Source organism: Salvelinus namaycush, chromosome 34 (genome assembly GCF_016432855.1).
Source record: "Salvelinus namaycush isolate Seneca chromosome 34, SaNama_1.0, whole genome shotgun sequence".
Classification (NCBI taxonomy): Eukaryota; Metazoa; Chordata; class Actinopteri; order Salmoniformes; family Salmonidae; genus Salvelinus; species Salvelinus namaycush.
The window spans coordinates 39,282,626-39,349,251 of record NC_052340.1 but is presented as its reverse complement, the minus strand read 5'-3'; the positions used below and the strand labels follow the sequence as shown (position 1 = coordinate 39,349,251).

Sequence of the window (66,626 nt, the reverse complement as noted above, 5' to 3'; positions counted from 1 at the left end):
TTTCGAGTCTCATAAGAAAGGGTCTGAATACTTATGTAAATAAAGTATTTTTTTTTTAAATTTTAAAAATAAATTTGCTAAAATTTCTAAAAGCCTGTTTTCGTTTTGCCATTATGGGTTATTGTGTGTAGATTGATGAGGAAAACATGAGTTGAATCAATAGATTGTATAATCTAAACACTACATTCAGTGAGATCTCTCCATAGATGCAACCACAGCATAAACGGACTTGATCAATGACTCAAAGTCAACCATAGCTGCATCTATCTTTCAGGAAGCTAGCTAGCTAATGTCCACAAAGCTTACTTTTTCCACTGTTTCACAGTTGAGTCCTCCATAACAGCGTTTTGCCGTAATGGCAATACTACCTTTCATCCACTGTCTACACGGCTTACCATCTTCTCTTCCTCTTCCTCTCCCTCTCCCATTCCCTCTCCCTCTCCCTCTCCCTCTCCCTCCCTCTCCATCCCATTCCCTCTCCCTCCCTCTCCCTCTCCCTCCATGATGCCATTTTGCCTCTGTTTGTCCTTGGCTCTCACACACACAGCCAACGTTCTGTCTTAACCATTTAATAAGACCTGAGACAACTGACATATAGTCCAAATCATTTTTCTTCTTTTTCTCTCTCTCTCTCTCTCTCTCTCTCTCTCTCTCTCTCTCTCTCTCTCTCTCTCTCTCTCTCTCTCTCTCTCTCTCATGAATATTACTAGCTATGTCTAGGGTACCATAGAAAGGCTATTTACTGCTGAATAATACAGTTATATGACAATGCAACAAAATGACATAGTGTTTACATACGAGGATGAGCAGCATGTCATTTTCTTATTGCATACGTGAAACATACAGTGATTTCATCAATTCAGTTCCTCATCATTGGATAACATTCAATTGGCAATTTTTCATTTCAGGTGCAGTGACTGTGAATGATGGAGAATGGTGCCTTTAAATGTCACAAGCAAATCAAAGGCCACCCCTTCATTCAGCAGCTGTTTTTTGTTATGACTGCGCCCAACAGCCAGAAGACAAGTATTAGACATTCACAATGGCATGCCAGAGTGACCTGGGGGCACACTTTGTTTTATAATAATAGATAGAGGGAACATAATTGCAAGGTGAAAATAGACGCCTTGTCCTTCATCTCAATGATGGATGAGGTTTCAACTGGGTTGCCATGTTCTCTACATCTGAGTGGATTCAGACTGGGTTGGATTCAGACTGGGTTAGATTCAGACTGGGTTGGATCCAGACTGGGTTAGATTCAGACTGGTTTGGATTCAGACTGGGTTGGATTCAGACTGGGTTAGATTCAGACTGGGTTGGATCCAGACTGGGTTAGATTCAGACTGGTTTGGATTCAGACTGGGTTGGATTCAGACTGGGTTAGATTCAGACTGGGTTGGATCCAGACTGGGTTAGATTCAGGCTGGGTTGGATTCAGACTGGGTTAGATTCAGACTGGGTTAGATTCAGACTGGGTTGGATTCAGACTGGGTTGGATTCAGACTGGGTTGGATTCAGACTGCGTTAGATTCAGACTGGGTTAGATTCAGACTGGGTTGGATTCAGACTGGGTTAGATTCAGACTGGGTTGGATCCAGACTGGGTTAGATTCAGACTGGGTTGGATTCAGACTGGATTAGATTCAGACTGGGTTGGATTCAGACTGGGTTAGATTCAGGCTGGATTGGATTCAGACTGGGTTAGATTCAGGCTGGATTGGATCCAGACTGGGTTAGATTCAGACTGGGTTGGATTCAGACTGGGTTAGATTCAGGCTGGGTTGGATTCAGACTGGGTTAGATTCAGGCTGGGTTAGATTCAGACTGGGTTGGATTCAGACTGGGTTGGATCCAGACTGGGTTAGATTCAGACTGGGTTGGATTCAGACTGGGTTAGATTCAGGCTGGGTTGGATTCAGACTGGGTTAGATTCAGGCTGGGTTAGATTCAGACTGGATTAGATTCAGACTGGGTTGGATTCAGACTGGGTTAGATTCAGGCTGGATTGGATTCAGACTGGGTTAGATTCAGGCTGGATTGGATCCAGACTGGGTTAGATTCAGACTGGGTTGGATTCAGACTGGGTTAGATTCAGGCTGGGTTGGATTCAGACTGGGTTAGATTCAGGCTGGGTTAGATTCAGACTGGGTTGGATTCAGACTGGGTTAGATTCAGGCTGGATTGGATTCAGACTGGGTTAGATTCAGACTTGGTTGGATTCAGACTGGGTTAGATTCAGACTAGTTTGGATTCAGGCTGGGTTAGATTCAGACTGGGTTGGATTCAGACTGGGTTGGATTCAGACTGGGTTGCCACTTTCTCTACATCTGAGTGGTGGCAAAACAGGACCTTTTAGTCCAAAACATTGAGCATCTCTCAGCACAGCTGTCAAATGTGTCTGGAATTCCACTGAGACATTTGATTTTTGCTTAAGCATAATAGGAAATAAAAATGTATTGCAAACCATTTATTGAAATTGTCTTTGTGACACTTATATTATTCTCAGAGCAGTTTCCAGTGGTGAGACTGCGACTGTGTCACACTACAGATAAGTCCTTCAAGGACAATATCTCAGGTCCAATCCCAAATGAACCCCATACTCATCACAAAACCCACTGATATTGCAAACTACTTTAATTATTTTTTCATTGGCAAGATTAGGAAACTGAAAAAAAGTATTGTTGTCTATCTACAATGACAAGCCACCTGGGTCTGACAACTTGGGTGGAACATCACTGGGGATAATAGCGGACGATATTGCCACTCCTAACAAGCACAGACTTACACAAATGACTGACGATTGGCTGAGATAAATTGATGATAAAAACATTGGGAGCTGTTTTGTTTGAACATAGACTGCTGCTGGAAAAACGCATGTGTTATGGCTTTACACCCCCCTGTTATATTGTGGATAAAGAGTTACCTGTCTAACAGAACACTGAGGATGTTCTTTAATAGAAAACCATAACAGAATCCAGGTAGAATCAGGAATTCCCCAGGGCACCTGTCTAGGCCCCTTACTTTTTAAATCTTTACTAATGACATGCCACTGGCTTTGAGTAAAGCCATTGTGTCTATGTCTGTGGATGACTCAACACTACACACGTCAGCTACTACAGCGACTGAAATCACTGCAACACTTAACAAAGAGCTGCAGTCAGTTTCAGAATGGGTGGCAAGAAATAAGTTAGTCCTAAATATTTCTAAACTTAAAAGCATTGCATTTGGGACAAATCGTTCACTAAACCCTAAATCTTAATTAAATATTGTACTGAATAATGTAGAAATAGAGAATGTTGAGGTGACTAAACTGCTTGGAGTAACCCTGGATTGTAAACTGTCATGGTCAAAACATTGATTCAATAGTAGCTAAAATGGGAAGAAATCTGTTCATAATAAAGCACTGTTCTGCCTTCTTAACAGCAATATAAACAAGATAGGTCCTACAGGCCCTAGTTTTGGTCAGATGCCACAAAGAGGGATTTAGGAAAAGTACAATTGGCTCAGAATAGGGCAGCACGGCTGGCCCTTAAATGTACATGGAGATGTAACATTAATAATATGCATATGGATCTCTCATGGCTCAAAGTGGGAGAGAGATTGACTTCATCACTACTTGACAAGCTGAATGTACTGAGCTGTCTGTTTAAACCACCAGCACACAGCTCAGACACCCATGAATACCCCACAAGACATGTCACCAGAGGTCTGTTTAAACTACCAGCACACAGCTCCGACACCCATGAATACCCCACAAGACATGTCACCAGAGGTCTGTTTAAACTACCAGCACACAGCTCAGACACCCATGAATACCCCACAGGACATGCCACCAGAGGTCTCTTCACAATCCCCCAAGTCCAGAACAGACTATGGGAGGCACGCAGTACTACATGGTACTCTATTCCACATCAGGTAACTGATGCAAGCAGTAGAAACAGATAAAAATACACCTCATGGAACAACGGGGACTGTGAAGTAACACATATACACAAGTGGGGGCTGTTGAAGGGGGGACGGCTCATAATAATGGCTGGCACGGAGTCAGTGGAATGGTTTCAAACACATGTGGTTTTTGATGTGGTTCACATGTGGTTGATACCATTCCATTGACTCCATTCCAGCCATTATTATGAGCCGTCCTCCCTTCAACAGCCCCCACTGGTGTATATGTGTTACTTCACTCAGCAGCTTCCACTGGCATACACATGATGACAGGCACTCTGCACACACGTTCACATGGATTTTGTATTGTAGATATGTCGTAGGTGAGTAGTGGCCTGAGGGCACACACTTAATGTGTTGTGAAAAGGGTTATGAAATATAATGTCATTAAATATTTGTTATTGTATATAACTGCCTTATTGTTGCTGGACCCCAAGAAGAGTAGCTGCTGCCTTGGCAGGAACTAATGGGGATCCGTAATAAACCCCAGGAAGAGTAGCTGCTGCCTTGGCAGGAACTAATGGGGATCCATAATAAACCCCAGGAAAAGTAGCTGCTGCCTTGGCAGGAACTCATAGGGATCCATAATAAACCCCAGGAAGAGTAGCCGCTGCCTTGGCAGGAACTAATGGGGATCCATAATAAACCCCAGGAAGAGTAGCTGCTGCCTTGACAGGAACTAATGGAGATCCATAATAAACCCCAGGAAGAGTAGCTGCTGCCTTGACAGGAACTAATGGGGATCCATAATAAACCCCAGGAAGAGTAGCTGCTGCCTTGGCAGGAACTAATGGGGATCCGTAATAAACCCCAGGAAGAGTAGCTGCTGCCTTGGCAGGAACTAATGGGGATCCGTAATAAACCCCAGAAAGAGTAGCTGCTGCCTTGGCAGGAACTAATGGGGGATCTGTAATAAACCCCAGGAAGATTAGCTGCTGCCTTGGCAGGAACTAATGGGGATCCATAATAAACCCCAGGAAGAGTAGCTGCTGCCTTGGCAGGAACTAATGGGGGATCTGTAATAAACCCCAGGAAGATTAGCTGCTGCCTTGGCAGGAGCTAATGGGGATCCATAATAAACCCCAGGAAGAGTAGCTGCTGCCTTGGCAGGAACTAATGGGGATCCATAATAAACCCCAGGAAGAGTAGCTGCTGCCTTGGCAGGAACTAATGGGGATCCATAATAAACCCCAGGAAGAATAGCTGCTGCCTTTGCAGGAACTAATGGGGATCCGTAATAAACCCCAGGAAGAGTAGCTGCTGCCTTGGCAGGAACTAATGGGGATCCGTAATAAACCCCAGGAAGAGTAGCTGCTGCCTTGGCAGGAACTAATGGGGGATCCGTAATAAACCCCAGGAAGAGTAGCTGCTGCTTTGGCAGGAACTAATGGGGATCCATAATAAACCCCAGGAAGAGTAGCTGCTGCCTTGACAGGAACTAATGGGGATCAATAATAAACCCCAGGAAGAGTAGCTGCTGCCTTGACAGGAACTAATGGGGATCAATAATAAACCCCAGGAAGAGTAGCTGCTGCTTTGGCAGGAACTAATGGGGATCCATAATAAACCCCAGGAAGAGTAGCTGCTGCCTTGACTAAAAGTAATGAGGAATCCGTAATAAATACAAATACACATGGTTACACTTCCTAGTCTACAGAGAGGTAAGGTGTATCTATTACCATATGACTTACACCTGTCAAATCCTCTCAGAGCTCCATAGGGTGTAGGGCAACATTTTGACATATCACTCTTGAACAATAGGAATGATGTGCTTCCAACCTGCCAGTGAGGCCCATACATGCTCTCTACTCTCCTGTGTGCATTCCTTAACCTAAATGAGGCATGTAGGATCTTGAGTAGCTGCCAAGAATCAACAACCCACACTAGTCTGCCAGTAGCATCGACATAGGCCTACAGTTAGCAAGTCTGTATAGTCACAGTTTTCTAGTTCCGACTAGCAGTTGAACGCAGCATTTGTTGTTTTTAAACGAGCTTGTTAGATGCGGAGTTGGGAAGAGGAAGGAAAGAGCACGTTTGAGGAGCTTTTATTTTGTTTTTTGTTGCAGTAGCCCCTCCCCTCAGCGAGCGTTTTACCCTATCTGGTGGCGGTCCTCGTTTGTAATTCCTCTCTTGCCAGAGAGTGCTCGCAGTTTTACATTGTGACCCGTGCCCAACGATTGGTGGACTTTTACCGTAAGAGCGAACGAACCAGGCGGAATGTGAGAGCTGGAGAGCTTTGTTGGAGACGTCGAACAGGGACACCTGACGCGACAGTCTCAAGCGCCCTGCGTTCTCTTGCGTATGTAGCCTATGTTTGAAACCTGTTCTACCGCAAAAGGCTGTAGGAATGTGGGATATAAGTCAACGGTGAGTAGGCTAGTGTATGATCGACTTTTATATATAGTTAACTGGGCTGGTTTTGCAATGTATAGACTAGGCTATTTCTGTGCATATTATGGTTTCCAAATTGGCTGCAAAGAGACTAGATTGACTTTGCTGAGCGATTAGTGTTTTTTGTCCTCGGTTCAGTTTTGGTTCAGTTATTTTTTTTTTTAAATCACTGCCAAACACGAAAATATGAAATGCATTGTGGTTTGAATGCTGTAACATAATAAATAAATACATACATGTCCCATGATGGTAGTGACTGTCCATGACTGCTGATCAGTTAACCATCTGTAATTCACATTACTTTACATAATAAAATATATAAGATGTTGTATCTCGTAACGACCCTGGGTTTATAGCCGCGGAAATCGACTCTGCCGCACGAGCATGCTTTTGCGGCACAGTCGATAGCGCGCCGGATTTCGGGCTAGAAGGTCGAGGGTTCTTGACCTGCTCCCTGCTGTTTCATTACAATATATTACCTTTTGTTTTATTTGATGACATTATTATTTAATTCCAAATCATCATCTCATCTCTCTATAGAGGTTCTGCATATACTGTCTGACAAAATCACTATTTTAGTACTTCTTCAAAAGTAAATAAGGCATACTTTTATGATTGCTGAATACCAACTATCAATCACTTTGACAACTGGTCGTTGAACATCTCATTCCAAAATCATGGGCATTAATATGGAGTTGGTCCCTCCTTTGCTGCTATAACAGCCTCCACACTTCTGGGAAGGCTTTCCCACTAGATGTTGGAAAATTGCTGTGGGGACTTGCTTCTATTCAGTCACAAGATCATTAGTGAGGTCGGGCACTGATGTTGGACGATTTGGCCTGGCTCACGGTCGGCGTTCCAATTCATTCCAAAGGTGTTCGATGGGGTTGAGGTCAGGGCTCTGTGCAGGCCAGTCAAGTTTTTCCACACCGATTTCGACAAAACCTTTCTGTATGAACCTCGCTTTGTACATGGGGGCATTGTCATGCTGAAACCGGAAAGGGCATTTCCCAAACTGTTGCCACAAAGTTGGAAGCACAGAATTGTCTAGAATGTCATTGTATGCTGTAGCATTAAGATTTCCCTTCACTGGAACCAAGAGGCCCGAACCATGAAAAACAGCCCCAGACCATTATTCCTCCTCCACCAAACTTTACAGTTGGCACTATGCATCGGGGCAGGTAGTGTTCTCCTGGTATCCGCCAAACCCAGATTAGTCCGTCGGACTGTCAGATGGTGAAGCGTGATTCATCACTCCAGACAACGTGTGTCCACTGCTCCAGAGTCCAATGGTGGCGAACTTTACACCACTCCAGCCGATGCTTGGCATGGTGATTTTAGGCTTGTGTGCGGCTGCTCTGCCACGGAAACCCATTTCATGAAGCTCCCAACGAAGAGTTATTTTGCTGATGTTGCTTCCAGAAGCAGTTTGGAACTCGGTAGTGAGTGTTGCAACCGAGGACAGACGATTTTTACGTGCTTCAGCACTCGGCGGTCCAGTTCTGTAAGCTTGTGTGGCATAACACTTCGGGGCTGAGCCTTTGTTGCTCCTAGATGTTTCCACTTCACAAAAACATCACTTACAGTTGACCAGGGAAGCTTTAGCAGGGAAAACATGTTACGAACTGACTTGTTGGAAAGGTGACATCCTATGACGGTGCCACGTTGAAGGTCACTGAGCTCTTCAGTAAGGCCATTCTACTGCCAATGTTTGTCTATGGAGATTGCATGGCTGTGTGCTCGATTTTTATACACCAGTCAGCAATGGGTGTGGCTGAAATAGCTGAACCCACTAATTTGAAGGGGTGTCCACATACTTTTGTATATATAGTGTAGCTTGTGAAGAAACTGCTCTCTCTTTATCCCCTGTTGATCGCACATTCTTATGTAGCAGGTGTTAAACACAGACCGGACTGCGCAATGGATTGTGGTTATAGTAGTTAATTATCACGTTTTCTGTGGTAAACTATGTAGAACAATGCAATGCCTGTTGGAAACTACAACTCTCTACTACATGGCGCAGTTTGGGCACGATCGGATTTATCTCTAGGGAAACTGCAGCACAATGTGCGCATTGAGCTCACAGAAAAAAAATGGAATTAGAATCATTTGACCCAGTTCGGTCAGTTAGTTGTTTAAAAACTAGGGAAAAAATCATAAATATTTCCCCTGAACTTTTTTCTTTTTTTTATTACAGTAAAAGAACCCATGTTTCCCTGACAACATGACGACTGATCTAAGCCTGACGTCCCTCCTGAATGTGTCTGATCTCCACAACGTGACGCGGGGGGGATGTTCCTTGACCAGAACAGGATTCCAGTTCTACTATCTACCCACCGTGTACATCCTGGTGTTCATCACCGGCCTGGTGGGGAACAGTCTGGCCATCTGGATGTTTGTCTACCACATGAGACCCTGGAGCAGCATCTCTGTGTACATGTTCAACCTGGCTCTGGCCGACTTCTGCTACGTCCTCTCCTTGCCCTTCCTCATCTTCTACTACTTTAATAAGACAGACTGGATATTCGGGGACGTTCTCTGCCGACTGCAGAGGTTTATATTCCATGTCAATCTGTACGGCAGCATCCTGTTTCTGACCTGTATCAGTGTCCACAGGTACACAGGAGTCGTCCACCCGCTCAAGTCTCTGGGAAGACTCAAGAAGAAGAACGCCGTGCTGACCAGCGCCCTGGTCTGGGTCGTGGTCATAGCGGGGATCTCTCCCATCCTCTACTACTCTCGGACGGGGGAGAAACGTAACGCCACCACGTGTTACGACACGACCACGGAGGATGAGCTGCCTGGTTACTTTATCTATAGCATGTGTTTGACCGTCTTCGGTTTCTGCATCCCTTTCCTTCTCATCCTGGGTTGCTATGGGATGATCGTCAAGGAGCTGGTCTGTAACGACATGAACAACGCGCCGTTACGGCGTAAGTCCATCCACCTGGTGATTATCGTGCTGGCCGTGTTCGCTATGTCCTACCTGCCCTTTCACGTGATGAAGAACCTGAACATGAGAGCCAGGCTGTACTTCCAGGTCCCGGACATGTGTGCCTTTAATAACTGCGTTTACGCCACCTACCAGGTGACGCGGGGGCTGGCCAGCCTCAACAGCTGTGTGGACCCGGTCCTCTACTTCCTGGCTGGTGACACGTTCAGGAGAAAGTTCTCCAGAGCTACTCAAAAACAATCCAAGAAGGGGGAGGGGCTCCCACTGCAGTCCAAGAGTGAAGAGACGGTGCTCAACAGCCTGCCGGAGTATGTCAAGAACGGGGATGGGCAGCTTTGAGAGAGGGCTGGGTTTAGGTCCGGGTGGTCTTTCTGAACCTCTATAGGGCTTTGTGTGTGAATTTGCTGTGAATTGGTGCTGTGGACCTTGCAGACTGTGTGTGCACTGTGGATAGAACGATCTGGGTGTGAATCGGACAAAGCTGATGGCAATGGGTAGTGTCTCTGTAATGTCATCACTACTGTAGGTAGGTACTGTATATTCTGAATGTCAACGAGGTGCTCATCCATCTATAACCAAACGGAAGGAGAATGTAATAGGTTGAGCTCCTGTAAACAATGGTCTCTTGTTCATCTATCCAACCAACACTGATGTGTTTGTAATGGAGAGAGGGCTGTGCTAGCCACCCAGTGGATGCATCATAATCCCCTGCCTACGAGAAGTTGGACTGTGATGGCTAGGTGAGACACCAGGGATGATTGAGATCCATTAGCTAGAGTTTGGACCTTATGACTGCTCTGTGGAGGTCGACATACAAAGATTATAATGCACTGTGCATGTTTTTAATTCTCAGACTTCTATAAATTAAATTAAAACCCCAAAGCTGACTGCTATTCCCTTCTCACTTGTTCTCTGTCCTCATGGATCTTTCTATCATCAGTGGACCTCTGGACACAAATTGAAACTTTTTTTTTTTTTCCCCGAGTTGTGATCCAATAAAATAATTTTTATTATAAAAATAATTTCCAAAATACAATCTGGGAAACCATTTTTAATGCTATATTGATTGTGTAAATGTAACAATTACTGTATATGACAAGGGAACAACATTCCCACCTCGTTCTTTGTAAATAATGAACATTTTTATAATTTTCTTGATGACGAACTTGAAACTCTTGACACTCACTGGCTTTGAGACCACAGAATCATCCAAAATAGTGCTGCTAATAGATTTATATTATGATTGAAGAAAACATTTTCAGAGATGAAATTATTTAAAAAAAATAAAAATATTAATGATAATTTCTACATACTTTTTACCTGGTTGAAGTCGTTTTTAAATTCAGACTAGACTATTCAGTCTGAAGTATTATAATATTTTTCACCATGACCCAACTCAAAACCTCGCACCACCCAAATTTGGGTCGCGACCCACCAGTTGAGAATCGCTGCTCTATGGCGTTCCTCTGTGTGACAGCTACTTAGCTACGTTAACGCCAGCGCTGTCTTTATGTGGCTCTGTTTCAGTACTGTATCTCTATGGCGTTCCTCTGTGTGACAGCTACTTAGCTACGTTAACGCCAGCGCTGTCTTTATGTGGCTCTGTTTCAGTACTGTATCTCTATGACGTTCCTCTGTGTGACAGCTACTTAGCTACGTTAACGCCAGCGCTGTCTTTATGTGGCTCTGTTTCAGTACTGTATCTCTATGACGTTCCTCTGTGTGACAGCTACTTAGCTACGTTAACGCCAGCGCTGTCTTTATGTGGCTCTGTTTCAGTCAACTGTATCTCTATGGCGTTCCTCTGTGTGACAGCTACTTAGCTACGTTAACGCCAGCGCTGTCTTTATGTGGCTCTGTTTCAGTCAACTGTATCTCTATGACGTTCCTCTGTGTGACAGCTACTTAGCTACGTTAACGCCAGCGCTGTCTTTATGTGGCTCTGTTTCAGTACTGTATCTCTATGACGTTCCTCTGTGTGACAGCTACTTAGCTACGTTAACGCCAGCGCTGTCTTTATGTGGCTCTGTTTCAGTCAACTGTATCTCTATGGCGTGACCTTGGTCTATTTATTCTACGTAATATGAAGGGTCTATACTAGTCTCATGTGAATAGGACACAATACAGTACTATGCTGTAATATACTGAAAGTCTGTTGTAGGATTACTGTACAGTACATGGTGTCAAGCTTGGTTATGTTTTGTTTTTTTAAACAAGACTCATCCAGACTGTTAAGTTATGAGCCCTGTGTTATTATCGGGAGGCAACTTACCAGTGACAAACCACGGCAGCCATCTTCTGTCAAGTGTTGAACTGTCTGCATGCAGAAGAAGATTGAATGGCATGTGACCGTAGAATTAGAATGAGTAGAACAGACGTTCCCATTGGAAAGCAACGTTACATGGTGTGTGTGCAAAGCAAGCGTCAGCTATATCAAGTGTCATTGGCATTGTTAAATCACATCGTAATGATTATCACCTCTCAGTGTTCTGTACACACTAAAAATGTAAAACATCTCTGTCTTTAGCCACCTTTTCTTCGTAGGTCGGGTGGAAATAGCTACTAGATCCCTGTAACTATGTACAGTATGTTATTCTAGTTCTCTGGTCCATCGTCTTCCTAGTGGAACCATTTGTCTGACTGTTCCTGAACTGGCCAGCAACTCTCGCAGCTCCACAGATGTTTATAGTATACAGTAGTATTGTATGTGGATCGACTGATAATAGCATGAAATGCATAAGTCCCCCCCCCTAATCCATATTATTGGGAGATATGTAGACCTGATGAGGAAGTGAATCATGTGATCATATCTGCCTTCTATAGAGATCTGTGACATCTGCACATTTGCTGCTCAGGTCAGAGGTTATCATGTTGTACAGCATTTTGGGGGGCCAGTTATGACTGTGTGAATAAATGTTTTATTTAAAAACATGTAAAAGGTTATCAGATGAATTTGTTTTTCAAATATATATATTTTTTAACTCAATGTTTTTCATGTACTTTGTATGTAATGTTCTCCCTCTCCATAATGTATATGTCACCATTGCTCAGCATAAGCAGGCCTTTATTCCCCGTTAATCATTCCAGAGGGCAATGCAGATTACCAGATTGATTTATTAAACTGAATTCAACTCACATTTATTCTAAGTGACTTGGCCTCGTCTCAAACTCTCCGTGACAAAGACCTGAGATAGTTTTGAAAAACGTTCTATTCTGCATCCGCCAATTATCAATAATTCAATGGGTTGTACTGTTTATCCAGTTTATGGCTGTTGTGTGTGTGGATGGCACTGAAACACTATCCTGCACAGATCTATTCAACCCTATACACTTGGGTCTATTCAACCCTATACACCTGGGTCTATTCAACCCTATACAACTGAGTCTATTCAACCCTATACACCTGGGTCTATTCAACCCTATACAACTGAGTCTATTCAACCCTATACACCTGGGTCTATTCAACCCTATACACTTGGGTCTATTCAACCCCATACACCTGGGTCTATTCAACCCTATACACCTGGGTCTATTCAACCCTATATACCTGGGTCTATTCAACCCTATACACCTGGGTCTATTCAACCCTATACACCTGGGTCTATTCAACCCTATACAACTGAGTCTATTCAACCCTATACAACTGGGTCTATACAACCCTATACTATACACCTGGGTCTATTCAACCCTATACACCTGGGTCTATTCAACCCTATACACCTGGGTCTATTCAACCCTATACACCTGGGTCTATTCAACCCTATACAACTGGGTCTATTCAACCCTATGCACCTGGGTCTATTCAACCCTATACACCTGGGTCTATTCAACCCTATACACCTGGGTCTATTCAACCCTATACACCTGGGTCTATTCAACCCTATACACCTGGGTCTATTCAACCCTATATACCTGGGTCTATTCAACCCTATACACCTGGGTCTATTCAACCCTATACACCTGGGTCTATTCAACCCTATACACCTGGGTCTATTCAACCCTATACAACTGGGTCTATTCAACACTATACAACTGAGTCTATTCAACCCTATACAACTGGTTCTATTCAACCCTATACTGTACACCTGGGTCTATTCAACCCTATACACCTTCGTCTATTCAACCCTATACACCTGGGTCTATTCAACCCTATATACCTGGGTCTATTCAACACTATACACCTGGGTCTATTCAACCCTATACAACTGAGTCTATTCAACCCTATACACCTGGGTCTATTCAACCCTATACACCTGGGTCTATTCAACCCTATACACCTGGGTCTATTCAACCCTATACAACTGAGTCTATTCAACCCTATACAACTGAGTCTATTCAACCCTATACAACTGGGTCTATTCAACCCTATACTATACACCTGGGTCTATTCAACCCTATACTATACACCTGGGTCTATTCAACCCTATACACCTGGGTCTATTCAACCCTATACACCTGGGTCTATTCAACCCTATACACCTGGGTCTATTCAACCCTATATACCTGGGTCTATTCAACCCTATACACCTGGGTCTATTCAACCCTATACACCTGGGTCTATTCAACCCTATACACCTGGGTCTATTCAACCCTATACACCTGGGTCTATTCAACCCTATACTATACACCTGGGTCTATTCAACCCTATACACCTGGGTCTATACAACCCTATACACCTGGGTCTATTCAACCCTATACAACTGGGTCTATTCAACACTATACACCTGGGTCTATTCAACACTATACACCTGGGTCTATTCAACCCTATACACCTGGGTCTATTCAACCCTATACACCTGGGTCTATTCAACCCTATACACCTGGGTCTATTCAACCCTATACACCTGGGTCTATTCAACCCTATACAACTGGGTCTATTCAACCCTATACACCTGGGTCTATTCAACCCTATACACCTGGGTCTATTCAACCCTATACACCTGGGTCTATTCAACCCTATACACCTGGGTCTATTCAACCCTATACACCTGGGTCTATTCAACCCTATACACCTGGGTCTATTCAACCCTATACAACTGGGTCTATTCAACCCTATACAACTGGGTCTATTCAACCCTATACACCTGGGTCTATTCAACCTATACACCTGGGTCTATTCAACCCTATACAAATGGGTATATTCAACCCTATACTATACACCTGGGTCTATTCAACCCTATGCTATACACCTAGGTCTATTCAACCCTATACGCCTACAGTAGGTCTATAGTTCTAAGTCTATTCAACCCTATACAACTGGGTCTATTCAACCCTATACTATACACCTGGGTCTATTCAACCCTATACTATACACCTAGGTCTATTCAACCCTATACTATACACCTGGGTCTATTCAACCCTATACTATACACCTAGGTCTATTCAACCCGATACGCCTAGGTCCTAGAGCTCCAACTCTTTCTCTGCAAGACTGTTGACTTTCCTTTCATAACAGGGAGAGGGGGTGGAGGGAGGGAGTGGGGGAACGAGGGAGATGGGGTACGAGGGAGGGGGAACGAGGGAGGAATTAAGAGTGGAATCCTTTTTCTCTTGGCGTTTCCACACACAGCCTTTGTGTGTGAGACAAAGGGACTGGAGTTATTGATGCTGGGAGTGTTGGGCTCCTGTCGCCAGGACCCCAGGTTTCTGTGGTGGAACTTGCACAGGAAGCCAGCAGCTTTCACCACACTGGTCGTATGAATAGAGACAGGCTTTGATTTCCTGGCTTTGAGTGGCTAGCTGTGTGTGTGTGTGTGTGTGTGTGTGTGTGTGTGTGTGTGTGTGTGTGTGTGTGTGTGTGTGTGTGTGTGTGTGTGTGTGTGTGTGTGTGTGTGTGTGTGTGTGCAAGCAACAGGTGGTTATTGTTGTTGTGGTATTTATGTGTGTGTGTCTTTGCACATGTTTGAACTTCCAGGTGTGTACTGGACTGTGTGGTTGGCAGGGGTCTATAGTGCTCAAATAGGACATCTCTGGGCTGGACAGACAATAGCAGTTTTGAATCAACACGCGCTGAAGCATGAAAGCGTAATGTCCTGCCAGTTTGCTTCTCCTCCTCCTCTGTCTCCTCACCCTCCTCCTCTGTCTCCTCACCCTCCTCCTCTGTCTCCTCACCCTCCTCCTCTGTCTCCTCACCCTCCTCCTTCTTCCTTCATTCTTTGTGGCACTGTCAGCTTGCTGCTAGCTAGCCCTGGTAACAGTCAGAAGATGAGGGTGAGGGCAAGGTGGGGTGAGTGTGTGGGTGAGGGCAAGTTGGGGTGAGGTCGAGGTGGGCTGAGGGTGACAGAATACGGGTGGCAAGAGGCAAGAAGGGAGGTAGAGGCATGGAGACTTGAATAACAAAGTTCTCGCTCTCTCTAGAGGACAAACGGGCAGGCAGTGGACCCCTGTGTGTGTGTGTGTGTGTGTGTGTGTGTGTGTGTGTGTGTGTGTGTGTGTGTGTGTGTGTGTGTGTGTGTGTGTGTGTGTGTGTGTGTGTGTGTGTGTGTGTGTGTATGCCTCCAGAGGACAAGCAGGGGGACCCCAGAGGGAAATATGGTACTTTATTCCATCATATATACGATATGAGGTGGCACAGCAGCGTCCTTTAAGGGGCACCCTGTCTATCTGCTGTGGACACAGTCTGGCTGTGTTCATGATCATCAGGGAACCTTCAATTTCAACTAGAGAGAGATTTGGTTCAGATGGATCAGTGACTTTCAAACTGTTTTGAACTTTGACCCACTGAAAGTACTGTTGAACGTCATCGTGACCCATCTGACGCAAAACAAAACCACCCGACAGGACCGAAACACACTAGTAGGACTTGACCCGCCATTTGAGAAACAATGAGATGTGAAACAGTGAGAGGAACAGCTGGCTTGTGGCTACAGACATTGAATTCTGTTCACGGTTGAAGATCTCCACCTCTGTGTCAAACTCACTGGCTGCAGTGAGACTGATATTTTCTCACCTTTTAAACCCCTTTGCCTCATGGATCGGCAGGTAGTCTTGTGGTTAGAGCGTTGGACTTGTAACCGAAAGGTTGCTAGATTCGAATCCCCGAACTGACAAGGTAAAAATCTGTCCCTGAACAAGGCAGTTAACCCACTGTTCCTAAGCCGTCATTTAAAATCAGAATTTGTTCTTAACTAACTTGCCTAGTTAAATAAAAATAAATAAAATGGATCAATACAAGCCGCCCTGCTATTAGCCAAATACATTTTTTATTTCTAATTAAAAAAGTGCCACTGTCAGTAAAATGCAGACTCATAGGAGATAGTGTCTGATGGGACTGAAACACCTGTGTCTCATTAATCAGAATGTTCCATTCCTAAACTAAACATGCTGACGCACCCGGTTTGTCTTCTGTTGTGACCTTATTTTGTACCTTGCTCCAAAAGAAAGGAGGACAAACTAGGATGGAGGAATAGTCAAAGAACTATGCCAGACTGCCTCGGGTTCACTTTGCTGAGCACAGTTAGGTTTGTGTGTTTGCTATTGTCTCACGTGTGTGTGTGTGTGTGTGTGTGTGTGTGTGTGTGTGTGTGTGTGTGTGTGTGTGTGTGTCTGTCTGTGTGTGTGTGTGTGTGTGTGTGTGTGTGTGTCTGTGTGTGTGTGTGTGTGTGTGTAACGCAACATGGAACAATTTCAAAGATTTTACTGAGTTACAGTTCATATAAGGACATAATTCATTTGAAATCCATTATGCTCTAAGCTATGGATGTCACATGACTGGGAAGGGGTGCAGCCACTGGGGAGCCAGGCCTAGACAATCAGAATGAGTTTTTCCCCACAAAAGGGCTTTATTAAAGACTGAAATATTCCTCAGCACCCCCCCCCCCCCATCGAGGCTGGTTAGAGGTACTGCCAAATTCTCTGAAACAATGTTGGAGGCAGCTTATGGTAGAGAAATTGACATTCAATTCTCAGGCAACAGCTCTGGTGGACATTGAGACATCTGTGGCATTGTGTATAGTGTGACAAAACGGCACATTTTAAAGTGGCCTTTTATTGTCCCCAGCACAAGGTGCACCTGTGTAATGATCACGCTGTTTAATTAGCTTATTGATATGCCACACCTGTCAGGTGGATGGATTTTCTTGGCAAAGTAGAAATGCTCACTAACAGGGACATAAACACATTTTTGCACACAATCTGAGAGAAATAAGCTTTTTGTGCGTATGGAACATTTCAGCTCATGAAACATGGGACCAACACTTTAAATGTTGCGTTTATATTTTTGTTCAGTATATTTGGCCTGCTGTACCTTACACACTACACAAACACTTGTCACCTGACTGGCTTGAAGCCACAGCGCTTGAAGCCACAGCGCTTGAAACCACAGCGCTTGAAGCCACAGAGCTTGAAGCCACAGAGCTTGAAGCCACAGCGCTTGAAACCACAGCGCTTGAAGCCACAGCGCTTGAAGCCACAGAGCTTGAAGCCACAGCGCTTGAAACCACAGCGCTTGAAGCCACAGCGCTTGAAGCCACAGCGCTTGAAGCCACAGCGCTTGAAGCCACAGCGCTTGTCTCCTTTGTCTAAACCTACAACAACCGTTGTTGGTCCTTTCATTGTCTATAGAGCCCCACAGTGGAGGTGTCATAAAACCGAGCGGTCAAACAGGGAAACGGTTCCAATCGTTTTTCCACCAATAATTTTTCCCCATAGAGGATTTTAGAAACACTTAAAATAAGGACTGTGTTTCATGTAGTCTTACCCAGGCGTGATGTTTTGATAACCATGTAAATCTCTCTCAGACAAGGTGACTTTTATCAATATATTCAGCTCTATTTACTCTCAGATTCAAAAATGCTAATTAGACATCATGCAAGACTACATATCCCAGCAAGCTCCTGTATGTCATCTCTAGCTGACACCTTTGCTAACAGGTAGTGTGTCATTTTAAAACTTGCACAAGACAGTTTACAGAATTGTCCATTTTAAAGATATTTTGCCAATTTATTCATTACTAAATGTAGTTAACATTAGATAGTTAATCCAGAGATTCTTACCTTTGCCTCGATTCGTCAGTCTCGTCCAGATCATCATGGCATTTGTAGTTCTTTATGATAGCCACATTAGCAGCCAATTAGCATATAATTTGGGGGGGGGGGGTAAATACAGGTGAATAAGTCACCTTTTCCGAGAGACATTTACATGGTTATCAAAACGTCACGCCTGGGTAAGACTACATGAAACACAGTCCTTATTTTAAGTGTTTCTAAAATCCCCTATGGGGAAAATTATTGGAAGCATTTCAAATCAAATCCAATTTTATTTGTCACATACACATGGTTAGCAGATGTTGATGCGAGTGTAGCGAAATGCTTGTGCTTATAGTTCCGACCATGCAGTAATATCTAACAAGTTATCTAACAATTTCACAACTACTACCTTATACACACAAGTATAAAGGAATGAATAAGAATATGTACATAAAAATATATGAATGAGCGATGGCCGAACGGCATAGGCAAGATGCAGTAGATGGTATAGAGTACAGTATATATATATGAGATGAGTCATGTACGGTATGTAAACATTATATAAAGTGGCATTGTTTAAAGTGGCTAGTGATACATTTATTACATCAATTTTTCATTATTAAAGTGGCTAGAGATGAGTCAGTATATTGGCAGCAGCCACTCAATGTTAGTGATTGATGTTTAACAGTCTGATGGCCTTGAGATAGAAGCTGTTTTTCAGTCTCTCGGAACCACAGATTTATACCTTGTCAGCTCAGGGATTTGATCCAGCAACCTTTCGGTTACTGGCCCAGTGGCCCAACGCTCTAACCGCTAGGCTACCTACCGCCCCGCTGTAATGACAAGCCAGAGGGTGGCCAGCTGTCATGGCTGTAATAACTTCCTGCTTTGACCCAACCTTCACAGAATGACTGACTGACTGGTTGGGATTCTGTTTAGACGTGTTCTCTGACTGTTAACTCAGACCTTTACTGGCCCTGTTCCAACATACACACACACACACACACACACACACACACACACACACACACACACACACACACACACACACACACACACACGCCCTGTTCCAACATACACACACACACGCCCTGTTCCAACATACATACATACACACATACATACATACATACATACACACACACACACACACACGCCCTGTTCCAACATACACACACACACGCCCTGTTCCAACATACATACATACACACATACATACATACATACATACATACATACATACATACATACATACATACATACATACATACATACATACATACATACATACATACATACATACACACACACCCTGTTCCAACATACATACATACATACATACATACATACATACATACATACATACATACATACATACATACATACATACATACATACATACATACATACACACACATGCCCTGTTCCAACACACACACACACACATACATACATACATACATACATACATACATACATACATACATACATACATACATACATACACACACACACACCCTGTTCCAACACACACACACACACACATACATACATACACACACATACACACATACACACACACACACACGTCCTGTTCCTACATCCATCCATACATATATACATACGTACACTTGGAAAATGCAGCATTTTCCCCTTCTTCCTGAAGTAATCATTCATCCGACATTAATGGATTGTGAAAGCTGTTTATTTGGGACACACCTGCATTCAATGATATTAGATCAGTGATCAGTGACTTCTACTTAGCTCTGTGCTGTGGTAGAGCCACACCCCCCTCTACTAAACTACACTCACTCTGTGTCTCCTACACATGTGAGCTGAATCTCAGCAGTTGAAAATATAAAAAAAAAAAATAATAATTATATATATATATAATTCTTTTTTATTAGTTGAAGTCGGAAGTTTACATACACTTAGGTTGGAGTCATTAACTTGTTTTTCAACCACTTCACAAATGTCTTGTTAAACAAACGATAGTTTTGGCAAAATGATTATGGTCATCTACTTTGTGCACGACACAAGTAACTTTTCCAACTATTGTTTACATACAGATTATTTCACTTATAATTCACTGTATCACAATTCCAGTGGGTCAGAAGTTTACATACACTAAGTTGACTGTGCCTTTAAACAGCTTGGAAAATTCCAGAAAGTTATGTCATGGCTTTAGAAGCTTCTGATTGGCTAATTGACATCATTTGAGTCAATTGGAGGTGTACCTGTGGATGTATTTCAAGGCCTACCTTTAAACCTAGTGCATCTTTGCGTGACATCATGGGAAAATCAAAAGAAATCAGCCAAGACCTCAGAAAAAAAATGGTAGACCTCCACAAGTCTGGAACATCCTTGGGAACAATTTCCAAATGTCTGAAGGTACCGCTCAGGAAGGAGACGCGTTCTGTCTCCTAGAGATGAACGTACTTTGGTCCAAAAAGTGCAAATCAATCCCAGAACAACGGCAAAGGACCTTGTGAAGATGCTGGAGGAAACAGGTACAAAGGTATCTATATCCACAGTAAAATTAGTCCTATATCAACAACATGAAAGGCCACTCAGCAAGGAAGAAGCCATTGCTCCAAAACCGCCATATAAAAGCCAGACTACGGTTTGCAACCGCACATGGGGACAAAGATCGTACTTTTTGGAGAAATGTCCTCTGATCTGATGAAACAAAAATATAACTGTTTGGCCATAATGACCATCGTTATGTTTGGAGGAAAAATGGGGACGCTTGCAAGCCGAAGAACACCATCCCAACCGTGAAGAACGGGGGTGGCAGCATCATGTTGAGGGGGTGCTTTGCTGCAGGAGGGACTGGTGCAATTCATAAAATACATGGCATAATGAGGGAGGAAAATTATGTGGATATATTGAAGCAAAATCTCAAGACATCAGTCAGGAAGTTAAAGCTTGGTCGCAAATGGGTCTTCCAAATGGACGATGACCCCAAGCATACTTCCAAAGTTATGACATAAGGACAACAAAGTCAAGGTATTGGAGTGGCCATCACAAAGCCCTGACCTCAATCTTATAGAAAATGTGTGGGCAGAACTGAAAAAGCGTGTGCAAGCAAGGAGACCTACAAACCTGACTCAGTTTCACCAGCTCTGTCAGGAGGAATGGGCCAAAATTCACCCAACTTATTGTGGGAAGCTTGTGGAAGGCTACCCGAAACGTTTGACCCAAGTTAAACTATTTAAAGGCAATGCTACCAAATACTAATTGAGTGTATGTAAACTTCTGACCCACTGGGAATGTGATGAAATAAATAAAAGCTGAAATAAATAATTCTCTCTACTATTATTCTGACATTTCACATTCTTAAAATAAAGTGGTGATTCTAACTGACCTAAGACTGATTTTTTTTACTAGGATTAAATGTCAGGAATTGTGAAAAACGTGATTTCAAATGTGTTTGGCTAAGGTGTATGTAAACTTCTGACTTTATATATATATATATATATATATATATATATATGTATATATATATATGTATATATATGTGAATCTTTCTGTCTGTATTTCTCTCTCTCCTTGCTATCAACTCTCCAGTTGTTTCATTTCAGCAGATGTGGGTCCAAGTCATTGTTTTACAATTACAAGTAAGTCTCAAGTCTGGACCGACAAGTCCCAAGTCAAGTCTCAAGTCAGGACCGACAAGTATCAAGTCAAGTCCTAAACTTTGAGTTTCGAGTCCTAAACAAGTCATAATGTGCTCCTCACCAAATGTAATACCATTTTTAACGAGTAATAGTTAGTATATTACATTTACGCAAATCATGAATGCTTCTAAAAATTAACTTAATATTTCCATGGAGATACATGGGTCCAAGTTAAGTCACGAGTCATTGGTGTTAAAGTCAAAGTCGAGTTGCAAGTCATCGTATTTGTGACTCGAGTCTGACTCGAGTCCAAGTCATGTGACTCGAGTCCACACCGCTGAATATCAGTGCTGTTGAAGGAAAAGGGGGCGAGAAAAGGGATCTGTTTGTAAACTAGTGAAAGGGTGCGAGAAGAGGGATCTGTTTGTAAACTAGTGAAAGGGTGCGAGAAGAGGGATCTGTTTGTAAACTAGTGAAAGGGGGCGAGAAGAGGGATCTGTTTGTAAACTAGTGACAGGGTGCGAGAAGAGGGATCTGTTTGTAAACTAGTGAAAGGGGGCGAGAAGAGGGATCTGTTTGTAAACTAGTGAAAGGGTGCGAGAAAAGGGATCTGTTTGTAAACTAGTGAAAGGGGGCAAGAAGAGGGATCTGTTTGTAAACTAGTGAAAGGGTGCGAGAAGAGGGATCTGTTTGTAAACTAGTGAAAGGGGGCGAGAAGAGGGATCTGTTTGTAAACTAGTGAAAGGGGGCGAGAAGAGGGATCTGTTTGTAAACTAGTGATGTGTAGTCCACTCTCTGTTATCTGTCTCTAAGCAGAGGCGCTTTAGCTGCAGCTGTGGTTAATTACAGCCCTGGACCACAGCCAACAATAATACAGAACTATTAACCATGTAATCTAGCTTGACCAGGAAATAAACTCCTCTCTGACTACCTACCAGCTGCTCTGTCCTGAACATGAGAGAGACCGGGAGAGAGAGAGAGACACACATCTGCATACACGCACGCGCACACCCACATGTTTGTTTTACTATCCTTGTGGGGGCCAAACAATTGATTCCCATTCAAAATCATATTTTCCCTAACCCTAACTCCTAACCCTGGCCTCTAACCCTAATTCTAAACCTAAACCAAAAGCCTAAAATAGTATTTTTCTTTGTGGGGACTGGTGGAATGTCCCCAATTCCTTGTTTTACTATCCTTGTGAGGACTTCTGGTCCCCTCACTGCTACTCTAACTTCCACTATGAATACAAGGCCCTCCCCCATTTTGCTCCTCCCTTCCTATAGGCAGAAACTCAAACAATATGTACCCGTGCTAAGGACTATTCAACGCTGGTCTGACCAATCGGAATCCACACTTCAAGATTGGTTTGATCACGCGGACTGGGATATGTTCCGGGTAGCCTCAGAGAATAATATCGACGTATACGCTGATTCGGTGTGTGAGTTTATAAGGAAGTGCATAGGAGATGTTGTCCCCACTGTGACTTCTAAAACCTACCCTAACCAGAAACCTTGGACGGATGGCGGCATTCGCGCAAAACTGAAAGTGCGAACCACCGCAGTTAACAATGGAAAGATGACTGGGAATATGGCCAAATGCAAACAGTGTAGTTATACCCCCCGCAAGGCAATCAAACAAGCTATATAGAGACAAAGTGGAGTCGCAATTCAATGGCTCAGACACGAGACATATGTGGCATGGTCTACAGACAATCACGGACTACCTCTCACTCAACGTCAACAAAACAAAGGAGATGATCGTGGACTTCAGGTAACAGCAGAGGGAGCACCCCCCCTATCCACATCGACGGGACAGCAGTGGAGAAAGTGGAAAGTTTTAAAAAGGAAAACCAGCCACGTCACGGACACCGACGTCTTGCTTCCAGACAAACTAAACACCTTATTTGCCTGCTTTGAGAATAATTGTCACGTTCTGACCTTTATTTTCCCTTGTTTTGTCTTTATTTAGTATGGTCAGGGCGTGAGTTGGGGTGGGCAGTCTATGTTATTTGTTTCTATGTTTAGGTTTGTTCATTTAGCCTGATATGGTTCTCAATCAGAGGCAGGTGTTTTGCATTGTCTCTGATTGGGAGCCATATTTAGGTTGCCTGTTTGCACTGTTGGTTTGTGGGTGTTTGTCTTCCGTGTCAGTGTTTGTTGCCACACGGGACTGTTTCGGTTAGTTCTTTTGTTATTTTGTATTGTGTCTTGTTTTTGGTGGATTATATTAAAACATGGAAACGTACCACTCTGCGTATTGGTCCTCCGATCCTTCTCGCCTCTCCTCGTCAGATGAGAAGGAAGACATAGACAGACGTTACAATAATACAGTGCCACCGACGCAGCTCGCTACCAAGGACTTCCTTCTCCGCGTCCTCAGAGCATGCGCAGTGTTTTCGGACATATTCAATCCCAGTCTGCAGTCCCCACATGCTTCAAGGTGGCCACCATTGTTCCTGTACCCAAGAAGGAAAAGTATAATGACTATTGCCCCGTAGCACTCACTTCTGTCATAATGAAGTGCTTTGAGAGACTAGTCAAGGATCATATCACCTCCACCTTACCTGACACCCTAGACCCACTTCAAATTGCTTACCGACCCAATAGGTCCACAGACGATGCAATCGCCATCACACTGCACACTGCCCTATCCTATCTTGACAAGAGGAATACCTATGTCAGAATGCTGTTCATTGACTATAGCTCAGCATTCAACACCATAGTACCATCCATGCTCATAATTAAGCTTGGGGCCCTGGGTCTCAACCCCGCTCTGTGCAATTGGGTTCTGGACTTCCTGATGGGCCGCCCCCAGGTGGTGAGGATAGGTAACAACATCTCCATCCCGCTGGTCCTCAACACTGGGGCCCCACAAGGGTGCGTGTTCAGCCCTCTCCTGTACTCCCTGTTCACCTATGATTGCGTGGCCATGCACGCCTCCAACTCAATCATCAAATTTTTAGACGACACAACAGTAGTAGGCCTGATTACCAACACCGGCAAGACAGCCTACAGGGAGGAGGTGAGGGCTCTGGGAGTGTGGTGCCTGGAAAACAACCTCTCACTCAACGTCAACAAAACAAAGGAGATGATCGTGGACTTCAGGAAACAACAGAGGGAGCAGCCCCCTATCCACATCAATGGGACAACAGTGGAAAAAGACAAGGGGTCTGAATACTTTCCGAATGCTCTGTATATGTACATATCTACCTCGATTACCTCGTACCCCTGCATATCGACTCGGCGCTGCTACCCTGTGTATTTTCTTTCTCTCTGCATTGTTGAGATGGTCCCGTCAGTAAGAATTTCACTGTTAGTCTACACTTGTTGTTTTACAAAGCATGTGACTAATTACATTTGATTTGATTTGATTTGAAGTTGAGGGGTTGGCTGCAGCGTCAAGGTGAGGGAGGGTCCAATGAGTGTGTCTCTGTGATTAGTGACTTGGGTACGCCAGGCGAAGACACAGAGGCTCTTCTACCACTCCTCTACCCCGTCAGCCCAACTGACCACCCCAACTCACACACACTCACACACAGGCACACACACACATACACAAACGTACACACACACACACACACACACACACACACACACACATACGTATATACACACACACACACACACACACACATACATACATACATATACACACACACATATACACACACAGTCTGCCTTCAGTCTGATCATGATGTGTCATCTAAATAACCTTTTCAGGGAGTAATTCATTCATTAATTAATGAAGGCGCTGGCACCCAAGGTAACCCATCACACACACACACACACACACACACACACACACAGTCTTGCATTTCTAACCAATTTAGGACTCCTCACATTTACATACCTTTTTAGGACCCTGCTTTCCAGACATCATAGAAGTACAGAAATTACACTCATGAGCTAGAAAAAAAATCTAATATGAGGAAATCACCGAAAGTTGCTGACTTCTTGAAAAAAGTCCACTTGTAATTTTACCACCTACTGGAACCGCACATTGCAAATCAAATCAAATCAAATCGGTCAAATACACATGGTTAGCAGACGTTAATGCGAGTGTAGCGAATTGCTTGTGCTCCTAGTTCCGACCGTGAAGTAATATCTAACAAGTAATGTAACAATTTCACAACAACTACCTTTTACACACAAGTGTAAAGGAATGAATACGAATATGTGCATATAAATATATGAATGAGCGATGGCCGAACGGCATAGGCAAGATGCAGTAGATGGTATAGAGTACAGTATATACATATGAGATGAGTAATGTAGGCTATGTAAACATTATATAAAGTGGCATTGTTTAAGTGACTAGTGATACATTTATTACATCGATATTAGATGCATTCATTCTATTTTATGACTGAAAATATTGCATGTAGAATGCCACAATGATGCAACACGGATGGCAACTCAACGGCTGTAGTGTAGTTCTACTGTAGTGTAGTTCTTCTGTAGTGTAGTTCTACTGTAAAGTATTTAAACTGGAACAACCATTTCAGTAATGGAGTCATTATATCCAAGTAACAGATAAATAGTTTAGAAAAATGTATTTTATTTTTCTGTAACATTCAAAGTCAACAGGCTTTGTATTCTTGAGACCTTAGTCACTCCAAAAGTGAACAACCCACCCGGGAAAACCTCCCCCAAACAGAGTGAGATGGAGGACATTCATCAACTGCCTATGAGCTTAAGTCAAGTAAGTCCCATTAAATCCTCAGAGGTACACCAAGATAGAAGCATCTTATACACTTATTTTCTCTGATCTGCAACTATTCTGTTGTGTACATAGAACTTTACTGCTCTCCAGTCCCTGTTTACTAGCGCTTGGCCAGAAGCAGCAATGCATTTCTCACAGTCTTGTTTTCCAGGCGTTTTTCCCATTCGGATAAAATTCATCAAGGAATCTTCAACTGCATCCACCTCTATTGTCGACCAAAACCTTTTTGTTCCTTTGGCACCTTTGGAAAGAGATGACATTATGAATGACTACATTAAATAAAGGTTGAGTACAATACAGTACTTGAACATCTCTCTGTATTAACTCTACCAGGTTGCAGCTGTATCTGCAGTGTGTTGAGGTTAAACTAACAATCCCAACTAAATAACTACATAGATAAGGATGTGAGAGAAGAATGTGCAATGCTGACATCAAGGCAGACTCAATCTGTATGGAATCTAAGCCCATCAAATTGTTTGCAATGTAAACCTTCTAATAAAAGCAATACTTATTAAATTAAGTTCCCTCCCCCAGGAAAAACAATGTAAAGTGTGGTAATCCTTCTGTGTTATCATCTATCCTGACACACTAGTTCAGATCTAACGTCTTGACTTGTGTCCAATCCAAACTAATCCGTTCTGTACTGGCATGGTTGGAAATACACCAACTGATGAAGACAGGATTGATCTGGACCAGCACTGTACTATACGTTGACACTACAGAGTGAAAATGCACTGACTGAAGACAGCAGGAAACAGTCTAACCATGTGAGCCTCTCTTTTGTCCCAGCTTTCCCTTGGTCATTGGCTGTTTGGCCCGAATCGCTGACATCTCTCCTGGAAAACATCAGTGGAAAACATGTATTTTTCGAAAAGGACATTGTAATTAAGAATACGTCCATATCTATGTAAGGTATAGGCATACCGGTCAGATTTTCTTCATAGGATTTTTCAGACGACTCCTCTCTCTCAGAGTCGTTCTCTGATGCACAATCAGTGGCTGCAGCATCAATTTCTTCAGACATAACAGTTTGTAAAAGACAATAAAAACAAAAGCAAATTGCAGCAAGTTAAATCAGTGCACAAGAAATTAGAGTCAGCATTTTTTGCCAGAGTGAAAATGCACTGACTGAAGACAGCAGGAAACAGTCTAACCATGTGAGCCTCTCTTTTGTCCCAGCTTTCCCTTGGTCATTGGCTGTTTGGCCCGAATCGCTGACATCTCTCCTGGAAAACATCAGTGGAAAACATGTATTTTTCGAAAAGGACATTGTAATTAAGAATACGTCCATATCTATGTAAGGTATAGGCATACCGGTCAGATTTTCTTCATAGGATTTTTCAGATGACTCCTCTCTCTCAGAGTCGTTCTCTGATGAACAAGAGTCTGCAGCCTCATTATTTTCAGCCATGCTTTTTTCTAAAAGATGGCCAAAAGAAGAATGCTAAATTGAGGCAAGCTAAATCTGCGCAAAACAAAACCTTTGTTTTTATTGTCAGTGTAAACTTTTTGCCATTAAACTAAACACTGGGGGTAAACTTACCACTGGGACTGATGGTTATTTGATCCAGACTTTTCCCCTTGAACTCTGCCAATCTGCCCTGTTCACATGCCATCAGTATTTTACTTATTTTGGCCAACTGAAGCGTTCCCTCTGGAAGACGGTAGAACTTTCGATGAATCCGAATGTCGTGACCCAAGAAGTCAGCAAACTGGTCCTGTTCTGTATCATTGAGATTTAACACTCTGGAGAGGGTGGCAACCTGTTTTCGTAGTTTAGTTGATGACAATGCTTCAGGTAACTTGGCACCACATTGTTTGGCATAGGCGCGGATGCAGTCATTCCCCCGAAAATGTGTATCATATCCTGGCCTGGCAAATAAGTAGATATTTCCTTCGCTCACTCCACATGAGCACCGCTCTTTGATAAGCAGCTCTAAAGATTCCACCATCACTGGAGTAAGGATTACAGGCACCTTCCTGCCACGCTTCCCACAGGTTTCAATGCGTTCAAAATGTGCACAGAGTAGTCTCTCAACCTCTGTTAGCGCCACTGCAACATCTTTGTTAAGTGGGGATTTGTCCCTGGAGTGAAATGTTGCCACAGACATCTTTGACACCTCTCCCTCTCTTTTCCTGTTGAAGATAATCATCTGAGCCAGTATCACTTTTGCTAGATTGCTCCATTTTCCTGAGGTTTTCTCATCGCACAGTTGGTTGTAGTATTGTTTCTGCTTTTCATCTAAGTACATGTGTATTTTTTTAACGTCATCTGCTAATGGAATAAGCTGCGGTGCGTTCCATTTCTTCTGTTCAAGTGTACGATATGCAGCAGAAGAGATCATTTCATTCCAGCGAAGACGGTAGATGCCTTGGAAGTCTCGGACAAGCTTCAACTTTTCTTCATTCTGGGTAATAAGAGCTTCACCCTCCATGATGTCTGCAATTTTCTGGATGCTTTGCCCAAGCTTTGTCGCCAGGGTTGCTTTTTCGAATTTGTTTGTCTTTTCATCATAGCCAGTCACTTCTTTGACAGCTTTTATGATGTGTTGGAAGTGTTTTGGGTTGATATAATCCTTCATCTTTTTCAGTGGTGTCACCTTTCTACCTTTAATCACAAGTCTCCCTAGTTCTCGCAAAGTTTGACGAATGTGCTGGTGTTGTGAGGGGTTCTCCCCTTTCTTGTTGTACATTTTTTCACCCAATGCCAAGATGTATCTGTCTTGTTTTACTGCATGGGCTACATCATCTTGAGCCATGTTACTCACTCCTTTAGCAACCGGTTGAGCATTAGCACAGAGCGCCTGTATTCTGGTTTTGCCAGGCATCTCCTTTCGAACGTGTTGTGCTAGTGTGCACCTTGCCACATGCCTCCACATAGATTTGCGTTTAAAGAGCCCATGGCAGGCAAAACAATGCTGATAGTCCTGGTGATTGGTCTTGTCATTACTTGTTTGTTTACATGGTACCAAAACCCCCTTTCCTTCTTTAAGTGCCTGAATGTTGTGTGCCCGATTCCCCTTCTTGCGAAGAAGATTCAGCTGAAGTCTCCTAGCTTTTGATCTCTTTGCAAACCGAAGCGCAGTAGCTACTTCTATTTCATCCCCATGTTTACGTTGTAAATGACGGGCAATTTTGGATTGCGGTTGCTCGCAAAACAGACAGAAGTGCTTTTTTTGGTGGTACTTTTTGGATCCATCTAATTCTGAGACATTCATTACAAGCAATGATTCACTGCTAGTGTTTGACATTGGGGAACTAGTACATCTCTTATAAGTATTTGCATATTGATTCTTTCTCTTGAGTTCTGATTCTTCATTTGAGCTGTTTTCTTCTGAGGAACTTCTGCATCTCTTGCTAGTCTTCTTGTAGTGATTCCTTCTCTTGACTCCTGCTATTTTATCTGAACTGTCTCCCTCTGAGACTAAATCAACGTGTTTACTGCTGTCCACCCTTGTCTTTGGTTCTGAAAAATCATCAGAATTGTCTTCCTCTGATGATTCTGATGGCCCTGGGACATAATCACCTTCACTGTTGTCAATGCTGGTTATTGAGTCATCAGTCTTGTATCCAAGCATAGCTTTGGTCAACTGTATTGAAGAAAAAAATTATATTGGATAACTAGACAGATGACAAAGTATTTGGACACCGGCACATTTTGATTAGTAACGACTGTGCTCCTCTACTTGTTTATGTTATAATACTATGAATATGGGATGAAAGTGCAGACTTGCCCATCTTTGATTTACAAAGCTGATTCACAAGAACTTACAGTATGTGCTGGTGTTGAATGACACTTTAACTTACGTATATACTGTCTGTTCTGATCAACGGTGGTGCATCATCCAACACATTGACTATCGACCCAGAAGTACTGGCAGCCTCAGAGGTACTGGCAGCCTCGGTGTCTGACATCTAAGGATACAATAAAATGATATTAGTCATGTGCAAATTAGGCAATAGGATATGATAACGATTCAACCATCCCCAGTATCCTCATTCTAAACAACTGACAAACCTGCGCTTCGGGATTTATCTTTTCCTTTTCAAATCTGGCCTCACAAGTTGAACTATGCTTCTTTAGATTTTCCATGCGCCTTCTTAGCCTCTGCAGTGCCTTTGTAAAGGAAGACAAAAAGAATAGTTGAGACTTAATAGAATGACAAGATTGCTCGGCACACAACAGGGGATGGGCTGGGGGACACCAATGACTGTTATCATTGACTAATAGAGGTCCAACAAACATCTATTACAATTTCTGTTTTTTAAAACTACTTTCAAGGTAAAAAAGCAAGTATAAGCATAACATAAGCACATTATGCAAGTTCCTGCATGCAACTAAAGCTGAATCTGCTTTTATGGATGGACTAAAAGAGAATCAGTATGAGTGGTTTGGCTAAAGCAAGGCAAGCGTACTCTAAATACTAGGCAAATCAGAAAACATACCGCATTGGTTACTTTGTAGGTTCCTGGACTCTTATCTTCCATTATGTTTTCGATCTTAAAAAATGTGTGTAAGAAATAGGGATTTGGTTAAAGAATCTGCCAATATATGTATATATTTTTTCAAGACAGTGAATTGTCACAGTCCTACCAAAATGGACACTTTCCACAACCCTTATTCTTGTTGTGGTGTTTCACTCTTTTATGTGCAAAAAAAAAAAAGAACTAGGAACCCCACCACGCCCCTCCCCCCACCCAAACTAATGTCCATGGTTTTCAATAAAAAAAATCTGGTCACTTATTTCTTAATTAGTTTAACATATTTCTTATTTTCATCTGAATTATTTCAATGTAAAAAACGGTATTTGGGTAAGAAAGGGCTATAAAAAACGGGCGCAACTTCAATACATGAATTTAATGAGGGGGTTTAAATATTTTAACACACATACAGGCTTATGACTTGACAAAACAGATGAAAAGGAACTGGCTTTTCTTGCTAGCTTGTTACACTATAGCAATATTATTTTCCAATGCATGTAACATTGTGTTAACCACAATCATGTATTCTGAATCAAAGACACGTTTACCAATTATGCTAAACTTATTAGCTAGCTTGCAACCATAGCTAGCATATATTTTTTTTAACTAGCATGGGTACCATGCTAACCGTTAGCTAGCACGCTAACCATTAGCTAGCACGCTAACCGTTAGCTAGCACGCTAACAGTTAGCTAGCACACTAACCGTTAGCAAGCCACAAATAACTATAAGGTAGAAACATGCAAAGTAACAATTGCACATTAATGAATTGTTTGGATAAACCTGCCAATTTCAATCTGTCATGACGCAGTATATCTGACACAATGAGGCTTTCAGACATGTCAATGCATGTTGGATTCCACCGAAAGACATACATGACTGACATTAATTCATTAAAAATAAAGACAACGAGAACATGCATTGCTTGTCAATACACCAAATACAATTTTAGCTAAAATATTGGTTAACAGTTTAGTTAATAGCTTACCTTCTTGCATGAATGCAAACATCTGCAACCATCCTCTTCCTTAAAACACGTGCTGCACAGCTACTTCAGTGGTGATCACGCTCAGGCAGGGACAGGCATGCCAGGTCAATTTCAAATTTCTAGGAGTCTGCTCAAAACCAGCCTTCAAAACCCACCTTCACTAGCACAATTTTAGCAGAATACAGGGAAATTAATGATTTTTTAAAAATGCCATGTTGGTAACGTTGCAATATAGAAGTAGTATAACAACTTCCACCTAGCGACCAAAACCTTTCACCTGCCGCAAAGTTTTAAAAGTACATCAATGAACCACAAAATAGTGTACATGGCAACCTTGAGCAGAGATTTATGCTGCAACATGGGGGAGGGGGAACTGTGTATCTTTTATTATTATAATATTTTTTATTAACAACAAATCAATACAGGAAGTACATATGGGAACACAAGTATATATAAATAATATACAAAGGACGGGGGAGGGGGGGACTGTGTTGACCTATAAAACCTTTGATAGTTTGGTACTTTTGTGCACTTTGCAGTGGGGGAGGGGCAGGACCTCAAGCGGAAATGATGGCCAGTAGATATGCATAACAATGATTCCATCAGCCCAGATTTCTGAATATGTCTGCAATGTTATTACTGTTAGCCACATTTCCTTAGACAATTTGGGTTTGTAGCTTACACAATCAGTATCAGTGAGGTGTTAAGTGCAGCTACTTGAATGGTCTGTACATGAGAGATGGAGTGGTGGATATGTACATTTTTCACTGGGGAGACTTGCTGACACAAAAGTAGCTTATGGCAGGTTAAGATTCGATCTAGCAACCTAACCCATCAGCAATCAGATTAATTACCTGCCCACAGACCACTCAAACAGCCTACTGATATTAACAGCCATCTCTCACTATAGGCACTCAGCTACTCTCACAATCTCTCTTTCTCTCTTATAACAGGCCTTTTTTTTTTATCATATTTGCATTTATCCTCCACTAGATCCCTGGTTTCACAATGTGGAATAAAATGTAATGATAATACGTGATTTCAGGTTTGTACTGCTGTGAAGACGTAGGCCTTTACATCAGCATTGATCTCTTTGCAAAAAGCCTCAAGAAAACTCATAATAACATTGGGTAGCTGATGGGTAGCTGATGTTCATATCTTAAAGGACAAGTCCCTATAAGCCTTTGTCAGGAATCAGGACTGGGTTAATAAAGCCAACGCAACTGCATGTTTTACAAATGGTAGGCTATCAAATGTTAGGCCTAGTTATAAAATGACATTATAGGCCAACATTGTACACTATAGGCCTATTTCTTTTCCGGGTAGGAGAAGGTCTATTGCAGACTTGCCTAGTGCGGCAAAATGGCCGAAACATGGCCTGGTCATGGATGAAAAGCACATTTTCAAACTGGGGTAGAACTGAGGGAACATAAGGCAGACCCCAGGATTTCAGCTTCCTGTGTTAGCTGTTGTAATCCTCTTGCTGTGTATATTTGTAGAAAGCCTCACCCCAACAGAGAGTTATGGGGAGGGAGGTATAATCAAAATGTCTGCTTAATGCTTTTGAGGGAGCAGCAGAAAAGTGTACCCAACCTGGGGTACAACTTGCTAGAATTGGTAGTTGAAGCAGTAGTAGTAGCCATGTAATGGCAGCAGTGTTGTAGTTGAGTCACAAAAGCATAAGTCCGAGTCAATTCACAAGACCCTATGGCTACTCTGAGTTGAGTCAAAGTCACCAATGTTTGAGTCAGGAGTCGAGTCACAAGTCCCTATGGCTGAAATCAGAGTCCCACTGTTTGGTCCAAGAGTTCAAGTCTAAGACAATGGGTCCATATTAACTTAATATTAAGTTATTAACCCAGTCAGATAGTGGCAGGAGGAATTTGATCAATCATTTTTCATATCCCCTTTCTTTCTGTGCCAACAAATGTTTATATGCTACAGGTAAACCAGATTGTCAGCTAGCTAGCTAATTAGGTAACATGTTGAACATGGTGTGGCTGCACAGCTTCTTCATATTTGATGTAGTCTAAATAGAAACTGAAAGACACAGACAGACAGATACACCTCTATAAACTATACTGATGTCAGATATTAGTGGCTAATGTGCACATTCTGTGGAGGTCAACTAGATCTGTTAAAAGGTCTACAGCAACAACAACACATTTTATGTTTGTGTTAGAGAGCACATAACATGCCTATCTGAATTTAACTTAATCATTTGAAATCACATATTTCAATGTTAAGCTTTGATTTGTAACATATTAACTGTTTTTCAGTGCATAGTAGTCTACAAGAGTCTGTAGAACAGGTTCATATTAGTGGTACAGTTGAGTGAAAATTCCAGCCAGCAGTTGAAATTTTGATACATTGTATGACACACCCTACACTACAGCCAATCATTGAGCAGCCTCCCATCCCCTTCTCTGCTCCCATCCCCCTCTCCTTTACCAGGTCATATGCTGTATATTAAGGCCACATATAAGTATTAATGAACAAACAGCTATAGACTGTACTGAAGTCAGATATTAGTGGCTAATGTTAACATTCTGTGGAGGTCAACTGCTCCTAGATCTGTTAAAAGGTCTACAGCAATAACAACACATTTTATGTTTGTGTTAGAGAGCACATAACATGCCTATCTGAATTTAACTTAATAATTTGAAATCACATATTTCAATGTTAAGCTTTGATTTGTAACATATTAACTGTTTTTCAGTGCATAGTAGTCTACAAGAGTCTGTAGAACAGGTTCATATTAGTGGTACAGTTGAGTGAGAATTCCAGCCAGCAGTTGAAATTCCCCCCCCCCCCCACAACCACAAAGTCATATACACTGCTCAAAAAAATAAAGGGAACACTAAAATAACACATCCTAGATCTGAATGAATGAAATATTCTTATTAAATACTTTTTTCTTTACATAGTTGAATGTGCTGACAACAAAATCACACAAAAATGGTCAATGGAAATCAAATTTATCAACCCATGGAGGTCTGGATTTGGAGTCACACTCAAAATTAAAGTGGAAAACCACAATACAGGCTGATCCAACTTTGATGTAATGTCCTTAAAACAAGTCAAAATGAGGCTCAGTAGTGTGTGTGGCCTCCACGTGCCTGTATGACCTCCCTACAACGCCTGGGCATGCTCCTGATGAGGTGGCGGATGGTCTCCTGAGGGATCTCCTCCCAGACCTGGACTAAAGCATCCGTCAACTCCTGGACAGTCTGTGGTGCAACGTGGCGTTGGTGGATGGAGCGAGACATGATGTCCCAGATGTGCTCAATTGGATTCAGGTCTGGGGAACGGGCGGGCCAGTCCATAGCATCAATGCCTTCCTCTTGCAGGAACTGCTGACACACTCCAGCCACATGAGGTCTAGCATTGTCTTGCATTAGGAGGAACCCAGGGCCAACAGCACCAGCATATGGTCTCACAAGGGGTCTGAGGATCTCATCTCGGTACCTAATGGCAGTCAGGCTACCTCTGGCGAGCACATGGAGGGCTGTGCGGCCCCCCAAAGAAATGCCACCCCACACCATGACTGACCCACCGCCAAACCGGTCATGCTGGAGGATGTTGCAGGCAGCAGAAGGTTCTCCACAGCGTCTCCAGACTCTGTCACGTCTGTCACATGTGCTCAGTGTGAACCTGCTTTCATCTGTGAAGAGCACAGGGCGCCAGTGGCAAATTTGCCAATCTTGGTGTTCTCTGGCAAATGCCAAACGTCCTGCACGGTGTTGGGCTGTAAGCACAACCCCCACCTGTGGACGTCGGGCCCTCATACCACCCTCATGGAGTCTGTTTCTGACCGTTTGAGCAGACACATGCACATTTGTGGCCTGCTGGAGGTCATTTTGCAGGGCTCTGGCAGTGCTCCTCCTACTCCTCCTTGCACAAAGGCGGAGGTAGCGGTCCTGCTGCTGGGTTGTTGCCCTCCTACGGCCTCCTCCACGTCTCCTGATGTACTGGCCTGTCTCCTGGTAGCGCCTCCATGCTCTGGACACTACGCTGACAGACACAGCAAACCTCCTTGCCACAGCTCGCATTGATGTGCCATCCTGGATGAGCTGCACTACCTGAGCCACTTGTGTGGGTTGTAGACTCCGTCTCATGCTACCACTAGAGTGAAAGCACCGCCAGCATTCAAAAGTGAACAAAACATCACCCAGGAAGCATAGGAACTGAGAAGTGGTCTGTGGTCACCACCAGCAGAACCACTCCTTTATTGGGGGTGTCTTGCTAATTGCCTATAATTTCCACCTGTTGTCTATTCCATTTGCACAACAGCATGTGAAATTTATTGTCAATCAGTGTTGCTTCCTAAGTGGACAGTTTGATTTCACAGAAGTGTGATTGACTTGGAGTTACATTGTGTTGTTTAAGTGTTCCCTTTATTTTTTTGAGCAGTGTATATTAAGGCCAAATATAAGTCTTAATGAAGAAACTGCTATAGACAATACTGAAGTAAGATATTAGTGGCTCATGTTAACATTATGTGGAGGTCAACTGATCCTAGATCTGTGACTTTAAGTGCCTAAAGCCAACTCTAATATACAGTACCAGTCAAAAGTTTGGACACACAAACTCATTTAAGGGTTTTTCTTTATTTTTACTATTTTCTACATTGTAGAATAATAGTGAAAACATCAAAACTGAGAATAATACATATGGAATCATGTTGTAACCAAAAAAGTGTTAAACAACTCAAAATATATTTTATATTTGAGATTCTTCAAACCCTTTGCCTTGATGACAGCTTTGCACACTCTTGGCATTCTCTCACCCAGCTTCACCTGGAATGCTTTTCCAGCAGTCTTGAAGGAGTTCTCACATATGCTGAGTACTTGTTGGTTGCTTTTCCTTCACTCTACGGTCCAACTCATCCCAAACCATCTCAATTGGGTTGAGGTCGGCTGATTGTGGAGGCCAGGTCATCTGATGCAGCACTCCATCACTCTCCTTGGTCAAATAGCCCTTACACAGCCTGGAGGTGAGTTTTGGGTCATTGTCCTTTTGAAAAATAAATGATATCCCCACTAAGCGCAGACAAGATGGGATGGTGTATCGCTGCAGAATGCTGTGGTAGCCATGCTGGTTAAGTGTGCCTTGAATTCTAAATAAATCTCTGACAGTGTCACCAGCAAAGCACCACCACACCTCCTTCTCCATGCTTCACGGTGGGAACCACACATGCATAGATAATCCGTTCACCTGCTCTGCGTCTCACAAAGACACAGTTGGACCCAAACATTTCAAATTTGGACTCATCAGACCAAAGGACAGATTTCCACCGGTCTAATGTCCATTGCTAGAGTTTCTTGGGCCAAACAAGTCTCTTCTTATTTTTGGTGTCCTTTAGTAGTGGTTTCTTTGCAGCAATTCGGCCATGAAGGCCTGATTCACGCATTCTCCTCTGAACAGTTGATGTTACTTGAACTCTGGGAAGCATTTATTTGGGCTGCAATCTGAGGCTGGTAACTCTAATGAACTCATCCTCTGCAGCAGAGGTAACTCTGGTTCTTCCTTTCCTGTGGCGGTCCTCATGAGAGCCAGTTTAATTATAGCGCTTGATGGTTTTTGTGACTGCACTTGAAGAAACTTTAAAAAAGTTATTGACATTTTCCTCATTGACTGACCTTCATGCCTTAAAGTAATGATGGACTGTTGTCTCTGTTTGCTTACTTGCGCTGTTCTTGCCATAATAGGGACTTGGTATTTTACCAAATAGAGCTATCTTCTGTATACCACCCCTACCTTGTCACAACACAACTGATTGGCTCAAACGCATTAAGAAAGAAAGAAATTCCACAAATGTACTTTTAACAAGGCACACCTGTTAATTGAAATGCATTCCAGGTGACTACCTTATGAAGCTGTCAAGAGTGTGCGAAGAGAGTGCCAAGAGTGTGCGAAGCTGTCATCAAGGCAAAGGGTGTTTACTTAAAATAATGTCAAATCTCAAATATATTTTTATTTGTTTAACACTTTTTTGGTTACTATGTGATTCCATATGTGTTATTTCATAGTTTTGATGTCTACAATATTATTCTACAATGTAGAAAATAGTAAAAATATAGAATCCCTTGAATGAGTATGTGTGTCCAAACATTTGACTGGTACTGTATATATATTTTGCGGTTGGCTAAAGCCTCAAGTATGAAGGTAGGGTGGCCACGCCCATCTCGTTTATGAACTTTATGGGGCCTAAGGCCATTTCTAATATATAGATGCTGCTATTGGCTCAGTATTCAAGTATGATGTCGGGAGTGCCACGTTGTGCCACCCAGTTAAGTTACAAGTGTCCAGGGGCAAGCCTTCTTATATCAATGGTCTGATTAGCTCGAGACTCACATACGCATCTCCCCTCATTGCCATAGACATGTTTAAGCTATGACCCCCTAGACAAATCCCCTCAATAGCTTTGAAGACTAGAAATGTACGAATACCCTTAGTTAGATAGAATTTGTAAACGTTCCAAAAAGGGCCAAAAAAACCGGATAAAAATCTGTTTTTATAATATGTACCGGTTCATGAGGGTTGCCTAATCACACACATGACATTTTAGAAAGATGTGACCTTTTTAACCCTTTGAAACAGCCCCTATGACCCCAATTCAAGGCACTTCCGGTTGTCACAGGAAGCTGAAAATAAACACATATCCTCATTGGGGTAGGCTTTTACAGAATCCTGAGTTTCAAGTCTTTACGTTAAGAACTGACTGATTTACAGCGTTCGCCACAATAACATCTGCTAACCATGTGTCTTTATATACGGTATGTTATACCATATATGGCATCTTGCCTATGCCACTCGGTCATTACTCATCCATATATTTATATGTATATATTCTATTCCATCCCTTTACTTGATTTGTGTGTATTAGGTAGTTGTTCTGGAACGGTTGTTGTTGAATTGCTAGATTACTTGTTAGATATTACTACAATGTGTCCTAAAATGGTTACAAATACAAGACTGTGTGTGTGTGTGTGTGTGTGTGTGTGTGTGTGTGTGTGTGTGTGTGTGTGTGTGTGTGTGTGTGTGTGTGTGTGTGTGTGTGTGTGTGTGTGTGTGTGTGTGTGTGTGTGTGTGTGTGTGTGTGTGTGTGAGAGAGAACAGGGAGTGGAGCAGAACTACACAGTCATCTCTCACTGACAGAAACAGAAAAGAGGGAGTGAAAGAGAGATGTGGTTCATGAAGAAAAGAGAAGTGATCTTGTTTAAACTAGACAATTCGCTAACGTTGACTCAAAATCCTGCTACGAATCTCTGTAACGGACAAGAACTTCAAATTTGACTTGTCGGTTTTTGTTTTTTGCGATCAACTTAATAGTTTTAGTTTAAACAGGCTTGAAAGCTTGTCTCTTCCTACAGGCTGAATGGTATCAGGATGCAGTGTGGCTGTGCTGGGAACACTAAACAGCTGCTCTTGTATGGGTTCATTCTGCAGGGATAGAGCTGCTCAGTACTCAACCCATAGGGCCGGCTATGCTTGTTGGTCTAACACATTACAGCCCTGTACCGTTACCTGTGCATATGTACCTGTGTGTATTTGTGTGGTGGAGAGATTAGCAGAAGTAGAAGTTGAAGAAAAAGGGGAAACTTCCATCAGACAACCTTGAAAATTGGCCAAAACAATGGCCAACCACCTAAATGCAGAAGTTTGGAAGCCAGAATGGGCTGAGTTCTACTGGCCAGTACTGTAGTTGGAGTGTTCTGGGCTGAGTTCTACTGGCCAGTACTGTAGTTGGAGGGAACTGAAGTGTTCTGGGCTGAGTTCTACTGGCCAGTACTGTAGTTGGAGGGAACTGGAGTGTTCTGGGCTGAGTTCTACTGGCCAGTACTGTAGTTGGAGTGTTCTGGGCTGAGTTCTACTGGCCAGTACTGTAGTTGGAGGGATCTGAAGTGTTCTGGGCTGAGTTCTACTGGCCAGTACTGTAGTTGGAGGTAAATGGAGTGTTCTGGGCTGAGTTCTACTGGCCAGTACTGTAGTTGGAGGGAACTGGAGTGTTCTGGGCTGAGTTCTACTGGCCAGTACTGTAGTTGGAGGGAACTGGAGTGTTCTGGGCTGAGTTCTACTGGCCAGTACTGTAGTTGGAGGGAGCTGGATCGTTCTGGGCTGAGTTCTACAGGCCAGTACTGTAGTTGGAGGGAACTGGAGTGTTCTGGGCTGAGTGCTACTGGCCAGTACTGTAGTTGGAGGTAAATGGAGTGTTCTGGGCTGAGTTCTACTGGCCAGTACTGTAGTTGGAGGGAACTGGAGTGTTCTGGGCTGAGTTCTACTGGCCAGTACTGTAGTTGGAGGGAACTGGAGTGTTCTGGGCTGAGTTCTACTGGCCAGTACTGTAGTTGGAGGTAAATGGAGTGTTCTGGGCTGAGTTCTACTGGCCAGTACTGTAGTTGGAGGGAAATGGAGTGTTCTGGGCTGAGTTCTACTGGCCAGTACTGTAGTTGGAGGGAACTGGAGTGTTCTGGGCTGAGTTCTACTGGCCAGTACTGTAGTTGGAGGGAAATGGAGTGTTCTGGGCTGAGTTCTACTGGCCAGTACTGTAGTTGGAGGGAACTGGAGTGTTCTGGGCTGAGTTCTACTGGCCAGTACTGTAGTTGGAGGGAACTGGAGTGTTCTGGGCTGAGTTCTACTGGCCAGTACTGTAGTTGGAGGGAAATGGAGTGTTCTGGGCTGAGTTCTACTGGCCAGTACTGTAGTTGGAGGGAAATGGAGTGTTCTGGGCTGAGTTCTACTGGCCAGTACTGTAGTTGGAGGGAACTGGAGTGTTCTGGGCTGAGTTCTACTGGCCAGTACTGTAGTTGGAGGGAGCTGGATCGTTCTGGGCTGAGTTCTACTGGCCAGTACTGTAGTTGGAGGGAACTGGAGTGTTCTGGGCTGAGTTCTACTGGCCAGTACTGTAGTTGGAGGGAAATGGAGTGTTCTGGGCTGAGTTCTACTGGCCAGTACTGTAGTTGGAGGTAAATGGAGTGTTCTGGGCTGAGTTCTACTGGCCAGTACTGTAGTTGGAGGTAAATGGAGTGTTCTGGGCTGAGTTCTACTGGCCAGTACTGTAGTTGGAGGGAACTGGAGTGTTCTGGGCTGAGTTCTACTGGCCAGTACTGTAGTTGGAGGGAACTGGAGTGTTCTGGGCTGAGTTCTACTGGCCAGTACTGTAGTTGGAGGGAGCTGGATCGTTCTGGGCTGAGTTCTACAGGCCAGTACTGTAGTTGGAGGGAACTGGAGTGTTCTGGGCTGAGTGCTACTGGCCAGTACTGTAGTTGGAGGTAAATGGAGTGTTCTGGGCTGAGTTCTACTGGCCAGTACTGTAGTTGGAGGGAACTGGAGTGTTCTGGGCTGAGTTCTACTGGCCAGTACTGTAGTTGGAGGGAACTGGAGTGTTCTGGGCTGAGTTCTACTGGCCAGTACTGTAGTTGGAGGTAAATGGAGTGTTCTGGGCTGAGTTCTACTGGCCAGTACTGTAGTTGGAGGGAACTGGAGTGTTCTGGGCTGAGTTCTACTGGCCAGTACTGTAGTTGGAGGGAAATGGAGTGTTCTGGGCTGAGTTCTACTGGCCAGTACTGTAGTTGGAGGGAACTGGAGTGTTCTGGGCTGAGTTCTACTGGCCAGTACTGTAGTTGGAGGGAACTGGAGTGTTCTGGGCTGAGTTCTACTGGCCAGTACTGTAGTTGGAGGGAAATGGAGTGTTCTGGGCTGAGTTCTACTGGCCAGTACTGTAGTTGGAGGGAAATGGAGTGTTCTGGGCTGAGTTCTACTGGCCAGTACTGTAGTTGGAGGGAACTGGAGTGTTCTGGGCTGAGTTCTACTGGCCAGTACTGTAGTTGGAGGGAGCTGGATCGTTCTGGGCTGAGTTCTACTGGCCAGTACTGTAGTTGGAGGGAACTGGAGTGTTCTGGGCTGAGTTCTACTGGCCAGTACTGTAGTTGGAGGGAAATGGAGTGTTCTGGGCTGAGTTCTACTGGCCAGTACTGTAGTTGGAGGTAAATGGAGTGTTCTGGGCTGAGTTCTACTGGCCAGTACTGTAGTTGGAGGTAAATGGAGTGTTCTGGGCTGAGTTCTACTGGCCAGTACTGTAGTTGGAGGGAACTGGAGTGTTCTGGGCTGAGTTCTACTGGCCAGTACTGTAGTTGGAGGTAACTGGAGTGTTCTGGGCTGAGTTCTACTGGCCAGTACTGTAGTTGGAGGTAAATGGAGTGTTCTGGGCTGAGTTCTACAGGCCAGTACTGTAGTTGGAGGGAACTGGAGTGTTCTGGGCTGAGTTCTACTGGCCAGTACTGTAGTTGGAGGGAAATGGAGTGTTCTGGGCTGAGTTCTACTGGCCAGTACTGTAGTTGGAGGGAACTGGAGTGTTCTGGGCTGAGTTCTACTGGCCAGTACTGTAGTTGGAGGGAACTGAAGTGTTCTGGGCTGAGTTCTACAGGCCAGTACTGTAGTTGGAGGGAACTGGAGTGTTCTGGGCTGAGTTCTACTGGCCAGTACTGTAGTTGGAGGGAAATGGAGTGTTCTGGGCTGAGTTCTACTGGCCAGTACTGTAGTTGGAGGGAAATGGAGTGTTCTGGGCTGAGTTCTACTGGCCAGTACTGTAGTTGGAGGGAAATGGAGTGTTCTGGGCTGAGTTCTACTGGCCAGTACTGTAGTTGGAAGGAACTGGAGTGTTCTGGGCTGAGTTCTACTGGCCAGTACTGTAGTTGGAGGGAAATGGAGTGTTCTGGGCTGAGTTCTACTGGCCAGTACTGTAGTTGGAGGGAAATGGAGTGTTCTGGGCTGAGTTCTACTGGCCAGTACTGTAGTTGGAGGGAACTGGAGTGTTCTGGGCTGAGTTCTACTGGCCAGTACTGTAGTTGGAGGGAACTGGAGTGTTCTGGGCTGAGTTCTACTGGCCAGTACTGTAGTTGGAGGGATCTGAAGTGTTCTGGGCTGAGTTCTACTGGCCAGTACTGTAGTTGGAGGGAAATGGAGTGTTCTGGGCTGAGTTCTACTGGCCAGTACTGTAGTTGGAGGTAAATGGAGTGTTCTGGGCTGAGTTCTACTGGCCAGTACTGTAGTTGGAGGGAGCTGGATCGTTCTGGGCTGAGTTCTACTGGCCAGTACTGTAGTTGGAGGGAACTGGAGTGTTCTGGGCTGAGTTCTACTGGCCAGTACTGTAGTTGGAGGTAAATGGAGTGTTCTGGGCTGAGTTCTACTGGCCAGTACTGTAGTTGGAGGGAGCTGGATCGTTCTGGGCTGAGTTCTACTGGCCAGTACTGTAGTTGGAGGTAAATGGAGTGTTCTGGGCTGAGTTCTACTGGCCAGTACTGTAGTTGGAGGGAACTGGAGTGTTCTGGGCTGAGTTCTACTGGCCAGTACTGTAGTTGGAGGGAACTGGAGTGTTCTGGGCTGAGTTCTACTGGCCAGTACTGTAGTTGGAGGGAAATGGAGTGTTCTGGGCTGAGTTCTACTGGCCAGTACTGTAGTTGGAGGGAGCTGGAGTGTTCTGGGCTGAGTTCTACTGGCCAGTACTGTAGTTGGAGGGAACTGAAGTGTTCTGGGCTGAGTTCTACTGGCCAGTACTGTAGTTGGAGGTAAATGGAGTGTTCTGGGCTGAGTTCTACTGGCCAGTACTGTAGTTGGAGGGAAATGGAGTGTTCTGGGCTGAGTTCTACTGGCCAGTACTGTAGTTGGAGGGAACTGGAGTGTTCTGGGCTGAGTTCTACTGGCCAGTACTGTAGTTGGAGGGAACTGGAGTGTTCTGGGCTGAGTTCTACTGGCCAGTACTGTAGTTGGAGGGAAATGGAGTGTTCTGGGCTGAGTTCTACTGGCCAGTACTGTAGTTGGAGGGAAATGGAGTGTTCTGGGCTGGGTTCTACTGGCCAGTACTGTAGTTGGAGGTAAATGGAGTATTCTGGGCTGAGTTCTACTGGCCAGTACTGTAGTTGGAGGGAACTGGAGTGTTCTGGGCCAGAGTGTCTTGACTCTTAGTGTCAGAGGGGTCAACAACCAAGAAGAAGTGCATCATGGGGATTATTGGCTGGGGTAGCGAGGTTTAAATGTACTGTAGGGGAGGAGCGGCGTGTATGTCAACCATCTGAGCAGCTAACCTGTCGCTGCAGCTGTACATAGTCCATCTGTAAATAGCAGACCCAATCTACCTACCTCACCCCCATACTGTTTTTATTTTATTTACTTTTCTGCTCTTTTGCACACCAGTATCTCTACTTGCACATCATCATCTGCTCATTTATCACTCCAGTGTTAATCTGCTAAATTGTAATTATTCGCTCCTATGGCCTATGTATTGCCTACCTCCTCATGCCTTTTGCACACACTGTGTAGACTTTCTTTTTTCGACTGTGTCATTGACTTGTTTATTGTGTTATTGGCTTGTTTATTGTTTACTCCATGTGTAACTCTGTGTTGTTGTCTGTGTCACACTGCTTTGCTTTATCTTCTTCTGGCTGCAAGCCCGACGTCAGTACACTTATGACAACAGCCAGCTCAAGTGCAGGGCGCGAAATTCAAAATATATATTTTTTAAATATTTAACTTTCACACATTAACAAGTCCAATACAGCATATGAAAGGTACACATCTTGTGAATCCAGCCAACATGTCCGATTTTTTAAATGTTTTACAGCGAAAACACCACGTATATTTATGTTAGCTCACCACCAAATACAAAAAAGGACAGACATTTTTCACAGCACAGGTAGCATGCACAAAGCCAACCTAACTAACCAAGAACCAACCAAACTAACCAACAAACAACTTCATCAGATGACAGTCTTATAACATGTTATTCAATAAATCTATGTTTTGTTCGAAAAATGTGCATATTTCAGGTATAAATCATAGTTTACATTGCAGCTACAATCAGAAATTGCACCGAAAGCAGACAGAATAATTACAGACACCAACGCCAAATACCTAAATACTCATCATAAAACATTTCTGAAAAATACATAGTGTACAGCAAATGAAAGACAGGCATCTTGTGATTCCAGACAATATTTCCGATTTATCAAGTGTTTTACAGCGAAAACACAATATAGCGTTATATTAGCTTACCACAATAGCCAAAAACACAAGCCCTTCCCCAGCAGTAAAAGTTAGCGATCGTAACAAACCAGTAAAAGAAAATGTGTTCGAAAATGTGCATATTTAGAGCTGAAATCAATGGTTATACATTGTGCTAACTTAGCTACTTTTTCCCACAACGCCCAGATTTTTTTCTGACACTTTTTCTGACACACATATTCTGACCAAATAGCTATTCATAAACATAACTAAAACATACATGTTGTATAGGAAATGATAGATCCATTAGTTCTTAATGAAATCGCAGTGTTAGAATTCTAAAAAATAACTTCATTACGACATCCAGCTTCGGTATAGCTAGAGTACCCAAACGTTGGGCGCCGACGACTAGTTTACATGCACGACAGATATATGAAATAGCATCATAAAATGTTTCTTACTTTTGCTGATCTTTCATCAGAATGTTGGACAAGGGGTCCTTTGTCCAGAACAGTCGTTGTTTGGATTTAGAACGGCCACTTTCCCTCTCGAATTAGCAAGTGCACTAGCCAAGTGGCACGAATCGCTCCATCGTCAACAAAGTCAGAGAACGGAACACGGCAAAACTCCCGAAAAAATGTAAATAATCTGATTAAACTATATTGAAAAAACATACTTTACGATGATATGGTCAAATGTATCAAATAAAATCAAAGCCGGAGATAGTAGTCGCCTATAACGGCAGCTAAACAGAAGGCAAATCCAAGTCCCTCTATGCGCTCTCCAGAAAACCGGAAATGGGGGACACGTCATACAAAGAGCTTGTATTCCACTTCAGACCAAGATAAACACTAAATTTCTTCTCTCACCGCCTCTTGACATCCAGGGGAAGGTCTATGAAGTGCACATATACTAATACGTATCATGCCCATTTATAGGCAGGACCTAGAAGAGAGCATCGATTTCAGACTTTCCACTTCCTGGTCAGGAAGTTTGTGCCACATGAGTTCTGTTTGACTCACAGATATAATTCAAACGGTTTTAGAAACTAGAGAGTGTTTTCTATCCAATAGTAATAATAATATGCATATTGTACGAGCAAGAATTGAGTACGAGGCCGTTTGAAATGGGCACCTTTATCCAAGTTACTCAATACTGCCCCTGCAGCCAGAAGAAGTTATCTTGGCCAGGTCGTAGTTGCAAATTAGAACTTGTTCTCAACTAGCCTACCTGGTTAAATAAAGGTGACATAAAATAAAAAATAAAAATGTGCAAGATTGGGTAGGTTACTTTCTAAATGTAATCAAATCAAACCAATTGTTATTTGTCACATGCGCCGAATACAACAGGTGTAGACCTTACAGTGAAAAGCTTACTTACAAGCTTACTTACAAGCCCTACAAACCAACAATGCAGTTTTATCTCTTACCCAAAAAAGTAAGAGATAAGAATAACAAATAATTAAATAGTAGCAGTATATAACAATAGTGGGGCTATATACAGGGGGTACCCGTACAATGTGTCAATGTGTGGGGGGCACCAGTGTCGAGGTAATTGAGGTAATTATGTACATGTAGGTAGAGTTATTACAGTGGCTATGCATAGATGATAACAGAGAGTAGCAGCAACGTGGGGTAGGGTAGCAATTAGGGTAGCTATTTGATTAGCGGTTCAGGAGTCTTATGGCTTGGGGGTAGAAGCTGTTTAGAAGCCTCTTGGACCTAGACTTGGCGCTCCAGTACCGCTCGGTAGCAGAGAGAAAGTCTATGACTAGGGTGGCTGGAGTATTCAACAATTTTTAGGGCCTTCCTCTGACACCGCCTGGTGAGGTCCTGGATGGCAGGAAGCTTGGCCCCGGTGATGTACTGGGCCGTACGCACTACCCTCTGTAATGCCTTGCGATCGGAGACCGAGCAGTTGCCATACCAGGCAGTGATGCAACCCGTCAGGATGCTCTCGATGGTGCAGCTGTAAAACCCATGGCAAATCTTTTCAGTCTCCTGAGGGGGAATAGGTTTGTCGGGTCCTCTTCACGACTGTCTTGGTGTGCTTAGACCATGTTAGTTTGTTGGTGATGTGGACGCCAAGGAACTTGAAGCTCTCAACCTGCTCCACCACAGCCCCGTCGATGAGAATGGGTGCGTGCTCGGTCCTCCTTTTCCTATAGTCCACAATCATCTCCTTTGTCTTGATCACGTTGAGGGAGAGGTTGTTGTCCTGGCACCACACGGTCAGGTCTTTGACCTCCCTATAGGCTGTCTCATCGTTGTCGCTGCTCAGGCCTTCCACTGTTATGTCATTAGAAAACTTAATGATGATGTTGGAGTCGTGCTTGGCCGTGCAGTCATGAGTGAACAGGGAGTACATGAGGGGACTGAGCACGCACCAATGAGGGAACCCCGTGTTGAGGATCAGCGTGGCAGATGTGGTGTTACTTACCCTTACCACCTGGGGGCGGCCCGTCAGGAAATCCAGGATCTAATTGCAGAGGTAGGTGCTTAGTCCCAGGATCCTTAGCTTAGTGATGAGCTTTGAGGGCACTATGGTGTTGAACGCTGAGCTGTAGCAAATGAATAGCATTCTCACAAGTGTTCCTTCTGTCCAGGAGGGAAAAGGGCAGTGTGGAGTGCAATAGAGATTGCATCATCTGTGGATCTGTTGGTGCGGTATGCAAATTCGAGTGGGTCTAGGGTTTCTGTGGAAATGGTCTTTATGTCAGCCATGACCAGCCTTTAAAAGCATTTCATGGCTACAGACGTGAGTGCTTTGGATCAGTAGTCATTTTAGGCAGGTTACCTTAGTCCCTGTGCCAAAGAACACTATGGTGGTCTGCTTACAACATGTTGGTATTACAGACTCAGACAGGGAGAGGTTGAAAATGTCAGTGAAGACACTTGCCAGTTGATCAGCGCATGTTCGGAGTACACGTCCTGGTAATCCGTCTGGCCCAGCGTTCTTGTGAATATTGACCTGTTTAACTTCTTTGGGCTGCAAGCCCAAAGCCGGGCACAATATGACAACAGCCACTTCAAGTGCAGGGCGCGAAATTCAAAATATATTTTTTAGAAATATTTAACTTTCACACATTAACAAGTCCAATACAGCATATGAAAGATAAACATCTTGTGAATCCAGCCAACATGTCCGATTTTTAAAATGTTTTACAGCGAAAACACCACATATATTTATGTTAGCTCACCACCAAATACAAAAAAGGACAGACATTTTTCACAGCACAGGTAGCATGCACAAAGCCAACCTAACTAACCAAGAACCAACCAAACTAACCAAGAAACAACTTCATCAGATGACAGTCTTATAACATGTTATACAATAAATCTATGTTTTGTTCAAAAAATGTGCATATTTGAGGTATAAACCAGTTTTACATTGCAGCTACCATCACAGCTACCGTCACAAATAGGACCGAAGCAGCCAGAGTAATTACAGACACCAACATCAAATACCTAAATACTCATCATAAAACATTTCTGAAAAATACATGGTGTACAGCAAATGAAAGACAGGCATCTTGTGATTCCAGCCAATATTTCCGATTTCTTAAGTGTTTTACAGCGAAAACACAATATAGAATTATATTAGCTTACCACAATAGCCAGAAACACAAGCCATTCCCCAGCAGCAAAAGTTAGCGATCGTAACAAACCAGCAAAAGATATATAATTTTTGACTAACCTTGATAAGCTTCATCAGATGACAGTCCTATAACATCAGGTTATACATACACTTATGTTTTGTTCGAAAATGTGCATATTTAGAGCTGAAATCAGTGGTTATACATTGTGCTAACGTAGCATCTTTTCCCACAACGTCCGGATATTTTTCTGACACCCACATATTCTGACCAAATAACTATTCATAAACATTACTAAAAAATACATGTTGTATAGGAAATGATAGATACACTAGTTCTTAATGCAATCGCCGTGTTAGAATTCGAAAAATAACTTCATTACGACATCCAGCTTAGTTATAGCGAGAGAGTGCCCAAACTCTGGGCGCAAACTACTAGTACAACATGTTCGACAGATATATGAAATAGCATCATAAAATGGGTCCTACTTTTGACGATCTTCCATCAGAATGTTGTACAAGGGGTCCTTTGTCCAGAACAATCGTTGTTTGGATTTAGAATGTCCTCTTCTCCAGTCAATTAGCACAGAAAGCTAGCAAAGTGGCGCGAAGCTCTCCTTCCTGAACAAAGGCACACAACGCAACACGCCTAACGTCCCGAATAAATTTCAATAATCTAATAAAACTATATTGAAAAAACATACTTTACGATGATATTGTCACATGTATCAAATAAAATCAAAGCCGGAGATATTAGTCGTCTATAATGACAGCTTATCAGAAGGCAAAACCAGGTCCCTTCACGCGCTCTCCAGAAAACAGGAAACTGGTGACACGTCATACAAAGAGCTTTTATTCGACCCCAGATCAAGTTATACACTCCATTTCTTCTCTCACTGCCTGTCGACATCTAGTGGAAGACGTATGAAGTGCATGTATTCTAATAAATATCAAGGACATTTATAGGCAGGCCCTAGAACAGAGCATCGATTTCAGATTTTCCACTTCCTGTCAGGAAGTTTGCTGCAAAATGAGTTCTGTTTTACTCACAGATATAATTCAAACGGTTTTAGAAACTAGAGAGTGTTTTCTATCCAATAGTAATAATAATATGCATATTGTACGAGCAAGAATTGAGTACGAGGCCGTTTGAAATGGGCACCTTTTATCCAGGCTACTCAATACTGCCCCTGCAGCCCAAAGAGGTTAAAGGTCTTACTCACATCGGCTGCGGAGATTGTGAAAGAAAGCGAAGGTAACTGAGCTAAATGACTATCGCCCCATAGCACTCACTTCCGTCATCATGAAGTGCTTTGAGAGACTAGTCAAGGACCATATCACCTCCACCCTACCTGACACCCTAGACCCACTCCAATTTGCTTACCGCCCCAATAGGTCCACAGACGACGCAATCGCAATCACACTGCACACTGCCCTATCCCATCTGGACAAGAGGAATACCTATGTTAGAATGCTGTTCATCGACTATAGCTCAGCATTTAACACCATAGTACCATCCAAACTCTGGGTCTCGACTCTGCCCTGTGCAACTGGGTCCTGGACTTCCTGACGGGCTGCCCCCAGGTGGTGAGGGTAGGTAACAACATCTCCACCCCACTGATCCTCAACACTGGGACCCCACAAGGGTAAGTTCTAAGCCCTCTCCTGTACTCCCTGTTCACCCATGACTGCGTGGCCATGCACGCCTCCAACTCAATCATCAAGTTTGCAGACGACACTACAGTGGCAGGCTTGGTTACCAACAATGACGAGACGGCCTACAAGGAGGAGGTGACGGCCCTCGGAGTGTGGTGTCAGGAAAATAACCTCACACTCAATGTCAACAAAAGAAAGGAGATGATCGTGGACTTCAGGAAACAGCAGAGGGAGCAGCCCCCTATCCGCATCGACGGGACAGTAGTGGAGAAGGTGGAAAGCGCAGCAGCGCCTCTTCAACCTCAGGAGGCTGAAGAAATTCGGCTTGTCACCAAAAACACTCACAAACTTTTACAGATGCACAATTGAGAGCATCCTGTCGGGCTGTTTCACCGCCTGGTACGGCAACTGCTCCGCCCACAACCGCAGGGCTCTCCAGAGGGTAGTGAGGTCTGCACAACGCATCACCGGGGGCAAGCTACCTGCCCTCCAGGACGCCTACACCACCCGATGTCACAGGAAGGCCAAAAAGATCTTCAAGGACAACAACCACCCGAGCCACTGCCTGTTCACCCCGCTACCATCCAGAAGGCGAGGTCAGTACAGGTGCATCAAAGCGGGGACCAAGAGACTGGAAAACAGCTTCTATCTCACGGCTATCAGACTGTTCAACAGCCACCACTAACATTGAGTGGCTGCTGCCAACATACTGACTCATCTCTAGCCACTTTAATAATGAAAAATGTATGTAATAAATGTATCACTAGCCACTTTAAACAATGCCACTTCATATAATGTTTACATACCCTACATTACTCATCTCATATTTATATACTGTACTCTATACCATCTACTGCATCTTGCCTATGCCGTTCGGCCATCGCTCATCCATATATTTTTATGTACATATTCTTATTCATTCCTTTACACTTGTGTGTATAAGGTAGTTGTTGTGAAATTATTAGGTTAGATCACTTGTTAGATATTACTGCATGGTCGGAACTAGAAGCACAAGCATTTCGCTACACTCGCATCAACATCTGCTAACCATGTGTATGTGACAAATACAATTTGATTTGATTTGATCACATAGTCGCCCGGATCAGCTGGTGCTCTCATGTATGTTTCAGTGTTACTTGCCTCGAAGCGAGCATAGAAGTTACTTAGCTTGTCTGGTAGGCTCGTGTCACTGGGTAGCTCTCGGCTGTGCTTCCCTTTAATAAGTAAGTGATAAGTCCGTGTTGCCCAGCAACAGCCCCAAAACATCACTGCTCTAGAGGAGATCTGCATGGAGGAATGGGCCAAAATACCAGCAACAGTGTGTGAAAACCTTGTGAAGACTTACAGAAAACGTTTGACCTCTGTCATTGCCAACAAAGGGTATATAACAAAGTATTGAGATAAACTTTTGTTATTGACCAAATAATTATTTTCCACCATAATTTGCAAATAAATTCATTAAAGATCCTACAATGTGATTTTCTGGATTTTTCTTTCTCATTTTGTCTGTCATAGTTGAAGTGTACCTATGATGAAAATTACAGGCCTCTCTCATCTTTTTAAGTGGGAGAACTTGCACAATTGGTGGCTGACTAAATACTTTTTTGCCCCACTGTACATCTAGTCTATGAGACTGGCGTGGTATTTTCCAAACATTTTCAGTATAACAGCCAACTGTCAGAACTTTACTTGAGCAGCTTGTCTATAATCTTTCTTATTCTCAACAACACACCGACAGCCAGATATCAGCAGTTGGGTTGCAAAATAATGATGAATTACAGGTCTACTCAGGGTGGCAGCAGGTAGACTGGCGTAAGGCGAGGTCATGTGTAGTGACATAACACATCTGGTTTCTGTGAGACAACCTCGCCCACTGATGTGACAGGAAACGGATTCTGGAAGATTCTTCACCTCCAGCCTGTCCTTCAACTGCAGGGTGTTTCCCCTCCTGGCCAAACACTAAAGAGGGCTACATTGCTCCAATACAAATAGAATGGATACCTGTGAGGGTGTCTGTATCTCTTGCACTACTGGTAACCAGGATACTGAACAGACACAGAAACTGAGATCAAAGCTCGATATGGCTCTCCTGCTGATGTGATATGAGTGATGAAAAAATACATGTCTCCTTCACACAGTCTCTAACAAACCTGGCAGGCACATTTTTTTGTCTGTGAGAGTGTGTCAAATTAAATCACTTTTTATTGGTCTCGTACACAAAGTATTTTGCAGATGTTATCGCCGGGTGTAGGGAAATTCAACAGTAGAGTAATACAGTGCCTAACAATACAAAACGAAACATGAAAATCCCCCCAAATTTTAAGGAATTAAGAAATATAGAAATATTAGAACAAGCAATGTCAGAGTCCAGAATATAAATATATATATATATGTATATGATGGTGTGTATAGACATAGACAGTATATGAATAGAAAAGGTGTGTATAGACATTATGGACAGTATATGAATAGAAAATATTTGTATAGCAGTAGTTGTATACACAAAAATATAAACGCAACATGTAAAGTGTTGGTCCCATGTTTCATAAAGTGAAAGAAAAACTGAAATAAAATCCCACAATTGTTCCATCTTATTTCTCTCAAATTTTGTGCAGAAATTAGTTTTCATCCCTGTTAGTGAGCTTCTCCAAGGTAATCCATCCACCTGACAAGTGTGGCATTATCAAGAAGATGATTAAACAGCATGGTCATTACACAGGTGAACCTTGTGCTGGGGACAATAAAAAAGGTGCAGTTTTGTCACAACACAATGTCACAGATGTCCCAAGTTTTGAGAGAGCGTGCAATTGGCACGATGACTGCAGGAATGCGCACCAGAGCTGGTGGCAGATCATTTAATGTTAAATTCTGTAATAAAGACATCGTGTGGGCGAGCGGTTTGCTGATGTCAACGTTGTAAACAGAGTGCACAATGGTGGTGGTGCGATTATGGTATGGGCAGACATAAGATACGGACAATAAGCACAATTGCATTTTATCATTGGCAATTTGCATGCACAGTGACGAGATCCTGAGGCCCATTGTCGTGCCATTCATTCGGCACCATCACCTCATGTTTCAGCATGATAATGCACTGCCCCATGTCACAAGGATCTGTACAAAATTCCTGGAAGCTGAAAAGGTCCCAGTTCTTCCATGGCCTGCATACTCACCAGACATGTCACCCATTGAGCATGTTTGGGATGCTCTGAATCGACGTCTACGACAGTGTGTTCCAGTTCCCGCCAATATCCAGCAACTTCGCACAGTCATTAAAGAGGAGTGGGAAAACATTCCACAGGACACAATCAACAGTCTAATCAACTCTATGCAAAGGAGATGTGCCGCGCTGCTTGAGGGAAATGGTGGTCACACCAGATTCTGACTGGTTTTCTGATCCACGACCGTTCCTTTTGTTAAGGTATCTGTGACTAACAGATGCATATCCGTATTCCCAGTCATGTGAAATCCATAGATTAGGGCCTAATAAATGTATTTAAATTGACTGATTTCCTTGAACTGTAACTCAATAAAATCTTTGAAATTGTTGCATGTTGTGTTTATATTTTTGTTCGGTAGGCTTGACTAGAATACAGTATAAACATATGAAGTGGCTAAAACAGTGTGTAAACATTATTAAAGTGACCAGTGATTCCATGTCTATGTACATAGGGCAGCAGCCTCTAAGGTGCAGGGTTGAGTAACCAGGTGGTGGCCGGCTAGTAACAGTGACTAAAGTTCAGGGCAAGGTACTGGGCAGAGGCCAGCAAGTGTTGACTATTTAACAGTCTGATGGCCTGGGGATAGCAGTTGTTTTTCAGTCTCTCGGGCCCCGCTTTGATCCACCTGTACTGTCTCCTCCTTCTAGATGAACAGGCCGTGGCTCGGGTGGCTGAGGTCCTTGGTGATCTTCTTCGCTTTCCTGTGAAACATGGTGCTGTAGATGTCCTGGAGGGGCAGCCAGTCTGCCCCCAGTGATGCGTTGGGCTTTAGTATTTATTAGGATCCCCAATTACATGCTGCCGAGGCAGTGGCTACTCTTCCTGGGGTCCAGACAGGAAACAACACAACAAATACAGAACCAGTCAAAAGTTTGGACACACCCTCATTCAAGTGTTTTTCTTTATTTTTACTATTTACTACATTGTAGAATAATGGTAAAAACATCAAAACAATTAAATAACACATTTGGATTCATATAGTAAACAAAAAAGTGTTAAACAAATCAAAATATATTTTATATTTGAGTTTCTTCAAAGTAGCCTTCCTTTGCCTTGATGACAGCTTTGTACGCTCTTGGCATTCTCTCAACCAGCTCATGAGGTAGCCACCTAGAATGCATTTCAATTAACAGGTGTCCCTGTTAATTTGTGGAATTTCTTTCCTTCTTAATGTGTTTGAGCCAATCAGTTGTGTTGTGACAAGGTAGGGGTGGTATAAAAAAGTGGTATACAAAAGACCTATTTGGTAAAATACCAAGTCCATATTATGGCAAGAACAGCTCAAATAAGCAAGAGAAACGAAAGTCCGTCATTACTTTAAGAGATGAAGGTCAGTCAATTTGGAAAATTTAAAGAACTTTTAAAGTTTCTACAAGTGCAGTTGCAAAAACCATCATGCGCTATGATGAAACTGGCTCTCATGAGGACAGCCACAGGAAAGGAAGACCCAGAGTTACCTCTGCTGCAGAGGATAAGATCATTAGAGTTAACTGCGCCCAGAATGCAGTGCAAATAAATGCTTTACTGAGTTCAAGTAAAGGACACATCACAACATCAACGGTTCAAAGGAGACTGCATAGATCAGGCCTTCATGGTCAAATTTCTGCAAAGAAACCACTACTAAAGGACACCAATAATAAGAAGAGACTTGCTTGGGCCAAGAAACACGATCAATGGACATTAGACCGGTGGAAATCTGTCTTTTGGTCTGATTAATCCAAATTTGAGATTTTTGGTTCCAACCGCCGTGTCTTTGTGAGACGCAGTGTAGGTGAATGGATGATCTCCGCATGTGTGGTTCAAACCGTGAAGCATGGAGGAGGAGGTGTGATCGTGTGGGGGTGCTTGCTGGTGACATTGTCTGTGATTTATTTAGAATTCAAGGCACACTTAACCAGCATGGCTACAACAGCATTCTGCAGTGATACGCCATCCCATCTGGTTTGGGCTTAGTGGGATTATCATTTGTTTTTCAACATGACAATGACCCAACACACACCCAGGCTGTGTAAGGGCTATTTGACCAAGAAGGATGGAGTGCTGCATCAGAAGACCTGGCCTCCACAATCAACCGACCTCAACCCAATTGAGATAGTTTGGGATGGGTTGAAGGAATAGGAGCTAACAAGTGCTCAGCACATGTGGGAACCCCTTCAAGACTTTTGGAAAAGCTTTCCAGGTGAAGCTGGTTGTGCAAAGCTGTCATCAAGGCAAAGAGTGGCTACTTTGAAGAATGTAAATTCTAAAATATATTTTTGTTTAACACATTTAAAGTTACTACATGATTCCATATGTATTATTTCTAAGTTTTGATGTCTTCACTATTATTCTACAATGTAGAAAAAAGTTCAAATAAAAAATAAAACCCTTAAATAAGTAGGTGTCCAAAATATGGACTGGTACTGTAAAATACAAAATATACAGTTCCTTCGGAAAGGATTCAGACCCCTTGACTTTTTCCACATTTTGTTAGGTTACAGCCTTATTCTAAAATGTATTAAATAGATTTTTTTCCTCATTAATCTACACAAAATACCACAATAACAAAGCAAAAACGGGTTTTTCAAAATTGGGAAAAAATGTAATTGGGATACAATTAAATATGACATTTAAATAAGTATTCAGACCCTTTACCCAGTACTTTGTTGAAGCAGCTTTGGCAGCGATTACAGCCTTGAGTCTTCTTGGGTATGACACTACAAGTTTGGCACACCTGTATTTGGGGAGTTTCTCCCATTATTCTCTGCAGATCCTCTCAAGCTCTGTCAGGTTGGATGGGGAGCTTTGCTGCAAAGCTATTTTCAGTTCTCTCCAGAGATGTTCGATCGGGTACAAGTCCGGGCTCTGGATGGGCCACTCAAGGACATTCAGAGACTTGTCTTTCATCAAGGATCTCTCTGTACTTTGCTCCGTTCATCTTTGTCTCAATCCTGACTAGTCTCCCAGTCCCTGCCACTGAAAAACATCTCCACAGCAGGATGCTGCCGCCACCATGCTTCACCGTAGGGATGCTGCCACCACCATGCTTCACCGTAGGGATGCTGCCACCACCATGCTTCACCGTAGGGATGCTGCCACCACCATGCTTCACCGTAGGGATGCTGCCGCCACCATGCTTCACCGTAGGGATGCTGCCGCCACCATGCTTCACCGTTTGGATCGTGCCAGGTTTCCTCCAGATGTGACTCTTGGCATTCAGGCCAAAGAGTTAAATCTTGGTTTCATCAAACCAGATAATCTAGTTTCTCATGGACTGAGAGTCTTTAGGTGGCTTTCGGCAAACTCCAAGCGGGCTGTCATGTACCTTTTACTGAGGAGTGCCTTCCATCTTGCCACTCTACCATAAATGCCTGATTTTTGGAGTACTGCAGAGAGGTTTGTCCTTCTGGAAGGTTCTCTCATCTCCACAGAGGAACTCTAGAGCTCTGTTAGAGTGACCATCAGGTTTTTTGGTCACCTCCCTAACCAAGGTCCTTCTCCCCCGATTGCTCAGTTTGTCCGGGCGGTCAGCTCTAGGAAGAGTTTTGGTGGTTCCAAACTTCTTCCATTTAAGAATGATGGAGGCCACTGTGGGGACCTTCAATGCTGCAGACATTTTTGGTACCCTTCTCCAAATCTGTTCCTCTACACAATCCTGTCTCTGAAATGTACAGACAATTCCTTTGACCCCATGGCTTAGTTTTTGCTATGACATGCACTGTCCACTATGGGACCCTATATTGACCAGTATGTGCCTTTCCAAGTCATGTCCAATCAATTTAATTTATCACAGGTGGACTCCAATCAATTTGTAGAAACATCTCAATTATGCTTAATAGAAACAGGATGCATCTGAGCTCAATTTTAGATTCTCATAGAAAAGGGTCTGAATACTTACGTAAATAAGGTATTTCTGTTTTTTATTTTTCATACATTTGCAAACATTTCTAAAAACCTGTTGTCACTTTGTCATTATTGGGTATTGTGTGTAGATTGCTGAAGAACATTTTTTATTAAATACATTTTAGAATAAGGCTGTAATGTAACAAAATGTGGAAAAAGTGAAGGGTTCTGAATACTTTCCAAACGCACTGTTTACTTTTCAGTCGTCAAATTACATGGATAAACAGGCTTTATTCAAGGTCAATAGAAGGTCAATAGTAAACACAGAAAACAGTAGTGGTCCAAGCCAGCTGCCTTGCGGTACACCACTCTCAATCGAATTTGCATTAGAGAGGCTTCCATTAACGATAACCCTCTGTGGTCTATCGGATAGGTAACTGTCCATCCATGATAAGGCTGAGTATGTTAATCCATAACACCTATGTTTTTTTTCAGCAATATGTTATGATCAATGATGTCAAATGCTGCACTGAAGTCTATCAAAACAGCTCCCACAATCTTCTTATTCTTAGCGTGCTGAAAGTCTGTTGTTAATTCCTTATTTTTTTGGTAAAATAACATTGTATTAGCTCTAACACCATTTTTTCAAAAGGTTTGCTAAGCACCGGTAACATGCTGATTGGTCTGCTGTTTGAAACATTAACACTGGAACTGCCAGTAACCAGTAACCGCTAGAGAATGTTGCCGGGCGTCCCTTTTAACCTGCACTCAACATGCTCGACACTGACACAAGTAACTGATGATTGGCTGAAAGAAATTGATAATAATAAGATTGTGGGAGCTGTTTTGATAGACTTCAGTGCCACCTTTGATGTCATTGATCAAAACATATTGTTGAAAAAATATAGGTGTGCAAACATAAGCACCAACTCTTGATAAATAGTGAATAAACTATTATAAAGGATTAATTGGATGATGCAATATTTGTGGAAATAAATACATTAAAGAAAATAACAATGATAGTTATTTGTTAAGTTAGAGTCAAGGATATGTTTTGTACAATTCTACATAGTCCTAGTCAAGACGTAGGCCTATAGCCTATTTTCGATTCCCTTACAATAAAAACATCACAGTGTAATCCATTAGATTAACTTTATTTGTAGAGTAAATTAGTAAAGTAATTATTAAAGTCCTGTTACAGCTTATTTTGACAAAGTAGAAATTAAACACATAATAATAATACTAGCCAGGTAACAGGTGAAATTATTTTCTGTATTCCTAAAGAAAAGCACCAGTACATGAACAATTGTAAAATAGTATTTGCATAAAGGAACATTTGTGGAAATATATTCATGACAAGATATAGAACAGTCATTTGTTGATTGTATCAGACATGGTGTTGTGCCCTTATACGCATGCCTATACACATTAATCAATCTCGTCATTCTCTTTATGCTTCGGGTCCATAGTGAGCAAGCCCCACAAACAAATTGGTTAAACTGTGTACAGTTTTCATTGGCTCGGAAGAATTCTACCCCACACCTATCAGACCGAAATGACTCCACATCTACGCTCTTCTGCCGTACGCCCAGCGGACAAACAAGAGGACCAATAAATGCTTTGAGTTCATCCATAGACATGTCCCACGTACTGTTTCCTTTTTTTGTGTACATGAGCTACAGTACCATCTCTGATGTGCTGCAACATCTGCATGTAACATAAACTCATCACTCTTTCGTAGTCAAACCGTGACATCCTTCCCAGACTCCTGTCTCACCGTGCCATCCCTCCCAGACTCCTGTCTCACCGTGCCATCCCTCCCAGACTCCTGTCTCACCGTGCCATCCCTCCCAGACTCCTGTCTCACTGTGCCATCCCTCCCAGACTCGTGTTTCAACTTGACATCCCTCCAGACTCCTGTCTCACTGTGCCATCCCTCCCAGACTCCTGTCTCACCGTGCCATCCCTCCCAGACTCCTGTCTCACCGTGCCATCCCTCCCAGACTCCTGTCTCACCGTGCCATCCCTCCCAGACTCCTGTCTCACTGTGCCATCCCTCCCAGACTCGTGTTTCAACTTGCCATCCCTCCAGACTCCTGTCTCACTGTGCCATCCCTCCCAGACTCCTGTCTCACCGTGCCATCCCTCCCAGACTCCTGTTTCACCGTGCCATCCCTCCCAGACTGCTGTTTCTCCGTGCCATCCCTCCCAGACTCCTGTTTGACCGTGCCATCCCTCCCAGACTCCTGTCTCACTGTGCCATCCCTCCCAGACTCCTGTTTCAACTTGCCATCCCTCCCAGACTCCTGTTTCACCGTGCCATCCCTCCCAGACTACTGTCTCACTGTGACATCCCTCCCAGACTCCTGTCTCACTGTGCGATCCCTCCCAGACACCTGTCTCACCATGCCATCCCTCCCAGACTCCTGTCTCACTGTGCCATCCCTCCCAGACTCGTGTTTCAACTTGCCATCCCTCCAGACTCCTGTCTCACTGTGCCATCCCTCCCAGACTCCTGTCTCACCGTGCCATCCCTCCCAGACTCCTGTTTCACCGTGCCATCCCTCCCAGACTGCTGTTTCTCCGTGCCATCCCTCCCAGACTCCTGTTTGACCGTGCCATCCCTCCCAGACTCCTGTCTCACTGTGCCATCCCTCCCAGACTCCTGTTTCAACTTGCCATCCCTCCCAGACTCCTGTTTCACCGTGCCATCCCTCCCAGACTACTGTCTCACTGTGACATCCCTCCCAGACTCCTGTCTCACCGTGCCATCCCTCCCAGACTCCTGTCTCACCGTGCCATCCCTCCCAGACTCCTGTCTCACCGTGCCATCCCTCCCAGACTCCTGTCTCATCGTGCAATCCCTCCCAGACTCCTGTCTCACCGTGGCATCCCTCCCAGACTCCTGTCTCACCGTGGCATCCCTCCCAGACTCCTGTCTCACCGTGCCATCCCTCCCAGACTCCTGTCTCACCGTGGCATCCCTCCCAGACTCCTGTCTCACCGTGGCATCCCTCCCAGACTCCTGTCTCACCGTGCCATCCCTCCCAGACTCCTGTCTCACCGTGCCATCCCTCCCAGACTCCTGTCTCACCGTGCCATCCCAATAGTGGATCTGTAGAAGTTTGTCAGGGTCTTAGGGGCCAAGCAAAATTTCTTCAGCCTGCTGAGGTTGAAGAGGTGCTGTTGCGCCTGCTTCACAACACTGTCTGTGTGGATGGACCACTTCAGGTTGTCAGTGATGTGCACGACGAGGAACTTAAAACTCTCCACTGCTGCCTCGTCAATGTGGATGGGGGCATGTCCCCTCTGCTGTCTCCTGAAGTCCACGATCAGCTCCTTCATGTTGTTGACAATGAGGAACGGTTATTTTCCTGGCACCACTCCTCCAGGGCCCTCACCTCCTCCCTGTTGGCTTTCTCGTCGTCGTTGGTAACCAGGCCTACCACTATTGTGTCATCTGCAAACTTGATGATTGAGTTGGAGATGTGCGTGGCCACGCAGCCATGGCTGAACAGGGAGTACAGGAGGGGGCTGAGCACGCACCCTTGTGGGGCCCCAGTGTTGAGGATCAGCGGAGGTGTTGTTGTCCACCTTCCCCACCTGGGGTCGGCCCGTCAGAAATTCCATGACCCAGTTGCACAGGGCGGGGTCGAGACCCAGGGCACCAAGTTTAGTGATAAGCTTGAAGGGCGCTATGGTGTTGAAGGCTGAGCTGTAGGCGATCAACAGTATTCTTCCACAGGTATTCCTCTTGTCCAGAGGGGATGGGGCATTGTGCAGTGTGATGGCGATTGCGTCATCCGTGGGTCTGTTGGGGTGGTATGGCAATTGTTTTGGGTTTAGGGTGTCGGATAAGGTAGAGGTGATATGATCCTTGACTATTCTCTTAAAGCACTTCATGATGACAGAAGTGAGTGCTACGGGGAAAAAGTAATTTAGTTCAGTTATCTTCGCTTTCTTGGGTACAGGAACAATGACGGACATCTTGAAGCAAGTGTGGAGAACAGACTGGGATAGGGAGACATTGAATATGTCCGTAAACACTCCAGCCAGCTAGTCTGCACATGCTCTGAGGACGCGGCTATGGATGCCATCCGAACCGGCAGCCTTGCGAGGGGTAACTCGCTTAAATGTCTTACGTCGGTTAGTGTCAGTTAGTTTATTGTGTGTAAAAGGATCTGTTAAATGTCTTGTGTGTCCTCCAGAAACTCGATTGGACATAATCCCCAGACCATCATCACCACCACAGGCATTTTGAAGTTGATATTTGGCTGCTGCTACAGAGGTATGAATAAATATATTGAGTCTGGGTTGGCCAACACTGTCTCTCTGTCCGTCTCTGTCTGTCTCTGTCTCTCTGTCTGTCTCTGTCTGTCTCTGTCTGTCTCTCTGTCTGTCTCTGTCTGTCTCTCTGTCCGTCTCTGTCTGTCTCTGTCTGTCTCTGTCTCTCTGTCTGTCTCTGTCTCTCTGTCTGTCTCTGTCTCTCTGTCTCTCTGTCTCGCTCTCTCTCTCTCTCTCTCTGTCTCTCTGTCTCTCTGTCTCTCTGTCTCTCTGTCTCTCTCTCTCTCTCTCTCTGTCTGTCTGTCTCTCTATGTCTGTCTGTCTGTCTCTGTCTGTCTGTCTCTGTCTCTCTGTCTGTCTCTGTCTCTCTGTCTGTCTCTGTCTCTCTCTCTCTCTCTCTCTCTCTCTCTCTCTCTCTCTCTCTTTCTCTCTCTCTGTCTCTCTCTCTCTCTCTCTCTCTGTCTCTCTCTCTCTCTCTCTCTCTCTCTCTCTCTCTCTCTCTCTCTCTCTCTCTCTCTCTCGTGAATCTATCTCCCCATCCTTCACTCTCTCCTTTCAGCTTTCTCTCTCTGGGACATGTAAACTGGGCCCATTGTGTTGTAATGGTGAATGTGGTGACCATAGATGATCCAGAATCTTGGCCACTATTTTCAAACCCACATTCTTACCCTCCATTTCTGACCACTGCATTACTGTGTTAAATGTGCAACATGCTGAAATCGCTCTGCCATTTCCTGGTTGGTCAAATTCTAATAGTTTAGTTTATGTGACAAAACGATCATTCAGAGTTTAGATAATCATTGTACCATCTAAACCACTGTTAAATATATTTTCAAAAACCAAAAATATTATATTTTAACATTTTTGAAGCTGATGTACAAAATCGAAAGTATAAGACACAAAAACTAAACTTAAGAACGGGAAGCATAAAAAAGCACACATAGAACAGATTTACAGTTTCTTACACCGTTTGATGACACGTTTGATGACAGAGGGTTCTGGTAAAGTGTAGTCAAATGGATGGTTCTGGTAAAGTGTAGTCAAATGGAGGGTTCTGGTAAAGTGTAGTCAAACGGAGGGTTCTGGTAAAGTGTAATCAAACGGATGGTTCTGGTAAAGTGTAGTCAAATGGATGGTTCTGGTAAAGTGTAGTCAAATGGATGGTTCTGGTAAAGTGTAGTCAAATGGAGGGTTCTGGTAAAGTGTAGTCAAATGGATGGTTCTGGTAAAGTGTAGTCAAATGGATGGTTCTGGTAAAGTGTAGTCAAATGGATGGTTCTGGTAAAGTGTAGTCAAATGGAGGGTTCTGGTAAAGTGTAGTCAAATGGAGGGTTCTGGTAAAGTGTAGTCAAATGGAGGGTTCTGGTAAAGTGTAGTCAAATGGAGGGTTCTGGTAAAGTGTAGTCAAACGGAGGGTTCTGGTAAAGTGTAATCAAACGGAGGGTTCTGGTAAAGTGTAGTCAAATGGAGGGTTCTGGTAAAGTGTAGTCAAACAGAGGGTTCTGGTAAAGTGTAGTCAAATGGAGGGTTCTGGTAAAGTGTAGTCAAATGGAGGGTTCTGGTAAAGTGTAGTCAAACGGATGGTTCTGGTAAAGTGTAGTCAAATGGAGGGTTCTGGTAAAGTGTAGTCAAACGGAGGGTTCTGGTAAAGTGTAGTCAAATGGAGGGTTCTGGTAAAGTGTAGTCAAACGGAGGGTTCTGGTAAAGTGTAGTCAAACGGAGGGTTCTGGTAAAGTGTAGTCAAACGGAGGGTTCTGGTAAAGTGTAGTCAAATGGATGGTTCTGGTAAAGTGTAGTCAAATGGATGGTTCTGGTAAAGTGTAGTTAAATGGAGGGTTCTGGTAAAGTGAAGTCAAACGGAGGGTTCTGGTAAAGTGTAGTCAAATGGAGGGTTCTGGTAAAGTGTAGTCAAACGGAGGGTTCTGGTAAAGTGTAGTCAAACGGAGGGTTCTGGTAAAGTGTAGTCAAATGGAGGGTTCTGGTAAAGTGTAGTCAAATGGAGGGTTCTGGTAAAGTGTAGTCAAATGGATGGTTCTGGTAAAGTGTAATCAAACAGAGGGTTCTGGTAAAGTGTAGTCAAATGGAGGGTTCTGGTAAAGTGTAGTCAAACAGAGGGTTCTGGTAAAGTGTAATCAAATGGATGGTTCTGGTAAAGTGTAGTCAAATGGATGGTTCTGGTAAAGTGTAGTCAAATGGATGGTTCTGGTAAAGTGTAGTCAAATGGAGGGTTCTGGTAAAGTGTAGTCAAATGGATGGTTCTGGTAAAGTGTAGTCAAATGGAGGGTTCTGGTAAAGTGTAGTCAAATGGAGGGTTCTGGTAAAGTGTAGTCAAATGGAGGGTTCTGGTAAAGTGTAGTCAAACGGAGGGTTCTGGTAAAGTGTAATCAAACGGAGGGTTCTGGTAAAGTGTAGTCAAATGGAGGGTTCTGGTAAAGTGTAGTCAAACAGAGGGTTCTGGTAAAGTGTAGTCAAATGGAGGGTTCTGGTAAAGTGTAGTCAAACGGAGGGTTCTGGTAAAGTGTAGTCAAACGGATGGTTCTGGTAAAGTGTAGTCAAATGGAGGGTTCTGGTAAAGTGTAGTCAAACGGAGGGTTCTGGTAAAGTGTAGTCAAATGGAGGGTTCTGGTAAAGTGTAGTCAAACGGAGGGTTCTGGTAAAGTGTAGTCAAACGGAGGGTTCTGGTAAAGTGTAGTCAAACGGAGGGTTCTGGTAAAGTGTAGTCAAATGGATGGTTCTGGTAAAGTGTAGTCAAATGGATGGTTCTGGTAAAGTGTAGTCAAATGGATGGTTCTGGTACAGTGTAGTTAAATGGAGGGTTCTGGTAAAGTGAAGTCAAACGGAGGGTTCTGGTAAAGTGTAGTCAAATGGAGGGTTCTGGTAAAGTGTAGTCAAACGGAGGGTTCTGGTAAAGTGTAGTCAAACGGAGGGTTCTGGTAAAGTGTAGTCAAATGGAGGGTTCTGGTAAAGTGTAATCAAACGGAGGGTTCTGGTAAAGTGTAATCAAACGGAGGGTTCTGGTAAAGTGTAGTCAAGTGGATGGTTCTGGTAAAGTGTAATCAAGTGGAGGGTTCTGGTAAAGTGTAATCAAGTGGAGGGTTCTGGTAAAGTGTAATCAAGTGGATGGTTCTGGTAAAGTGTAGTCAAATGGAGGGTTCTGGTAAAGTGTAGTCAAATGGAGGGTTCTGGTAAAGTGTAGTCAAACGGATGGTTCTGGTAAAGTGTAGTCAAATGGAGGGTTCTGGTAAAGTGTAATCAAATGGAGGGTTCTGGTAAAGTGTAATCAAATGGATGGTTCTGGTAAAGTGTAGTCAAATGGATGGTTCTGGTAAAGTGTAGTCAAATGGATGGTTCTGGTAAAGTGTAGTCAAATGGAGGGTTCTGGTAAAGTGTCATCAAATGGATGGTTCTGGTAAAGTGTAGTCAAACGGATGGTTCTGGTAAAGTGTAGTCAAATGGAGGGTTCTGGTAAAGTGTAGTCAAATGGATGGTTCTGGTAAAGTGTAGTCAAATGGATGGTTCTGGTAAAGTGTAGTCAAATGGATGGTTCTGGTAAAGTGTAGTCAAACGGAGGGTTCTGGTAAAGTGTAGTCAAATGGAGGGTTCTGGTAAAGTGTAGTCAAATGGAGGGTTCTGGTAAAGTGTAGTCAAATGGAGGGTTCTGGTAAAGTGTAGTCAAACGGAGGGTTCTGGTAAAGTGTAATCAAACGGAGGGTTCTGGTAAAGTGTAGTCAAATGGAGGGTTCTGGTAAAGTGTAGTCAAACAGAGGGTTCTGGTAAAGTGTAGTCAAATGGATGGTTCTGGTAAAGTGTAGTCAAACGGAGGGTTCTGGTAAAGTGTAGTCAAACGGAGGGTTCTGGTAAAGTGTAGTCAAATGGATGGTTCTGGTAAAGTGTAGTCAAATGGATGGTTCTGGTAAAGTGTAGTCAAATGGATGGTTCTGGTAAAGTGTAGTTAAATGGATGGTTCTGGTAAAGTGAAGTCAAACGGAGGGTTCTGGTAAAGTGTAGTCAAATGGAGGGTTCTGGTAAAGTGTAGTCAAACGGAGGGTTCTGGTAAAGTGTAGTCAAACGGAGGGTTCTGGTAAAGTGTAGTCAAATGGAGGGTTCTGGTAAAGTGTAATCAAACGGAGGGTTCTGGTAAAGTGTAATCAAACGGAGGGTTCTGGTAAAGTGTAATCAAGTGGATGGTTCTGGTAAAGTGTAGTCAAATGGAGGGTTCTGGTAAAGTGTAATCAAGTGGATGGTTCTGGTAAAGTGTAGTCAAATGGAGGGTTCTGGTAAAGTGTAGTCAAATGGAGGGTTCTGGTAAAGTGTAGTCACACGGATGGTTCTGGTAAAGTGTAGTCAAATGGAGGGTTCTGGTAAAGTGTAATCAAATGGAGGGTTCTGGTAAAGTGTCATCAAATGGATGGTTCTGGTAAAGTGTAGTCACACGGATGGTTCTGGTAAAGTGTAATCAAGTGGAGGGTTCTGGTAAAGTGTAGTCAAATGGATGGTTCTGGTAAAGTGTAGTCAAATGGAGGGTTCTGGTAAAGTGTAGTTAAATGGAGGGTGCTGGTAAAGTGTCATCAAATGGATGGTTCTGGTAAAGTGTAGTCAAACGGATGGTTCTGGTAAAGTGTAGTCAAATGGAGGGTTCTGGTAAAGTGTAGTCAAATGGATGGTTCTGGTAAAGTGTAGTCAAATGGATGGTTCTGGTAAAGTGTAGTCAAATGGATGGTTCTGGTAAAGTGTAGTCAAACGGAGGGTTCTGGTAAAGTGTAGTCAAATGGAGGGTTCTGGTAAAGTGTAGTCAAATGGAGGGTTCTGGTAAAGTGTAGTCAAATGGAGGGTTCTGGTAAAGTGTAGTCAAACGGAGGGTTCTGGTAAAGTGTAGTCAAACGGAGGGTTCTGGTAAAGTGTAATCAAACGGAGGGTTCTGGTAAAGTGTAGTCAAATGGAGGGTTCTGTTAAAGTGTAGTCACACGGATGGTTCTGGT

The 66,626-nt window shown here is 43.5% G+C and overlaps 2 protein-coding genes across 3 annotated transcripts; one reads left to right on the top strand and one right to left on the bottom strand.

Annotated features, from left to right (window-relative positions):
- Positions 1 to 6,082: 6,082 nt before the first annotated feature.
- Positions 6,083 to 12,274, top strand: LOC120028613 (P2Y purinoceptor 1-like). Its single transcript, XM_038973828.1, has 2 exons — positions 6,083 to 6,311; positions 8,533 to 12,274. The coding sequence occupies exon 2, from the start codon at positions 8,560 to 8,562 to the stop codon at positions 9,625 to 9,627; it is 1,068 nt and encodes a 355-aa protein (XP_038829756.1). The 5' UTR covers positions 6,083 to 6,311; positions 8,533 to 8,559; the 3' UTR covers positions 9,628 to 12,274.
- A 14,251-nt stretch (positions 12,275 to 26,525) lies between these two features.
- LOC120028991 lies at positions 26,526 to 29,360 on the bottom strand. 2 transcript variants are annotated; one of them, XM_038974277.1, is made up of 6 exons: positions 28,143 to 29,360; positions 27,914 to 28,018; positions 27,754 to 27,825; positions 27,524 to 27,613; positions 27,364 to 27,435; positions 26,526 to 26,840 (listed from the first exon to the last, which is right to left on the bottom strand). In XM_038974277.1, exons 1-6 carry the CDS (start codon positions 29,356 to 29,358, stop codon positions 26,632 to 26,634), a joined length of 1,764 nt encoding a protein of 587 aa, XP_038830205.1. In that variant the 5' UTR covers positions 29,359 to 29,360; the 3' UTR covers positions 26,526 to 26,631. The 2 variants fall into 2 exon arrangements, with proteins under 2 accessions (XP_038830205.1, XP_038830206.1); XM_038974278.1 differs by lacking the exons at positions 27,364 to 27,435; positions 27,524 to 27,613.
- Positions 29,361 to 66,626: the final 37,266 nt, after the last annotated feature.

Coding starts and splice junctions, on each gene's coding strand:
- LOC120028991 (XM_038974277.1), bottom strand. CDS start 29,358: ATGGCTCAAGATGATGTAGCCCATGCAGTAAAACAAGACAGATACATC. Junction 28,019..28,142: donor AATAACCATCAGTCCCAGTG/GTAAGTTTACCC, acceptor GCCATCTTTTAG/AAAAAAGCATGGCTGAAAAT. Junction 27,614..27,753: donor ACAAAAGAGAGGCTCACATG/GTTAGACTGTTT, acceptor TTATGTCTGAAG/AAATTGATGCTGCAGCCACT.
- LOC120028613 (XM_038973828.1), top strand. CDS start 8,560: ATGACGACTGATCTAAGCCTGACGTCCCTCCTGAATGTGTCTGATCTC.